Below are 72,089 nucleotides of genomic sequence, written 5' to 3'. Positions count from 1 at the left end.
CTGAATATTCTGTGGAAAGATGCATGTGATGACATTATTTGTAAGCTATGTCATAAAATCACCTTAGAAACCCAATTTCTGACAATATTTATATATAACCCTCTGTCTGGCAATATGTCTCCAACCTAACATATTATTTATATAGCACCAATAGCCTGCTGGATTTATTACAGGCATGCAGGAAGACATATGGGTAGATTCTTCTCTCATTTGTACTACCATAAATCAGAACTAAGAATACTGAAGTAAGTAGAGTTCCACTTGTTTAAAGATAGACAAAAATGCTCAGAACCAAGCCCAAACTTATCTGTAAGTTTTCTACCTCTATGGAGTCATGTCAGGCAGATTTTAATTCTGTTGTCCAAAGCCATCTTCTTATCCAGCCTCATTAGGGAGATACTTAAACCTTTTAAATAACACCAAGGATCAGTGCTATTGTCTTGCCATCTTTGATTCAGACGGTATCCAAATGTCTCCCTTGAAACCATACTTATGTCATTGTAGTAGTGCCAAGTTGTATTAATTATGTCATTTTTTGAATTTAGGGACAATATTTAAAAACCTTGAAATATTTATGGCACTTGCACAATACTTAGTACAGCAGTTTGAATGTAGTTGCATCTGTTCAGAGCTTTAGAAGCTCAAGGACATTTTAGAAACTGAAAAGTTGCCATTGTCAGAGCATTTGGGAGCTTGTTGTAGATTAATAATGTACCACTATACCAAAGATGTTCACTTTATACGTTTGGTTCACAGGAATAGGGAGCAGGTGACTTTCATGAGTTTTAGTTCAGAAAAGGTTAATATAAGTTTATCACCATGTCATCACCATAACATCTCTGTCCTCTAATACATTTTTCATGCGTATGTGTTACTCTGAGAGTAATTATAGTACTTGGTCAACAGGGAGACCCACAACATTGGCTTGTACAAAACAGAAAGCAAACAGGAGCTCATCACATCTCCCCACTTAACTCTAATGGGGCAACTCATTTGTGATTTATTTTACCCTGTTCTCCCCCCTTTTTTTTCCCTTTTTTTTTTTTTTTTCAAAAATGAACCAAAACACAAAATTGCTTTAATGTAAGAAGTTTAACACAAAGGCTCCACAGCTTATTTCATTGTGTGCTGCTGCTCCAAGAATCCAGTGTGGTCAGGTGGCCAAGAAGGCCAACAGCATCCTGGCTTGTATCAGAAACAGTGTGGCCAGCAGGGCTAGGGAAGTGATTGTCCCCCTGTACTCAGCTCCGGTGAGGCCGCACCTCAAGTACTGTGTTCGGTTTTAGGCCCCTCGCTACAGGAAGGACATCGAGGTGCTCGAGCGAGTCCAGAGAAGGGCAACGAAGCTGGTGAGGGGTCTGGAGAACAAGTCTTACAAGGAATGGCTGAGGAAGCTGGGATTGTTTAGCCTGGAGAAGAGGAGGCTCAGGGGCGACCTTATCGCTCTCTACAGGTACCTTAAAGGAGGCTGTAGCGAGGTGGGGATTGGTCTATTCTTTCACATGCCCAGTGATAGGATGAGGGGGAATGGGCTAAAGTTGTGCCAGGGGAGGTTTAGGTTGGATATTAGGAAGAACTTCTTTACTGAAAGGGTTGTTAGGCACTGGAATAGGCTGCCCAGGCAAGTGGTTGAGTCACCATCCCTGGAGGTCTTTAAGAGATGTTTAGACATAGAGTTTAGTGATGTGGTTTAGCGAAGGGCTTGTTAGTGTTAGGTCAGAGGTTGGACTAGGTGATCTTGGAGGTCTCTTCCAAGGTAGACGATTCTGTGATTCTGTGATTCTGTGATACCTGCTTTCTGAGTATAACTTTCATTGCATATTTTTTTTTTTTTCATTGTAAATCTTGCAGTTTTTTGAAATTCTGTAGAAATTAATTGATCTTTTTCTGTTGGAATATCATCTACATAGATAGCAGTCTAGGAGCAAGAGTCAGTAAAAATAAAACGGAAACATTTTTATTCTGTGCCAATAAAGAAACTTTCAGAACTGATGATAGCTTTGAAGGGAAATGATATGAATAACATAAGTCCTTTTTTATATTTAATTCCAGCTAATAACATTTCAGCCACCGGAGCATGTACTGAGATTTAAATACATATCTCTGCCAACAATCAAGGACAGGTTAACAGTGAAGTTGTGTTCCCTATATACATACAATAAATTAAACAATTCCTATACTCCAGGAAGGTTTGAAGTCCTATATTAATTGTCTGCCTCTGAGAACAAAGTTGTCCTATATATGACAGATCTTACTCAAATTAGAAAACTCTTTCCTGACAAAGGGAATTTTTAGTCACTGTCAACAAACTGGAAATGCCTTCAAAAGCAACAAGGTGAGAGTGAAGATGGACTGTGAAACTTTTGTCCCTAAATACATTGACTTATACTGCTGTGCAAAACAATTGAGAGAGGACATGCAAAAATGCATGATACAGAAACACTCCAGTGCATGCCTACAGTTATACTTAAGAACTTAACCAAGCTGTATAAAAGTAAATGAAAAGCTCCCTCTCCACCTACAAAGAGCTTTAAAAGTGTTCCAGTATTTAATATTGACAATTGTTGATAATAATAATATTATATAGAGAGAAAATATTTCTGCCTAAGAATGCCGAACTTTGCTGTGAGATCAGGCAAAAAAACTTCAAACAGCTTTCTTTCAGAGAGATATGGCCTTTTCTTAACTGATGATATCAGGGATAGAGTTCAAATTACAGCTAATTGATAATTGAAACTACTAAGAACAAACAGTTATCTTGGAAGTTCAAGATGAATTTGGCTAAGGTTAAAACGGAATGTTATCTGGGAGATAACTAAGATGTGAAATGAGGAATTCAATATTTCTTCTGGCCTGACCCAGAATAAAATGCTTCCTATAAGGTCATCATTACTTTAGGTAAAACAGAAGTCACCTGTTTTAAATACTTAAATAAGTGAATTTTGAGTGTCTTCCTTTTTTGTCCACCATTTACATTTCTAATATTACATCCAAATCAAGACATATGGCTGTCTTCATACTCTAATGATTTCAAAGTAAAGTGGAATTTCTACAGAAACTTAAAAGTCAGCTCCTAAAATAGTTTTATATGAGATAGACATAATGAGAAGACTCAGATAACAGTATTAATGAAAGATTCCTAAACAGAGTAATTACATTACAAATATTAGCCTTGCTACTGACTCTATAATACAGACTTGAGGGCATATATCAAGTATGAGACTAAAATGGGACCAAACCTCAATGTGGTCACTGTCCTCAGCAGCTAGCTAAGAAAATGTCTTTGACCAGTTTCATAAACATCTGCATGATGCCTGTGTATACTATGGCTTTTGACAATGCCCTCAGCCTGGTAAGGAGGCTGCCATGGAGAACAAGGGGCACTGCAGAGGCTGGGAGGCACTGACTTGCTGGAAAGCTTACTACTTCATGTGGAGAGGTAGCATTACATATGAAACAGTGATTCTTGCTCCCAGTGAGCACATAGAGTGTGCCAAGAGCTATGGTGCTTAATTGATATATAAGGATGAAACTCGGTCTTCTAGAGTTATGATTGTGGTGTAGCTGACTGTTTGGGCCTACGTGCACAGCTGCTGCTCATAAGTCATGGCTAACTCCCCAAGTGAACCAGCAACTCTGGTTAGTCATTCGCATAGATGAGATAACAGACTGGTTTGAAAGACAGGATGGACATGAAACTGAGAGATCTCTTCAGCTCACAGAATCCTAAATGTGCTGATCTACATCCTTGGTGGTATGCCCCAAGGCAGCTCCTAATGCAGAAGTGATCGACTTGTGTGTATATGTCATTTATATTGGGTGCAGGTGTTGAGGTGCTGACAGGGTGGTCCCTGTGAGGCGATGCCAGGGCTGCCCCGTGCTGGCCCCAGCTGGTTCCAATGGCCCCACCACAGGGCATGGCCGGGCCCTGCAGCCAAGTTCTGTTAGTATGAAGAGAAGGAACATGCGCAGCTGATATAGCTGCTACCATTAACATTATGCAAACCCTGGCTGGTCCTCTACTGAGGACTGAGCTTCAGTCTTCTAACTCAGCGTGGAAGTGTGTTTTTTGTTGTTGCTTGTATTATTGTTTTTCTTTTATCTTTCTGATGTATATAGAATGAGGGTGTTCACTAGATTGTTTTATAGTTTTTCAATTCTAATTACTCAATGGTAATTTTTCGTTAAAAACAGAACAAAATATCTCCACCCCACCAGCAACTACTATTTTAATATTAAGTCATAACATTAAGAAGATATTTTTAAATATGTCCTGGAAAGCTCACAGGGAGTTGATTTAATTAATTTACATTTCTTTTCATTCCTTTTTTTTTTTTTTTTTCTTTTGAGATTGAATAATGAGAGGAGTAGAGTAGTCAATTGAACCTTTTCAGGGACCTGGTCAGAATCACTGGGTACTACCAGCTACAGGGTGCTATGTGACTTGAGGGAAGGTCATTTCATTTCTCTTGGTCTTGTACCCTTACCTTCCAACCTGGCCACAATCTGACTCACCTATTAAGACTATAAGTTAACAGAGGGCTGTCACTTACTATGTACATTTTAAATGCTTAACAAAGTGAAGCTGTACAAAGACAGAACCTTAAAATCCAACTGTAATAAATATTAATCTCACTCTGTAGTGCTTCATGTCCTGCACAATCCCTGCTGTATAATGTATTAATATATTTTTAGATATTGACAGCATTATTTTTTTTTTTTTTTGCATTTTTCTTGAGATTTACATAAAGATTAGATCAATAGTTTCTTAGAATATTGTTGCTTACTGTTTTGGAACACAAATATTAAAGTCAGTCTTTGAAATCTAATAGTTTAATATGCATTATTATATTTGAAAGAAGCTTCATATTAATTCTGTATTTGGTTTTAACAGCAGTTTAATAAAAATCAACATCCAATCTGAGGACCAAAGTTTTGGGGCTTTCTGATGAGAAACAGGGGTATGTGGAGAAATAGTTATATATGATTTGATAATATAAAGACTGTAGGTTTGTGTGTCTTTGTATAAATCTACAAGGTATGGGATCTGATGTTTGTTAATTAAAGACTTTTCTATTTCCACTAGATGGCTGCTTCTGAAAGACTAGCCTCTTAGCATAAAATTAATTAACCTTCAGAAGACAGTCTGAGGTACTTCAATGACCCCACTGCTGCCAAAAAAATAAATCACATTACTGGATCTTTCACAAATCTTTTAAAGGCCTTCTATGACATGTGGTGAAAGAGTATAAAATATTACATACCCTTTTATTTTACATTATGTGCTAGAAGAACACAGAAGGCAATTATTTCTGCACCATATATCAGAACAGTGTCTCTTCTCACATTTGAAGAAGTATGGGGACATTATGAGGAAACATGTAGAGGATACCATATCAGTTTCACTCTCCTTGATCCTTATCCGGTATACTACTGTCTCCCTTTCCCCAAAAGGAAGCACTAGGCAGATACTAAACATCAGAATCTGTTGGAGCAGGCCTGTTTTTCCTTCCCTTCTGAAAACCATCACAACCTTGGTTCAGATTTCAAATTATTTGGAAATACTTTGTTTGCATCCTACTTTTAGAAGCAAGAAAAGTGAAAGTGCATTCTAATCTGGGACTAAAGATGAAAGAGAGGCAAAGATTTAATTTCTAAATCCTCCTGCCTTTTGACCAAGAACATTATAGATGGTTTAACACCTAGCATCACCAATAACCTTACAGAAATGCCATTTTAGAATCTGTTTTGATTTAGACAGCTGCAATGAATTAATTTAGGAATGAAGTATCTTCTTAAACAATAGAAATTGTCATGGTTAATGATGAGGTTACTCAGCGATCTGTCTTATATTCATCATATTTAATTTTTATTATATACTTTGGAGTACTACAAGGGACCTTAAGTGTGTATGAGAGTGCATTGAAGCCACACAGACAGAATATTGAACTGAGACTCAAATTATGAGTTTCCCTGTAATTTCTGAGCCCTGTTTCCTGTATGACTTTGGGTAGAATATTCTGGCTCTGTAATTTTAGTTTACCCATCTGTAAATTGAGAGTCTGTTTCTTCTCTTAAAGCAAGTCATAAGGTATGAGGATTTAAAAGTGTGTTTTATTATGATAGTGGATATGCTACACACAGAAAATCACACACATCAAGGAAAAGATGTTGCTGTACACATTGAACCTAACTTTTTTTTTTACTCCAGTTCTACATCTGTTGCTGCCAGACATTCTCCAACGTTCCAAGATATTACTACTGAAGCTCAGAAGTGAGAGAACTGGAAAGTGGAGAATGATGTGATTTGATCCAATTTTGTATGCCAAGGCTAGTCCTTTTTTTGCCTAGTGCCAAGTTTAATAAACCACTTCCCTGTAATTTTCTTCTGCAGTCTTCAAAAATTTCTGGTCTGTTTTAACATTCTCAATTAAGACAGACCCATTTGCTGTCCTGTCCTGACTACATTTTATTTCTAATGGTAACTCTTTCAATAAAGCTGAATTGATTTAGCTGTAATTAATCTTATGATCAGGATCCCCTCTCTTCCAAAATCATTCTGTAATTTCTTTTCACCACAAACAGGGAATTCTGCCATCTGTCTTTCAAGGATCCAATGCCCAGAACTGATACCATGGCTCAGATATCAGAGGAAATTGCTACATTTTAAGAAAGAACTTTGTGAAATTCTGGGTTGCAGGGCCATGTAAGGTAAGAAATATAGACAGTAGGACAACAGAGTTGGAGACTGAGTACTTCAAAAATTGGAGGTGAAAAAAGCAATGGAAAAGTTTAAAACCCTAAGGGGAAAACGCAGAAAAGTATCAGTGTCAGAGGATTTGGAAGATGATAAGCTGCCAGGCACTGACGGCTCCTTCCTGCCTGACTGATGCCTGCCTAACCAGCAAAAGCTCTTTAGATTTCTTACTGTGGTGTTGAGCCCACTGCTGCTTAGCCTAGCAGCTTCTTAAATCCCAGTGATTTTCTGTGTGTGTATTGGTCAATAAATAATTACCTTATACCTTTATTTATTTATTTTTTGTGTGTGTGCGTATATCTACATGCACATATATGCACATATATGTATATACATATCTATCCTACAGACTCTTCCTTCAGGTGACCAACTACAGTGACCCCAAAAAAGAAATCAATAGCCAATAGCAGTAAACATTTAAAATATTTTTAAAAGAAAATATAAAGCTAAGAGGTCATACACTCTCTTTTTTTTTCCATATTACAAAATCAGACATTTATAATTATTAATATAAAATCACATCTATACGAGTAAGCAAATACCCTGCTTTTCACCTACCTTAGAGAGACTTACTGAAATTCTGGGACAGTTTAAAATAATCATAATTAATAGTTCTCCATCTATGCTCAGTCATTTTGACACTTATGAAGGGCTGACTTTGTTAAAGGATAATGCTAAGCATTTTAAGTCCCCGATTAGGATGCAAACCTGAGTGCTACCTATTGCTAAACAATACTCCATTTGCATAACAACAAAAAAAAAGTATTCAAACAAACAAGAATGCTGCTTCTGGAATCTAAAGTAACTGAGATATAAACCTGGCTTTAATCCAAGAGAAAAATCTTCCCTTCCTTGGGAGGAGAAAAAAAAAAAAAAAGACATGAGAAAATTTTCTTATTTCCAAGCTTGGTTATGGTGAAATAAATATCATGCCCTACTGTGGTCAGTCCAAGAATTTCTGCATTCCAGAAAAAAAATGTTTCATAACTCTTTCTTTATTGTATGAATCACAGAATTTATGTATTTATATATATATATATATTTGGAAATTTACAATGTGATTTAGTTTTATTTTGAGACTTATGCCAAAACTTCAGTCAGCAGCCATTTAAAACCAGAAGCATGCTCAAAACATCTCAATTCTTTTAGAAGTTATTCAAGATCTAATGTTCTACTTCTGTGCCCTATAACAACAGCATCAGCAGATGCCTAAATGCAGACAGGATCTAAGAGTTTTCTTTACTGGTTCTCCTTAAAATAAAATTATTGAATCTGAGTCTCATAAAAATCTTCCCAGATTTTTCTGATATCATCCCATCACTGAGTTGAGTACTCAAATCACCACCTTGTGTTGTAAATCATACATGGGCAGAAGTACAGATATTGAAGGTACTGAATTTTCTGTCATCATTTTAAGCATCTTCGGGTAAACAGATATTTTTTAATGGTGCATTGTTTTAAGGCAGTTGAAATCATGCCTCTCAATTTAATTTTCTTCCTTCTGGGATTGAATGCGAGAAGAAAATGACATAGCGACATGCCACATCTATAAATTTATACTAACAAAGATATTAATAGAATACTAGACCTGTAAATCAAGCACACCAAAGTAGGAAGTGTGAGAGCTAAATTTTTTTCTCTGTGACCTTAATTCATTCTTTTTCACAGCACATCCATTATGATGTGTCATCAGATTACATAACCGTATAATATGCTTGGATTTCCTTATAACATCTGTACAGATTACTTGAGAAATGCTTTGCAATGATAATAAAACAGAAGAAAAAAAATATATACTTGTCACAAGTCATTCAGAGCAATCACCCCAAAATCAAAACGGCACTCCTAAATTATCTCTCTGGAAGTGTGGTACGTATATTCATCCTGATGGAATGATGTGGCTGTGTTTGTATTGGGCTTCTGTGGTAAGGTTTTGGTAGTGGGGAGGGGGACAGCAGGGGTGGCCTCTGTGAGCAGAGCCCAGCAACTGCCCCATGTTGGACCAGAGCCAGCTCCAGCCAGCTCCAAAAGGGACCTGCCGCTGGCCAGAGCTGAGCCAGTGAGCAACACTGATTGTGCCCCTGAGATCATGTTTCAAAAGTTAAAAAAGGCTGAGACACTGAGCAGCTGGGAGAGAGGAGTGAGAAAACTTATGAGAAACAGACCTGCAGACACAAAGGTCAATGAAGAAGGAGGGCAGGAGGTGCTCCAGGCAGAAAGCAGAAGTTCCCCTGCAGCCTGTGGAGAGGCCCCTGGTGGAGCAGGCTGTCCCCCTGCAGCCCATGGGTCCCACAGCGGAGCAGATCTCCATGCTGCAGCCCATGGAGGAGCCCATGGTGGAGCAGACACTGAGCTCATGGTCAAGTAGTTTTTCTAGCAGGAGCTGGTGCCCACAGGAGAACCATGTTGGGGCAGTTTGTTCCTGAAGGATGGATCCCATGTTTTGGACCCATGTTGGAGCAGTTCTTGAAGAACTGCTGCCTGTGGGCAGCCCCCGCAGGCTCAGTTTGGGAAGGACGGCATCCTGCCGGAGGGACCCCACGTGGAGCAGGGGCAGAGAGTGACCGTGAAGGAGCGGTGGAGATGAAGAGTTATGGACTGGTCACAACTCCCATTCCCTGTTCCCCTGCACCACTCAGGGGGAGGAGGTACGAAACGTGGATGAAGGGAATGTTTTTTACTTTGCTTTTAGTTCTCTGCAGACCTACATCCTTCTTGTGTCACTTAGTGACAATAATGACTATTTTCTGAGAAATATTAATACAAACATCTCATCAGATGTTAGGGAGAAGATGTCATTTTTAAATTGTTCTTGCATACTTAAAAAATTAGAGACTGACCTTGATTCTTATATTGGAATTAACCTTTATCCCTTTTTCTTTTGAATCTTTCGCTCTTAAATACTTTTGAAAACAAAACAAAATGCATGTGCTATATTCATACAGGCATGCAGTGAATGAAATGAGGGAAAAAGAAGTATAGTTAATTAAGTGTGTATTCTGATGGAACCAATTTATAGATCAATACAGGGTCTTCCTAAAGTGTCAAAGACCTTCCTCAAAGATTTTTTTCAGACAATGAAAAAGAATGTCCTTTTACACTTGTGCAAAGATACTTCAGAGGTAGCAAATGTTTCTTTATCATCACTGATTTCTACTTCACTAAGGGTTACTTTCAAGTAATGTCCTCATATCATAAGTTTAATCAGCCTTTCCCTCAATTTCTTGATTTTCAGAAATCTTCACTTTTGGATAGTAAAACTTCATTTTCTTTTCTACCAACTTCTAACACAGATTTGCAACAGTAGCATTTCATTTAGCACACTGTATTTTAACAACTTACAGTAAAACAATTTCATATCAAAACAAATACTGTAATGCATATTTTTTTGACATATACATCAATAATATGAAAATGAATCCAACTTTGCAGCAGATTTTGCTTCGTTTAGTCTTCTTCACCTACTTAGCTTGCCTACTTTAACACATTGTACCTTTAAATCCAGACAGTCTTGGCATACACACAGACTTGGTAGTTAAAATACCAGACTGCTAATTCCTCAGTATTGGAAAACTATCAAAATGATCCTGTTATCTCTGTCTTTTCTGTACTATTAAAATATTGGTGAAACAGCACCAAACAGCTGTTTGTATACTTAACATTTTTATTATTACTTGTATATTTCCCTGTGACTCGGTTCTTTCCTTATATGTGGTGTCCAGAAATCTGACTATTTTTGTAGTTCTTGGTTCATGACTGTTTAAGTTGTTTTTCAAACAAATGTCTTTTTTTGTGGACAGTGTATTTACAGACTCAGAACCACTGTTGTCAACAGTTATCTATTGGAAATGTTGAATGCCACAGTGAGATAAAAGACCCATAATTGGATTTGATCAAAGTGCCTTAAACAACTATGTACAGAGGTGAAACTCTATGAAATATTGATCAGTTCTTTCAAGTAATTCTGAAATAACCCACTAAAAACATTGAAGACATACACAGGTTTCATATTTTAATTGTCTAAACCTATTAAAACTCTTTTTATGTTAATAACTGAATGGATTCAATAATGTTTACAAATAAAATTATCTTAACATTTTTTGATATTTAATTAGTAAACCATTCAATTATTTGCAAGACTACAAAGAGACTTGAAGGAGTTTTAGGTTAATTGGATAGTCATTATTTGTTTTGAAAATATATTTTCTTTCTTCTGAATATCATGAAGATTAAATAAATAAAAAAAACCCTAATCTGGCATGAAATAAAAAATACAGTTTTATTTTTATTTTTCATTACCATAATAACAATACTTAACCTTTGTATAATACTTTTCATGTTCAAAACACAGTACAGAGGTTAAGCAATTAATCCTTCCAAGCTGATTTTTGAACTAAGTGAAAAAGCGTTGTCATTATTGATGACACAGAAGCAATGTGAAAGGTTTTCCCTAAGGCAATGCAAAGGGGCAGAGACGGCATCAACATTATGAACTGAAGCCCCTTTAATTACAAGATTACATTTTCTCTCCATAATGAACTAATATTTACATCTACATTTGGGATGCTGCTCATCCCACCCTCTCCCCTCCCTTCAAGTTTTAATGGATCATCTGTTACAAAGGAATGTTTTGATCTATAGCAACAGCTTCCTGAAAATTGTGATGATTCTGCTCAAGGTTTCATTTCATTGTCATAAATCACGTTATCAATTTTTATGTTGTTCTCTATGATTTTGTCTCTCTGTCCTGGTTTTGACTGGTAGAGTCACTTTTCTTCATAGAAGCTGTCATGGTGCTATGCTATGGATTTGTGATGAAATCAGTGTTGATAACACACTGATGTTGTAGTCGTTGCAAAGCAGTGCTTGCACAGAGTCAAGGATTTTTCTGCTTCTCATGCTGCGCCGAGGTGCACAAAGAGCTGGGAGAGGACACGGCCAGGACAGCTAACCCAAACTTACAAAAGCAATATCCCACACCACATGACACTGTGCTCAGTAATAAAGTCTGGGGAGAAAGAAGGATGAAGTGGAGAAGTTTGGAGTGATGGCATTTGTCTTCCCAAGAGACTGTCATGTGCGATGAAGCCCCACTTTCCTGGAAATTTCCGAACATCTGCTTGCCGTTCGGAAATAGGGAATTAATTCCTTACTTTGCTTTGCTTGCACATTCAACTTTTGCTTTACTTGTTAAAATATGTTTAACCCAACCCATGAGTTTTCTCACTTCTACCTTCCAGATTCTCTCTCCCATCCCACTGAGGGATAGTGAGAGAGCAGCTGTGTAAGGCTCAGCTGCCCACTGGGGTTAAACCACAACCGTCTTTTTGACTGTAATGCTAAGTTTGGCATTACAAGCCTCAATGTGCCACAGGAAGATTGGAAACATATTCACATACTGTTTTTTAAAAGAATATTATGTACCTATACCTATAGAATATTGTGTAGTTCTGTATTTATGCTCCTCAGCACACGGTATCGACATTGACTGTATTTTGGGACTATGCAAAACCAGTTTGGAACTGTTTTTACACTCCTTAGCAGATACACTGGATTTTAGGAGGCTGTAAACTTTGTATGTTGTGCCCCTACTGTGCCATAGCACAGTACCACAGAGATTGAAAAACATCTTATTGGACATTCATTTGGCCACTGCTATCACCTTACCTCCCCTGCAGCCCTCTGTGCCCACCTGGAATGGGTACCAGCCTATTCTAGTCATATATTTATACACAGTCATCATAGCTTCTCACAACCTTACGTTCTTGGTATGCTTTAAACTGTACACCCTTAGTTATGGGAATGACTAAAATTTGGAAGAAGCTGTTGGAGAAGTCACTGATTGGTATTTGTCATTTTGAGATACTGATAGGGCAAGTACTGTCAAGCACTCGAGTGCATGTAATGGGCCCTTATTTACTGACTAATACTAAGAAAGATCAAGTACCACAGCCTTTCTACCAAGTAGCTCCGGGACTTTGGAATGTCTTCACCATATAAGTACATGAAAGTCATTCATTCTAGTTTAAGGTGATATTTGTTAAAGGATGATATTGGCAAAGAAAAACAGAATCATCTTATTAATTAGCTCTACAGATACTAGAAACTGCAAACAAATGAAAAAGAAGCTTGTTCCTGTGATCACGGAGAGTCAAATAAAAGGTTTCTATAGATATCTGAGGGAAATTTGTTCCCTCAGCTTCTTCATGCTATGGTTGAAAACAAGGTAACATCAACTTTGCAAGGGTATTATTTGTATTCAGGAAGATATAAGAGTTGTATATTCTACCAGTAAGTATATCAGATTATAATATTTAAAATCTTGAAATGCATTGGAAGGCTGATAAAAATTCATGATTCAAAATTTAAACAGCTCTAAATATGCAGAATTTAGATGGTACGTTTATGTATGATAAATTATCTCCCATCTACTTGCTGCATGATTCTTTCATTTTATGTAAAATATTTGGTTACTATTGGTTAAAGTTAGATAGGACAGATAATTCAGAAGATAGACTTTTATTCAGAATAGTAAATAGTATTTTTATAATGACTAACACAGTACTTTGGGTTCCTCAAATGAAATATGTTAAAAACCTGAACATTATTTTTTGTGGGAATAACTTTCATCTCACACAAAATTTAAAGTAAGTTTAATTTCATTCACTGCAGTGTAACTTCTCTTGAGAATGAAGCTATTAGGTAATTATTCTAGTCTGATCATGTATTTTGAATGTCATCGTGGCATTCATGCCATAACTGTATAAAACAGGAGTTTATGCAGTATTTATCAACAGTAAGGTGGACTTTCTGTGTGAACAGATGAACTGAGTTCCGTTACCAAATTAGTAATCCACTATTAAATGAATAAGTTGTTTATAGTATACCCAAAGCACCATTATATATCAGTGTCAGAAAATGATTTTGACATTCTCTACCAGAAGACTCCAAGAACAGTTAATTCTAACTTTAATGACAGGAAGTAAAGCACCAGTGATCATGGAGAGTCAAATAAAAGTTTTCTGTAGATATCTGAGGGGAATTTGTTGGCTGGGAACAAACTGGTACAAAGGAAGTAAATTAGGATTAAAACCTCTGAAACAATATTTCTTTACTCACTTCCTGTTACAAAAAAAAAAAAAAAATCTTTGTTTATTTTCCATTAAGTTTTCATAATCAGTAAAGGTAGCCCAGAGGATATGAGCATTTTAGATGCTTTTAAGTAACCTAAGTATTAAGCTGAATTGTTATTTCTCCAGACTACATATATATATATATATATATATATAAGAATTTTGGACTTACACAGAATGAGAAATTTTATGAAGAACAGCCATAGGATGGATTTGGGGCTGCATGTCCTAGATGCCCATTGTAGCTAAGGAAATTCATTTGCCAGTGAACTTCAATACAAATAAGTATTTAGAATATGGGTAACATTATACGGGATACGGGATGAGATATGGAATGCTGCATTTTCCCTTTTTCTTGAAGCTATAAGTTAACTGTAGCAAATCTTTGATATACTTTGCAAAATCAGACTCTTACAATAGGTGATATTATAAGCTGTAATTTGTCTGACACTATTGTGGTTGGTTATGAATGATTATACAAAGAGTGTAAAGTTTTTTTCTGCCAATTACAGATCTAATGTAAAGGACAAATATTTTGGCAGCTTTTAAACAGCTGCCTCGTGAGAGAATAGAATACATGTATCTTCCTAGAAATCCCAGAGGCATTAATCGTTTCAAAAAGGATAGAGAAGACATGGGACAATGACTTGCTCATGCACAAATACAAGTCTGTGAATAAATACTTTAAATAGTATGAAAGTTGATGGAGCTTAAAAATTTTCACTGCTCCATTGGGACGAAGGGTGGTTTGTCTCCATCTGGAAGCATATTTTCAGCCTGTGTGCCTTGAGAGCTTAAAAGAGACCTGTAGTTAGCCAGAGCTTTAAGATGGATCTGTATAGACTGTCTCTTAATATAAATATCCAAAATAAGAATGAAAGAGACTTTTTAGTTTAAAGCCTACCCCCCAAAAGAAAACGATAACAACAACAAAACAAACAAACAAAACTCACAGTCCCATACAATAAAAATCACAGGTTACATTAGACTAAATATTATTATTATATTTTTTTTTTCAGTAGACCCAACTGAAAGAGACCAAGTCAGACACAGTGGAACCAATAAAATAAAATAAAATAAAATAAAATAAAAATAAAATAAAATAATAAAGTAAAGTAAAATAAAAAACACAAGCACAACTCTGCTTTCTCACTTTGAAAATGATCATTGGCCACCACTCCTTGGTGGTGAATTAACTCTCTGAATTAACCCACGATTTTGTAAATTATTGCAAACTTCCCAAAATCTCAGAATATTTTCTTGCTCTTATCTCTGATGCTTGACCAGCTGCTCCCTCCTTTTCTCAGCTAAGTACCCTGATCCTTCATCCTCTCTGAGCATTTTGCTGGGTCTTCTGCCTGCATCTTGTGTCATATGAAATCTCATCTCCCCTGAGCATGCCAAGTAGTTCCCTGAGGAAAGCACATTCTCAGCCATGTGAGAAAAATGACTCCCAGTATGTTATGAAATGTACAACGTTAAATTTTTATCAGATCCTCCACACAACAAGATATTGCACCATATTTATAAGAAAATAAATATGGTTGTATGTGGGGGGAGGTGTTTTTACAGAATCACAGAATCACAGAATCGTCTAGGTTGGAAGAGACCTCCAAGATCACCTAGTCCAACCTCTGACCTACCACTAACAAGTCCTTCACTAAACCATATCACTAAGCTCTAAATCTAAACATCTTTTAAAGACCTCCAGGGATGGTGACTCAACCGCTTCCATGGGCAGCCCACTCCAATGCCTGACAACCCTTTCAGTAAAGAAATTTTTCCTAATATCCAACCTAAACCTCCCCTGACACAACTTTAGCCCATTCCCCCTCATCCTGTCACCAGGCACATGGGTGAATAGACCAATCCCCACCTCACTACAGCCTCCTTTAAGGTACCTGTAGAGTGCGATAAGGTCGCCCCTGAGCCTCCTCTTCTCCAGGCTGAACAATCCCAGCTTCCTTAGCCACTCCTCGTAAGGCTTGTTCTCCAGACCCCTCACGAGCTTTGTTGCCCTTCTCTGGACTCGGCTGAGCACCTCGATGTCCTCCTTGTAGCAAGGGGCCTAAAACTGAACACAGTACTCGAGGTGCGGCCTCACCAGAGCTGAGCACAGGGGGAAAATCACTTCCCTAGCCCTGCTGGCCACACTGTTTCTGATACAAGCCAGGATGCTGTTGGCCTTCTTGGCCACCTGAGCACACTGCTGGCTCACATTCAGCCAACTATCTACCAGTACTCCCAGGTCCTTCTCTGCCAGGCAGCTTTCCAACCACTCATCTCCCAGCCTGTAGCTCTGCTTGGGGTTGTTACGCCCCAGGTGCAGGACCCGGCACTTGGCCTTGTTGAACTTCATACGCTTGGCCTCAGCCCATCAGTCCAGCCTGTCCAGATCCTTCTGCAGAGCCTTGCTACCCTTGAGCAGATTGACACACGCAACTAACTTGGTGTCATCTGCAAACTTACTGAGAGTGCACTTGACCCCTCATCCAGATCATCGATAAAGATATTAAAGTGGACTGGCCCCAGTACTGAGCCCTGGGGGATACCATTAGTGACCGGCCTCCAACTGGATGTGACTCCATTCACCACAACTCTTTGGGCCCGGCCATCCAGTCAGTTTTTAACCCAACTAAGCGTACGCCAGTCCAAGCCCCGAGCAGCCAGTTTTTGAGGAGAATGTTGTGGGAAACGGTGTCAAAAGCCTTACTGAAGTCAAGGTAGACCACATCCACAGCCTTTCCCTCATCCACCAAGCGCGTCACTTTGTCATAGAAGGACATCAGGTTCGTCAAGCAGGACCTACCTTTCATAAACCCATGCTGACTGGGCCTGATCACCTGGTTGCCCTGTAAGTGCCACGTGATGACACTCAAGATAATCTGCTCCATGAGCTTCCCTGGCACTGAGGTCAAACTAACACGCCTATAGTTCCCTGGGTCTACCCTCCGGCCCTTCTTGTAGATGGGCATCACGTTTGCTAGCCGCCGGTCGACTGGGACCTCTCCTGATAGCCAGGACTGCCGATAAATGATGGAAAGCAACTTGGCCAGCTCTTCCACCAGCTCTCTCAGTACCTTCAGGTGGATCCCATCCAGCCCCATCAACTTGCATACATCCAAGTGCTGTAGATAGTCGCCAAACATTTCCTCATGGATTATGAGGGCCACATCCTGCTCCCCATCCCCTTCCACCAGCTCAGGGTACTGGGTATCCAGAGAACAACTGGTTTTGCCGCTAAAGACTGAGGCAAAGAAGCACCTCAGCCTTTTCCTCATCTCTTGTAACTAAGTTTCCCCCCGCATCCAGTAAAGGATGGAGATTCTCCTTAGTCCTCGTTTTTGTGTTGATATATTTGTAAAACATTTTCTGTTATCTTTAACGGCAGTAGCCAGATTGAGCTCCAGATGAGCTTTGGCCTTTCTAATTTTGTCCCTGCACTGCCTTGCAACAGCCTTATAGTCCTCCTGAGTGGCCTGCCCTCTTTTCCAAAGTTTATAAACCCTCTTTTTTCTCTTAAGCTCAAGCCACAACTCTGTTCAGCCAGGCCGGTCTTCTTCCGTGCTGGCTCGTCTTTGGACACATGGGTACAGACCGTTCCTGAGCCATTAAGATTTCCTTCTTGAAGAGTGCCCAGCCTTCCTGGACTCCTCTGCCCTTCAGAACCACCTCCCAAGGGACTCTGCCAACCACTGTCCTGAACAGCTCAAAGTCCGCCCTCTGGAAGTCCAAGACAGCAGTTTTACTGATCCCCTTCCTGACTTCGCCAAGAATAGAGACTTCGACCATTTTGTGGTCACTCTGCCCAAGACAGCTCCTGACCACCACATCTCCCACCAGTCCTTCTCTGTTTGTTAACAGAAGGTCTAATGGGGCACCTCCCCTGGTAGGCTCTCTAACCAGCTGCGTCAGGAAGCTATCTTCCGCGCTCTCCAGAAAATTCCTAGACTGCTTTCTCTGGGCTGTGTTGTGCTTCCAGGATATGTCTGGGAAGTTGAAGTCCCCCACGAGAATAAGCGCTGACGATTTTGCAACTTCTGCCAGCTGCCTGTAGAACTCCTCATCCGTCTCCTCATCCTGGTTTGGCGGTCTATAACAGACCCCCACCAGGATGCTTGCCTTGTTGGCCTTCCCACTGATCCTAACCCACAGGGACTCAACCTTATCAGTCCCAGCCTCAAGTTCCACAACATCAAAACACTCTCTGATACAGGAAGCCACACCACCACCCCTTCTGTGCTGCCTGTCCCTTCTGAAGAGCCTATAGCCAGTCATTGCAGCACTCCAGTCATGAGAGTTGTCCCACCAAGTTTCCGTGATGGCAACCAAGTCATAGCCTGCCTGCTGCATGATGGCTTCCAGCTCCTCTTGTTTGTTACCCATGCTGTGTGCATTAGTGTAGATGCACTTCAGCTGGGCCATTGCCTTCTCCCCTGGCCTTGCCATTGCTCCCCCTGGCACACCTCTAACAAGCCTTATTTCAGCCCCGTCCCCCTTCTTACCTAGTTTAAAGCCCTCTCAATGAGCCCTGCCAGCTTCTGGGCTAGGATCCTTTTTCCCCTTAGAGATAGGTGGGACCCATCTGTGGCCATCAGGCCGGGTGCCAATAAAGTGCCCCATGGTCAAAAAAAAAAAAAAATTTCTGTGTTGGCACCAGCCTCTGAGCCACATGTTTATCAGGTGGGCTTTCCGTGTCCTCTCTGTACCCCTCCCTGCCACCTTAGGGATGGATGAAAACACCACCTGTACTTCCGCTCCATCCACTAACCGTCCCAGTCCCCTAAAGTCCCGTTTGATAGCCTTTTTAGTTTGCTTTTAGTTCCTCACTGCTCTAGTCTGATAGTGATAGGCAATAAATTATATTAATCTCCCTATTCTGAGTCTGTTTTGCCCATGACAATAATTGTTGAGTGATCTCCTTGTCTTTATCTCAGCCCTTGAGCCCTTTCCATTATATTTTCTCACCCTCGTCCTCTGAGGAGGGGGAGTGAGAGAGAAGTTGTAGAGGAGTTCAGCTGCTCAGCAGAGTAAAACCACCACATATAGACAGTATAGAAGATTAAGCTATATTTCCTACCTTTCTTTCTCCCTTAGAAACACAGTATGATTATCTTGGAGCATTCTGAGGAGTCCCAAACAAAAATTGCATTAATTTAATCTGGATCAGAATAAGCCTCTATCACTTCAGAATTAAAAGATTAAAAAAAAAAAAAAATTTTAATTTTCAAAGGTTCATGTTCATATAATATTTATGCTTTTTCTCTTAAGTATAGTAATAAACATTGTCTAATAATGATCAAAGAAATGCAAATTCTTATGTTAATATGATAAAACACTGTATTAAAACATGATTACAACTTATCATGAAATATGCAACATTACATTTTTACCAGCTCATATATCAGTAGTTCTTGCATATTTGTATATAAACTTTTGTAACAAAGTAGTTTAGCATGCTCATTATATTTAGTACTATTTGTTTATCCTGAAAAAAACAAAACAAACAAAAAAAAAACCTTGACTTTTACATCATATAATATCTGTGATTTTATGGATCATATTACTCCAAACACACTACGAATGAAATTTCTCTACTGTTATTTATATAAACTCCTATTTATTATTTATTAATATATATACTAATATATAGCCATATCTGGAGAACAACAACTCTACAAGCACATAGTCACATACATGTTACTGACATCTGGTCAGTTTCTGAAACCTGGGTTTTTATGGAGAGAATGCTAAATCTTACCTCTAAATCTCACCTTGTGTTTGGACTGTTAACTTCTCTTAACACATGGGCACCAATGGTACTGCTAGGTCACCCCCAAACATGCCAATGGAGACTGACTATGGACCTCTAGAAGTGAGTGTCGAGGGACTGAGGATCTCCTTAGGCCTGTCAACAAAGGGACATACCATCCAATGAAGTGGATACAAACCATACATAAATATCTGTCTGTGTGGCTGTCACCACAGGGATATCTTTGGGTGAAACAAGAATTTCCCTTGTAGCACCATCTAGTAGTGTTGTATTAGTCAATTAACCTATCTTATAATTGTATATATACAGATAGGCTAGGGCAGGTTTTCAAATGTGTATCAAGATATGCTTCTGGGTAAATAACAAGGAACAGGAACAGGTCTAGCCAGGTAGCTGTCTAGAGGTGAGACGGTGCTCTCCCAAGTAACATAAGTACAGAGGTTCTTCCCAAGCAGTAACTGTTGAGCTGTATGCTGTGTTGAGTTCATAAACTACAACAGCGCAGCAAGAACATTGATGGTACATAGGGTAGCATATCCCCAAAGTGTGCTTTACTATCAGACTCACTTGTAACATATGGCATGGTAACTACATATAATTGTTACCTGAACTGGGCATTACTACATGGATGAGCAAAATATCTGACATTTGCACAATATCTCTGCTGAACCACTTTTGTCAGACAACTACAGTTATCTTCAATATATTTCATAGGTCTGTGGAGATGAAAAATCTGAGGATAAGCACACCAAATATTCTCAGTTTCTGATCCACTGTATTTGACATCTTTAGGATCTCCATTAACTCTGTGGCTGTGAAGGGAGAATGGTACTTCATGTATCTCGACCTCCAGCATTCACTGCTTCTTTTGCTGGCTCAGCTACTAGAAACGTTATTAAAGTTATAGTCCTCTGTGGCATTAAATCTGATAGGAGCAGGAGGGAGGTTCTCTAATGGGAGATGCAATTGTTCCCTCCATATGTACATCTTGATTTGTTTTGTGAGCCATTACCTAAACTCAAAGACAATTTATACTAGTAGTGAAGTAATATATTGATCTCCCCAGTTTCTGTCAGCATTGGTGAAATTCTCTGCAGCCCATTACATAAGCTACTTTAATATTAATGGATTTGACACTCATGCATGGAAGAAATATAGGATATATTTTGTTTTTCTGTTTTCACAGATAAGCCCACTTCACACTGCTAGCTCTAATTAATTGCCCACTGTCAGCTCTTGGACATACCTTGTGAAGCAGACTACACTACTGTTGAAGCCTTTCAGGATAAGAAAAATCAAATCAGAAATCAAATAATCAATTCTGAATCATAGCTTCTAGAGGGGAAGACATATGAAGAGCAGCTGAATTCAGTTGGTTTGTTCAGCCTAGAGAAAAGGAGACCAAAGGGAGACCTCATGGTGGCCTACAGTTTCCTCACAAGGGGAGGGGCAGATGCTGATCTCTCTGGTGACCAGCAATAGGACCAGAGGGAACAGCATGAAGCTGTGACAGAGGAGGTTCAGGCTTCATATTCTTTGCTGAGAGGATGGATGGGCACTGGAGCAGGCTCCCCAGGGCATGTCACTAAGCCTGCTGGACAATACTCTTAGACCTTGGGTTTGAATTTTGAACGCTCCTGTGTGGAGCCAGTAGTTGGACTTGATTCTTGCAAGTCCCTTCCACCTCAGGATTATTCTATTCTATTCTATTCCATTCTATTCTATTCTATTCTATTCTGTTCTGTTCTGTTCTGTTCCGTTCTGTTCCGTTCTGTTGTTCCGTTCCATTCCGTTCCATTCCGTTCCATTCCGTTCCATTCCATACAAATGAAACAAAACAAAAACCTTAAAAGAGAGACAATCACTGATTTAACTTCATCTTCTATTGAGGAAATCTGCATGACAATACTCAAAGAAGATGTGTGTTGTTGGTTTATTCTTCTCCCTTCAGCCTTCTTTCTTAATTTACATCAACATTTTATGTAAACTTATGCTAGAGTAGCTTGCAGATACATGGTCTTCCTCTGAAATACACAAATATCTTCAGATCAGTTTAAAAGAGTTTCCTAAAATATAAAAGATATTCACTCAAATATGCATCCTCTGATTTATTGTGTTCATTTTCATTAATATGCTGTGAACATTGAATATTAAAATAATACAGGGATTAATATTAATATTCTCAATGAATATAATGTTTAATGAATATATGATTACAATATTCTCAATGAATAACAATGACAAATGTAACTGTAAGAGTATTACTGAATGACAATTTTTATTTTATGTGTATTTGAACTTTTAACTTGAAACATACATGTTTTCAATGAATCTTCTCAGTGGTCATCAAATCAGAATCAAAATCAGGTGATTTACAGCCAGCAATTTACCAGACATTTTGAAGTAATTTGCATAACAATTCTGAAAACTTGAGATGAACTATATACTGACAAAAGACTAACTGCAAAAGAATTTAGGTTAAGACACAATTTAGGTTAAGGCACAGGGACTAACACAATGATGTTTTTATCTGAAACACTGCATATGGTGTAGATCACAGAGTTAGTGAAAAGACTTTCAAAAGACAAATGAAAGGACATACAGCAGAAGACAAACAAAATTGCTTTGGGATTTGGGGTCTGAAGCCATGAAGAAACAACAGCAAGCATGGTCAACATAGATACAGAAGACTTTAGAATGAGCTTATTGAAGTACATATAACATACTGTTTATGCTAACTACCTGAAATGATGGCTATGTAGTTTTTAAGATTCAGGAATTAAAGTAAAGAAATAGTACATATCTTAGCTATATAGTTTCTCTTTTGAGAGACTGCAGTTCAGCTGAATGCTTAACTTGAACACACATTATTCATAGATGTGCTAATGAAATCAGGAATCTAATTGCTTATTTGCTACTTAAACTTTTAATGTCTGACTTTCTTAGGCATTCATTGTCTCTTCACAGAGACAGAGATTGTTTTTGGCACTCCTATCTGAAGTTGTATGAGAAAAGTAGGAACTCCCTTGAAAATTCTTTTCCACAAATAACTCATTTAAAATGTAAGTTCTCTGAGGATTTTCTAAGCGAATACTGTCTTCCACTTTCTACACACATTTTGCTTTGTTTTCTCACCCATTTTCTATCATTGGTGAAAAAAAGTCTATTACATCTAATCAAACTGTTATCTTCAATAAAAGCCATCGAAACTTTGTCATCATACCGGAATATGAATTTTGCTGTGCACAAATCTAAACCAGACACTACCAGAATCTTGTCTGGTAATTCTATAAGGCTTGTGAAAAATATACCCTATGGATCCTGGCTACTTCTGAATTATTAGACGAGTTGAAAGTGGAGTTTGATTTCTAGGTATAAAATATCACAAGCCATAGGTGGACCTTTTTCTGTTGTATATCATTCATTTTGGACTAGGAATCTTCGCTCAATTACTATGGATCAACAGATGAGTAGTATCCTGTCTGTGCTTTCCAAGTATAGTTTTAGGTGGTTAAATCCAGAGTTTAAAAAATAACTGTCATGTTGTGCATGAATAGAATGATTTTACAAATATTAATAGTTTTATCAACTTTGATTTTAATTCATTTCCTTTTATTAAAGTCTGTTCTTATGTTAAATGTGAGTTTCCCAGCCTCTGATTCTACCAAACTCAAGTTAGAGAAAAAAATTGTGTTTTCATAATGAGAAATCTTTGTCCTAGTTAAAAACTGAAGGTTTATAGCAAATAAAAACCTTGCAATCACCATTCTGGAGAGTGTCAACAAAAAGGGTCATGCAGGTAGATAGTAAAGAATACTTTTAAAGGGGTGTCTGAGCATAAACAGTTATACACCTTTAACTATTTTGATTGGTTCTGCTCCCACTTTCTTAAAGCTGAGCAGATCTTTCTGGAAACTGCTAAGGCACATGGAAAATAAGGAGGTGATTGGTGACAGCCAAAGTTTTCACTAAGGGCAGATTGTGCCTGACAAATCTGGTAGCCTTCTACGATGGGTTTACAACATTGGTGGACCGGGGAAGAGCAACTGGTATCATCTATCTGGACTTGTGCAAAGCATTTGACACTGTCCTGCACTATATCCTTGTCTCTAAATTGGAGAGTCATGGATTTGACTGGTGGGCCCCTTGGTGGGTAAGGAATTGGCCGGATGGTCCCACTCAAAGTATTGCAGTCAATGGCTCTGTGTACAGGTGGAGATCAGTAACGAGTGCTGTTCCTCAGGGACCTGACCCCTCAGGGGTCAATACTGGGAGTGGCACTATTTAACATACTTGTCAGCAACATTGACAGTGAGATTGTGTGCACCCTCAGCAAGTTTGCCGATGACACCAACCTGTGTGGTGCTGTCAACATGCTGGATGGAAGGGATGCCATCCAGAGGAACCTGGACAAACTTGAGAAGTGGGCATGTGAGAACCTCATGAAATTCAGCAAGGCCAAGTGCAAGGTTCTGCATCTGAGCTCAGGAAATCCTAAGCCCAAATACAGGCTGGTTGGAGAATGGATTGAAAGGGGCCCTTACGAGGTGGACCTGTGGTGTTAGTTGATGAGAAGTTCAACATGAGCCACCAATGTGTGCTTGCAGCCCAGAAAGCCAACTGTATCCTGGGCTGCATCAAAAGAAGTGTGTCTAGCAGGTCAAGGGAGGTGAGTGTTCCCCTCTATTCTTATCTCATGACAACCCATCTGGAGTACTGTGCCATTATAATAACCTTCCAATACCTAAAGGGGGCCTACAGAAAAGCTGGGGAGGGACTCTGTCAGGGACAAAGATATAATTCTCCTCTCCGCTCCGCTCCGCTCCTCTCCGCTCCCCTCCCCTCCTCTCCTCCCCTCTCCCCTCCTCCCCTCCCCTCCCCTCTCCTCCCCTCTCCTCCCCTCCCCTCCCGCCTCACTCCGCCTCCTGAAAATCCCAGAGCTCTTCTAGAACACAGTTTGCCAGAGTACTTACTGGCTTCTTTCATTCATTTCTGCAAACATTTATACAAGCAAATTTTTGTTTGCAAAAATGTTTGCAGAAGAAACCATTGTGACTAAATATTTGCACAAATGTTCACTTAAGTACTTACCTTGAAGACCCTTGTGGATTTGGATCTATCACATCACTGGGGAAAAGGAAGAGTTTGCAGTTTGACTCCTACCTGTTTTCTGTATTTCATAAGTCTGGAAACTGGCCAGAAGCCTACAATTTACCCAGCTCAATTTTAGCTCAATATCAGGGTATATGACAAAAGTTTATTAATAAAAATAGGAAAATCATCTCCTTTTTTTTTTTTCCCCTCAAGAAACTGTGTTAATAAAAAGCACAGAGATTTCAAAGACACCTTAAGACATTGATTATAGGATTAATCTTTCCTAACATTAAATAAAACCAGATTTAATTCAGTATTATTTGGATTAACTTGAACTATTTCACTCAGCAACCCAGACACTGACTAGGAAAGGTCTTCTTCACTCTCCTTTACCTGCATACATCTCTCAGCTCCTCTCTTAAAGATATATATTTGTCCACACAAATATATGGATATAAATATACATATATATCCATACACACATGACCATTCTCACATTGGTTTTTTGTCTTGTTAACTTTTAATCTAGCAATTCTATTTTTTGCCCAGAAAGCTTAACTTAGAATAAAAGAAACACATATTGTTGATATTGGGCTATGAAGCCCATAAGAGCCACATCTGTCAACAAATCTGTTTTGTTACAAATGCTCAAAGATTAATCCAGCCAACTTTTAAGATATACCATGTAAATGAAAGCAAGAAAGGCAGCCTTTGTTGTTTGTGCACTCTGGAATATTACTACCGTAATTACTAAGTAAAAATGGAAAAATATTGGTAAGGCAGCTCCAAATATGAGCCACTGGCTGTAGTATTGTAAAAACACAAAAGACTGAGAAGAATTTGGAGATACAAATGGTTATGTATTTCAGATGGGACGAAGAGTACTTATTTTGGAAGATTATTTAAAAATATATATTTTGACTGTATTTGTTCTATGTCTGTCTTTGTCTTTGTCATACTCTTATCTTACTTATTTTCCTTACTTATTTTTATTGAAACAGCACAGAAATAACGTGAAGCATAACAAGAAGACAAGCAGAATAAGTCTTGCTCTAAATAACTCTAATATCTCAAAACCAACAAACAAACAAACAAAAAAAACCACATGTATGTATTTATCTTTACACTTTTGAGTTTTTCTCAGAGATTTCTAAATCATTGTTTAAATGAGTAAAGAGGTAAACTTATGTCAGTGTCATTGAGGGTTGAGGCCTCAGTTTTGCCAGTAAATCTTTGGATAAGAAAGTTCCACACAACCATCTGGCTTTCATCCTGAGTTGTTAAGCTTTTTTCTAGGAAGTAGTGGAATTCAGCTAGGGAGACTTCCTAGGAAAATGTACGTTATGACTGAGTCTGGATATGTATCAGAAATGGCAGTGCTTTGATAAATCTGCATGCCAAGAAACATACTTAAAAAGGAGTTCCCATAATATAAGTGTTATACAACTCTAATTAGTATGTGGAACTTTTAAGTGAGAATATTTGTCCTATCCACAATCTATAATCACCTAAATTTGACGTATGTAAATAATAAAAATAAATAGATCTGAATCTAGGTGTGAATACCATATCCTATTGAAAGAAAAGACTTCTGAATAACCAGCCTACCAAAAATGGTTTCAGGTGTACATTTTTTCCTAACCTATTAACAAATATCTAGTAAGAACTTCCATTAAGAACACAGTGGTTTTTAGTTTTGGATTGAATCTTGTTCTTCACATTTAGAAAGAGAGTTTCTGTTTACCTGTTTACATATTGAGGACCCTTATGTTCTCATGAAAAATTTGCGAAAAAGAAAAATGGGAGTGATTACTAATTAAATGGGTCTCTGTGAATTGCTCATGCAGATTTACACATACTTAACTTGACTAACAAAGTCTCTAAGACGACTCAGTAATTTTCTTTTATTTCATAGTGAGATATGTTTATATGTTTGTATAGCTAATTACTTAAATATGTTCTCAAGAAAATACTCCGTATGCAGTAAAAAGAAAAAAAAAGTAAAAAAGTAAAACCTGGGTATATATTTACTTTTTTGAAAAAAGCACCATAAGACATCACTTTAATGAAACTACATTATCACAATTTGATACAAATGAAAAGGCATCATATTTTTTATTTCTAACAGCTGTTAGAGATACACTTTTACAACATGTCATTTACTTGTTCTTACCTGTTAAAAGAATGCTTTCAAAACTATTTTATAAGTGTTTATCTACTTATTTGTTTGGCTAAATCTGTCACAAAAAAAAAAAAATCTTAAGAAATCATGTTGTTTTGAGTTAACACCAAAGAGTCGTACTGGTTTTAATAATAGGACTATATTCTCTTGCCTTTGGCCACTTTGTCTGGTTTTGGACAACTAATTTTGTTTGTGCCTGTTCTTAAAGTAACCAAAAACATTCTTTACAGTTTGAAACAAAGGTCCTTTTGAGGACTGATAAAACAGAGGATGGATTCACAACAGTGTATTAGAAAAAATCCAATGCAGCAAGGATCAATAAAAAACTCTAATTATTTTCTCTATTATTTTTTAAAGAATACTTATTAATAAACTACCTCTTTTATTTGTATTTCATTGATACATTTCATTATATAGCTGCCATTAAATAGAAATAATTAATCTGAAAATCTTTTCAGTACATTTAGGACTCACTGTTGATGGATGTTGTGACTTGCAGAGTAAGGCATCTGTTTAATTTCAGTCCTACAGACTAGGATAAAAGAAGAAACACATGGTGAAAATTTCCCTTAGAGCAGTAAGGTACTTATATAACCACAGAAAAAGAAGAGCTATGTTGAGGGAAAGGAAGTAAACTCATCTGAAATGCTGAACTCTGGGCAGCTATGGTTAAACAATTATCAATAATTGAACCAGATACTTAGAGCTACCTTTGGAATGTCTACTCTGGTTGAAGCCATACTTTTCGCCACTGTGCAGATGTATACTGAAGCGTCTGTTAAAAAACAGTACTGAACAATATTCTTGGATTTGTACTGGGAGCAGAAAGTGAAGAGAAGCATTCATGCTGAACCAGGATATCAGCAAGAGGTTCTTCACTGAGAGGGTTGTCTCACATTGGAACAGGCTCCCCAGGGAAGTCGTCATGGCACCAAGCCTGTCAGAGTTTAAGAAGTATTTGGGCTGTGCTCTTAGTCATATGGTCTGAATTTTTGTGTAGACCTGTGTAGTGCCAAGAGTTGGACTTGATAATCCTTATGGGTCCCTTCTAACTTGGGATATTCTATGATTCTATGATTTTACACAAAAGTTAAATGACCCTACTGAAAAACAGGGTACATTAACTTGCTTTTGGAAAAGGTTAATGTTGCTTCATAGTTTCTGATCATCCTGGAACACAAGCGCAGTTCACACACAAGTTCATGCTGCTGTACTGAATCTAGGGCACAAGTTAGCTCACCCAGGTGGCAGGTACCAAATGCTCCCTGGAAGTGCACTAGTGTTTAGACATAGCATAACTCAAAAGTACAATATTTCACATCAGTGCCTACTGGCCATGTCCCTTACATTCTGGCTGTCAGCTTGGTATCGTTACTGTCCTTTCTCCATTTTAGTTTTGTCTAGGAAATTGAATATTCTTTTAACAATGGAGATGAATAAAAAATTTGTGCTCTTCTTTTTGGTAGTCTGAACTCCACTGTTCTTTAAACAAACAAACAAATCCTTCACGGCAAAACTGTCATCCTCAAAAATATTTTACTGTTTTCTTAGACTTGATGAAATTTGCACCAGCACCTCTTTCTTTTTATTCTGTTCCAATTTACAGTCTCTTTAAACATATAAACTAAGCTGAAATAAATTCTATGACAGAGAGAATCTGTCATTAAAAACATGTGCTATGATAAGACCTATGCAACTGTGCTTTTTCTGACCTTTTTTTTTTTTTCTGTTCATACAGCATTAATACATTATTAGATTTGAAAGACAACAGGTGAGGATCATATCTGAAAAAAAAAAATCCAGCACTTTCCTCTACCAGATGAATTTTATGCATTTGTCCTATGTGAGGTAATTTCCAAATTGTATAAAACAACACATGCAGAGATAGAGGGAAATGCTGAAATGTTTCAGAGGAGATATGTCCAATTCTGATTTTCAGACTCAAGAGAACAATATAGACTTGCAGAAATAAGATATATAATCTTAAGAAATACAGCTGAAATTATGTTGTTTAACAGGCTGAACTGTACAAGAGTTAGCCATGGCTGCTGTGACTCTACAAGGTCTGGAGGAATGATGTCAGTCCTTTCTAGCATAGAAGCAGGAGCCACGTGTGGGAAAGAAATGTCCCCAGACACCACCAGGGCACAGGAGGTGTCTGCAAGTCTTCTGGGCCAATGAAGGGACAAGAAAGTTCCTCTCAAGGACACAGAAAAAATGAAGGTGGAGAATACTGATTAGGTATTGTCCGAATTCCTGACAATAGAGGATGTCCGCTGCCTATTATTATTGCTGTTGTTAGCATTAAATAACAGGAATTGAAAGAACTGCTCTATTCCCTTATTATACAACTCTATCTACTGAAATTAAAAAGTCTTACTCTCCCACTGTAAACTAGTCTTGTCCTGTCTGAAACATGAATTATATCACAATTCGCTCCAGGGTCAGTCTGAAATCAGGTATTTCTTTCAGTCTTCTCAGTGATTACATCCGTCCATTAAATTACAAAAATTTCATAAAAATGAAGATAAGTATTCCTAAGTATACTACTGATGAGTTGAGCTCTAACATTCTAATAGGTATCATTATATTAGATTATGATGTATTATCTCATGCTTCTCATTAAGATTTCATTGCAGGTTTCTAATTATAATGGTGCTCTCTAATGTTACTAAAGGAAAGCATGTGCTATAGCTAAAAAGCTAAGTTTCTATAGGAGAGAAATTTGTGAAGGCACAAATGTGCCTAACTTGCATTGAAATTCATTAAGTTATCCACCTAACTACTTTGTCCCCTAGGAGTATAAGTGAAGCGTAAATATTCTTCGTGGTTAAACAGCTTTGGGGGGGGGGGGGGAGTGGTGTGTTTTTTTTTTTTTTTAATCTATAAAAAAAAATTGACTATTTATATGACAGTAGACAAAGATATATTAATAACCCATTTTCTATAAAAAGAGCTCAGAAATTTTGTCCTTCATGGCAGTTCTAACTTCCTGTGTGTATGTAAACTGCATTTGGGGAGAATATATTTATTTACATATATTTATTTACATATTTACATTGTATATACACATATGTCTACATAAAGAGACATGTGTCTATTTAAGAAATGTGCATGACATTCAAATATGAATATATGAATAATATGATAGCTTTTTTGATCTGATAGTCCTCTTTTTCTACGCAACAATCTAAAAAGAAAGGCTTATGTTTCTTCAACCATATTGCTCCTACCTCAAGTTACTCTTAATCTGGGGAAGGTGAAAAAAATCCATCTTGTCAAGTAGGAAGTGATTAGGAGAAGGAAAAAAAGTATGGAGATGATTAAAATCAAGAACAAATATGAATCTTGTCTCTGTTTGGCAAAAAAAAAAAAAAAAAAAGCAGCTGGAGACTACAGATATGTGTTGTTAACACAATAGCAATGGTTACTGTGTGCCACAGTATAAAGGTGTGACACAAACACTCTAGTTTGGACACCCTAGGAAATATTCCCTCTGTCTTTTCTCCTGTAATGTTAGTGTAGATAGGAGTAAGATAGTCTAAGCCCTCTTGTACTAAGAGCTCAGCCTTAAATTTGCCTTCGTTTTCTGACTGTAGAAAGTCTTTTTTTTTTGTTTGATATTAGTGAGATTATTAAATTTAGAAAATCTGGAAAAAATTACAGGAAAAAATCTGACAGATAGCAATGTGCATTACTGCTATTTATCCTAAAGGCTTTTGGATATAAGGAAAAGAATGTAAACCCTGTAACAAATAAATGGGAAATTATTATAAATTTAATCTTCTGTATTTTTAAAGAGAGACTTTTAATATACTTAATATATTTATTTTTATTTATTTATTTATTTATTTTTGTATGCTTGAATATTAAACCTTTTGCAGTTACCTATGTCTGGTTTTCAAGTGTAGTTATGGATGAAGTGAGACTATTCCTTTTCACTTGGCATTTCTGACCTTTCTTTGTCTGGAGAACAACAGCATACAGACACATTCATCAGTTGTGCACAGCACGTATACTTCTTGCATTTCTGCAACTACACTAAATAACTGAAAAAAAGTGGAAATCAGTTAGAAAACTTATGCTTACAAATGCATTTCTTTTTAATATCTGACAATCAGAACACCTGATAAAAATACTAACAAAATATCACCTGGGTTTTGCCCAGGATAAGGGTTTTAAGCATATGTCCATATAATGTAGCTATTTATAGTGTAACTACACAGCATAATATATAGTATGCATAGTATAATTGGTGTCCCAGTGAAATATGGTTCACCAAGAGAACAGTTTTATCATTCAAAAATAAAAAATAATAGTAAAAAAGCAAGTCTTTTCACTTCTAAGTACATAAGCTAACATTAAAATCATAGGTATCCTCAAATTTTGTAGAACAATATCAGACTGTCAGAATATTTTACATGTATATGAAATCGCATATGTTTATGCATGCATTTACATACTTACATAACAATCTGTTGGAGACATCAAAGTCACAAGTTCTACTTACAAGAATAGCCTGATATCTAGTACCAATGTACTAGTTTTTATTTTAACGCACTTCATAAGATTTTTCACCATTTATTTCCACAGAGTTTTAGAATTAGATGTTGGTTTTATATCACCTTATATAATATAGATGGGGATGGAAGTGATATTTTAAAATGGATATTTATCTTTAAAAGCCTCATGAAAAGTACTGGATAAAACAGTAAATATCCTAACCTGAAATACTTATTATATTCTCTGGTCTATAAATTCACCAATGAAGAGTAGTGGATTTTCTTTCCATTTCTCTTGGTTTTCAAATTACTGAAGACTGCTACGAAAAACAGTGTTAGAGGGGAAAATGCTAATTTATGAATGTGTATCCTGGTAATAAATGAAATGAAATTAAATATATATATATACACAAATAGAATTTAGCTTAGTATTTTCAACTTTATATTTTAAAAGTACATGTCATGACAGTCTCTAATTATGCTGCTTCAGAGAAGCATCACAGTTTAGTCAACAAATAACCGAGTGATGACTCAGGAGACCTGTAATCTTGTTCCTGGATATTCCCTATGCTGTCAGTGCACCTCTCTATATCTTCATTACTGACCAAATGGAATCATCAAAAACTGCTGAACAGTGTTTCAGTATTCTTGAAAATCTCTCTTGGCTTAGATGCTTTGTTGTATTTTATTTTGTTTTGTTTTTGTTTTGTTTTGTTTGTTTGTTTGTATCACAACCCTTCCTGAAGGAAGCTTGCCTGGGCTCTGACATGAGAGGCAATGGGGTTTTGTACTAGATCTGACTCTGCACCTAGTTCTTTGGGGATCAGCTTTCAAAGAACACAAAAGCACAGAGGTGCCTGAGCCAGAATACTTCCAGGTGAAACAAGCAGCCACAGCAGAAACCCTAAAGGGTATTAGAAAGAGGCGGCAGTGGAAATCTCAAAGGGGTAAATACTAAAATCTTATGAAAATAGTGAGTGGTTCTGTTCAAAACTTTTCTGGTGTTCAGCCTTTTAACACTACCTTTAGAGGAATAGAAGAGAGAAGCTATGTTCACCTTTGTGATAGTATGGTTACCATAATCTAAGAACTTTTACACTACATAAACACCCTTTGAATTAATTGAATGGTTCGACCATGCTTGAAATCTGCATTAACATAAAACTGATACAATATTGAAGATAGTTAGAGTAGGAATTAATCTCAGTGAAGGTCAGATTTCTGCAGCTAGCTATATCTCAGCCTGTGATTCCATTTATATTCTTCTGATTTATTTTAGGTGTATGGTATAGGCTGAGGTTAATTGTCTTTTTCTCACCACAGACTTTAAAGGGAGACAAGGGTGGTTAGCTCAGTAGTAGATTTCTATAATTCCCCATATGAAATCTATGTACCTAGTAAGTATTTTTAATGCTGGTTACTGAACAATGGTACCATACTGTAGACCATCAGTGTGAATGCTCTCTCAGTTTATGTCACAGTTCAGAGAAAATGATTTTATTCAAGATGCATGAAACTGACGTCCAAAATATAATCTAGGTTTTTGACTTCTAACATGGATAAGAACTGAGGACATCAGATTGTTTTAACAGTATGGTTTCACAAAACCTTTGATTCTGATTAGAGATAAGGAATCACCATTCAAAATGTATGCAAACTCTCAAGGACTATTTGGATGAATGGGAAAACAAAAACTGAAAGGTTAAGTGAAAAACACAATCTGCAAGTAAGTCTTGCAGACCTTTTCCCATAGCAAAAGTCCAACTGAATACATTAAATAAAATGATAGGGGGAGAAAGGAGGGCAAAACATACAACATTCTCTCTGAGTCAAGCAAACTCCATGTGAAAACTTAAAAGCTTTCTTGTTTCTAAAGGAGGTGTTTTTATGATCCAAGAGAAGTAAAGACTACGGCAGAGAAAAAAAAAGAAAAAAAAAAAGAAAAAAACCATACAAACATACAAAAAATTGTAGAATATTCCTTCTTGATTCAGATTCTGGTGAGCAGTCTAACTTTGAAAGGATAGGCAAACTACTAACCATCTCTGAGAAGTTTCTTAGCATCTTGGTTACAGTTCTTAGTTATATTGTGAGCACTAACTGAAAACCTACACTTATAGCAAGTAATATGGTTCAATTTCTTCTCAGCCCAGTATAAACCAATGCATGAAAGCTAAAAAGATAAATGTAGAGCAAGAAAGAGGATGTACAAATTGTAGATAAAGCAGCTAAGGCAGAGGATATACAGTAAAGATTGAGCAAGGTGTACATGAAACCATAATATATATGAGGTTATCTGTACTGTAAAAGCAGGAAAAACACAATATTTTTACAATAACATTTTCCTATCATTTTCCCCAAAGCTTTTCTCATTTGAAAAAATAAAAGATTTTGTTAAAGAAAAGATAACAGTAATTAAAAAGATAACCAACACAAGTTGAAAACAAACAAACAAACAAATATTTGTTTACTAAATTTCTTGGAAGAAATTAAAATATGCATTCCAAATACATTTAGCTGTAGTCTTCCTTGCTTCTGTATTCTCTCCATGAGTCCAAAGTTGCTGGAGGTTTTAAAATCCAACATAAGAACCCACAGTTTTTTATATTCCTCTTTCTTCAGATAATATCATAAAAACTTGTAAATCCAAACCAGCATTAAGGAGACAGATTGGTCATATCATTAATATTATAAAAAGCCACAAATTAATTTAAAAGCCACCAAAAAGCCACCATTAACTTAAACTGACTAATTCTGTGCTCAGATGCAAATTGTGCTGTCTAAATTGGAATGAAAAAAAAATGAAAAAAAAAATCAACACAGAAGTAGTGGAGGTATAGACACACTTCACTGTGTGTCTTCACACTTCACACTTCACTTCACTTAAAAGTTAAGTTTTACCAGGAATCTGAAAAAAGGAATGAAAGGACTAAGTTCTGATAGAAGGGAAAACAAAGAAAATGAATTAACACAAACTTTGAAAGGGAAAATATGCTGAAGTAAATGAATATTGGAAAATTTTCTAATATATACTCTTTTATTAACTTTCAGATTAATGTAAAGAGTGCATATCATGAAAAACAAATCAAAATAAAAACAAAAACAATTTCAAAGTCTGAATCCTAAAATAAGAGCAACAGAAAATAATATTTGTTTATAAAATACATTTTAAAATGAAAAATTTTCCTAAAAATTAAAAATTATGAAGATCCTTTGACAATTCTTGAAAATTAACTCCAAAATATGTTTTCACAGATCAATATTTTCAAAGGAAATGTTGTCCCTACCTTAGTTTTCAACTGTAATATCTTTAGTGCAAGAATTTCAGGAGGTATGATTTTACAAAGGGGTCAAGCGTTCAATCACACATTAGCAAGCTTTTAGACGCTAAAGGAGTATACACAATAATTTTAATGTAATTTATTAAGAGTATTTAAAGCAAGAAAATTAAATAAAGTATTTCATTTGAAGTGTACAGGGCAAATCTCAAGTTCTGCTTTTAGTTACACACATATAAAATTGAAGGTATTTCTTTACTTATTTGTTTCAAGCCTCTATACAACTTCCTAAGGAGGGGAAGTGGAGAGAGAGGTGGTGGTCTCTTCTTCCTGACATTCGATGACAGGATGCGTGGGAATGGCACAAAGCTGCACCAGTGGATGTTCAGACTGAACATTGGGGAAAAAAAAAAAAAATCCTGTAATGGTGGTCTAACGCTGGAACAGGTTTCCTGGTGAGGTGGTTGATGTGCCGTGCCTGTCAGTCTTCAAGACGCATTTGGATATGCTTTAACTTTTGGTTAGCCTTGAAGGGGTCAGGCAGTTGGGCTGGATGAGCTTTGTAGGTTCCTTCCAACTGCTGTGTTCTGTTCTGTTTTGTTCTGTTCTATTCTGTTCTGTGCTGTGCTGTTCTGTTCTAAATAGAGCCTTGAACAAAATTCCAGGCTTGTCAAGAAAGGCAGCCAAGTGTACTGTCCACAATGTGTATTACCTAGACTTGAAAATAAAACAAATAATTAACTAACAACTTTTAGAAAGAGACAAGCATAATTAATCTCAAGAAATTAGAGGAGACAGGTTGGAGAAGAAAAAATGCAGAATATTATTTTATTGTGTCTGAAAGTAGACAGCAAAGGTTTCCAAGTGAGTAACTTCTATCTCCTATATAAATGCTCTTTCAAAAGACTCTCTAATCACCTTATACAAGAAAGGATAAATAGTTGTTTCAGATTTATTTCAGTTTGACAAGTATTGCTCTCTTAACACTGCAGAAATTTTGAAAAACTTTGAAAAACAATCAAGGTACAAGGTACAAGAAGCACCACAATAACTGACAAAATGAAACAAGGTATTGCAAGTATAAAATACTGAAGAAGTATATGAATGACCTAAATATGCCAGCAGTCTTCCATGTCAATTCAAAAAGAAATAATTTTATACTTGATACACATTCTACAGATATTCACAAAGCACTGAGAATTAGTTCAGCCATCATTATATTGCCAATAACCTTCTTCAGAAATAAAAGCCATGACAGTTAGGACCCATATTTAGATTTACTGAACTTGTTTTTATCACAAGAATAGACTTATCTGGAAGAAGAACTAGAAATCTTTCTGAAAATATACTTATCACTGCTATAATTGGTGACCACTGGTTATAAAGAATAAACACTTATTTTTTTCCTAGGCTGTTGAGCATGGCTTGGCCAGTGGTTTTAACAGTTAATTCTTACATTTTGTATTAGCTTAAAAAAAAGAGGGGAAGAGCTGATGTGCTCACAAAAAAATCATTTAAATTTTACATGATTCAAAAAGTTGCACAAGATTTTCAAACTACGTAGTTCTAGAGAACAGGAAGGAAATGCTCACAGATAGAGCAGACGTCATTCAGAACTTCACTGAGAGAAGAGAGACCAACACTACCATTGAGCTGTTTATCTGCCTTCTAACACATCCTGATATGTTATCCCATATTCAGTAAGATGATTGATAATCACCTGCAGGTACTCCCTTTTGTGACAGATGGAAGTGTTACTACTCTGTAGGTTAAACTGTTGTTAATGCAAAATGGTAAAAAGCCTAGCAGATAAAAAAGAACTTTTCTTCAAGCAGTTTATCTGAGAAGTTACCACGAGGCCAGCAGGAGTCCTGTAGGTGTTCTTACAAATTTGGAACTGCTTAAACTCTCTGATTATGCTGCTTTAATAGTGGCAGGGAAATAAAAATAAAAATAAAATATAATGAGGGAAAAAAAGCTAATAATATCTCATTTTTTATTATTATTATTTTTTTTTTTGATCACACACAATGAAAGGACAGGAAATAATCATCCGCACAGGAATATAAAGAAATCTTACAGGTATCAAAAAGAGCATTTGATTTTATTATTATTATTATTTGAAAACCAGACAAAAAGAAAACCAAGTGGAGATGTCTTCAAAAGTCAGGCTTGCTGAGATTAGAGATGAAAAACTTCTAGGAAAAATAAAACAAAAAAAAAAAAACCTACATAGAGAGTTACTTGTTTTAAGATTTGTACTTTTAAAATGAATTGTATATATTATTAAATAATTCTTTGATTCAGATTTCACATAGGTCATTAACTTCTGTCAGGAAAAGTTGCAACAGTCAAATTCATTTTAACCTTCTGCATAAGATTTATTAGTGCAAAGTGTCATGTACTTCAGCAACTTAAAGGCATAAAGCCTGATTTGTCAGAGACTTAATTTTATGAAGAGAGAAGGGGCCTGTTCCCTGAACAGCTCTAAGATTTTTTTTTTAATGTACATCATGTTGTGAACAATATAAATGAATACATAAGAAATTATTTCTATGAAATATGAATAGTTTCTTATGATGTAAAATGATGAAACTACTGACATGTAAACACATAAATTGGAAAAAAAAAAAAAAAAAAAAGGCTTGAAGATATTGTGCTGGTTTTACCTTGCTAGGCAGCTGAACTCCACCACAACTGCTCTCTCACTCCACCTCCTCAGAAGAGGAGAGGAAGAAGAAAAGGAAACAAACAACTCACAGGATGAGATAAGGATAATTTAATGAAAGGAAAAAATAATTGTTAAGGAAAAATTATTTTAATTAAATAATTTAACTAAAGGGAAAAAAGGGAAAGAGGAAAGGGGAAAAAGAAAAAGAAAAAGAAAAAGAAAAAAAAGACAAGCAAAGGCTGAATGGAAGTGATGGAAGTGCAGAGGAAAGAAATCAGAAAGATTTCTTTCTTTTCCTCTTGGAGGAGGAGGAGGAGGAGGAGGAGGAGGAGGAGGAGGAGGTTAGGCATTGGAACAGGCTGCCCATGGAGGTGACAGGCTGCCCATGGAGGTGATGGAGTACATCGCTGGAGATATTTAAGAGATGTGTGGATGTGGCATTTAGGGACAGTTTGGTGGTGGACTTGTGTTAGGTGGATAGTTGGACCTGATGATCTTAAAGGTCTTTTCCAGCCTAAATTATTCTATGACTCTTTACATAAGAGAAGAAAAGGCATGATCTTCCAACAAAGTATGGATCACTATTTTTAGTCTTTCTGTGTTTTAAATATAGAGATTTTGATTTATCCATATTTTACTTCCCCGTCTCCGTTCCCTATAATTCATCTATTCTTACATATTCCAGAAATTCCAAGCAGCCACTGATTTCAGGGATGAAGAGTCCACTTACTCAGGAAAACAGTTCATGTTAGGCCTGTGCTTAAGGAAATCAGTGGTGCCTAAGTACAATAAAGACTTTGTAAAGGACTATTACAGTTAGATACACATCTTTTCTAAATTCTAGACTCTTTGAAACTCCTGGATGTCAGCTATCATAGTATTTATGAAATTTTGATAAAAATTACAAAAAAAAAAGTACAATGACTTGATTGAATAGACTATAATGCATACTTTAATGGGTCTTAAAAAGTCATTATATATCTATTAATGACCCACAAACGAATGTATGCTGTATCAATGAATTCACACTTATGAGCTTAGAACAAAGAAATTAAACTGTCCTTAGCTAAATTGTATAGTTAGTAGTAAAACAAAAATACACTTCCAATCTCTAGGAAAAATTAAAATGCTTCTGATTGTACTGGGTCGGGCTGGGATGTTAACTTTCCCTGCAGCAGCCCATACAGTGCTGTGCTCTGCACTTGTAGCTAAAACAGCAATGGTATCACACCAGTGTTGTGTCTGCTGCTGAGCAGTGCTGGCACAGCATCAGGACTCTCCCTAATTCCCCTAGGGGTGGGCAGAGATGTGAGAAAAGAAACATCACCAGGGCAGCTGACCTAAACCAACCAAAGGGATATTCCATACCATATGATGTCACACTCAGCAATAAAAGGTGGAAAAAAGAGGAAGAGGGGAGGGGTGGGCTCTCGTTGTGAAAACATCTGTCCTCCTCCCGAACACCGGCTACGTGCGCTGAGGCCCTGCTTCAAGGACGTGGTCAAGCATCGCTCATTTGTGGAAAGTAGAGAGTAATTTCTTTCCTCTGCACTTCCACATACCCTTTGCTTGTTTCACTTAGTTTTCCCTTTCCTCCCCCCTTTTCCCCTTTCCTTTTTCCCCTTTAGTTAAATTGTTAATTGTTTAGTTAAATTGTTTAGTTAAATTGTTTAATTAATAATAATCTTTCCTTAATATTTTTTTTTTCTTTTCCTTTAATTAAATCATCCTTATCTCAACCCATGAGTTGTTCTTTCCTTTACTTCTTCCCCTCCTCATCTAAGGAGGGGGAGGGAGAGAGCGGTTGTGGTGTTCAGCTGCCTAGCACGGTAAAACCACCACACTGATGTAATCACATATGAAGTTTGCCACTAGCTGAAAAAAATAAATAAATTGTTGGTCAAGGTTTGCTTTTTTAGAGCACAGTAATTGTCTATACAAGCCTTACAATAAGTCTGTTTTAAAGTAACTGAGGAAAATGCTCCCCCCACCAAAAAAAAAAAAAGTAAATGTACTTTGAGTTTAAATATTAAACAAATTCTTAAAATGTAATGGGTGGATTTTCGTATAATGTAACATTTTAATGCATTTACCAAAGCGAGAGTGAATCTTTGCAATCACTGTGAATCCTGTGTTTGTAACAATAGTAACATTATGAAATGGAATTTAAATCAGATTAAACTGAAATTAAAAGGGGCCAAGTAATAAACTAAGTCATTTGTAAAATATAATTCTGACTGCTCACAGAAGAGCCTAGTAAGAAAGTCTCAATTTTTATCTTGAAGAAAATCAAAAGGTAAAGTTATTTACCTTATTTTTTTTCTTTAAGGAATCACTTGTGGATAATAAAAATTTTGCGATTGTTAACCTTTTTGTATCCACATTTTTGACGTTCTGATAGAACAAATTGATCAACAGATCTTGGTCTTTTGCAAACCTCCAAAAAATAATTGCTTCAAAAATTGCTTCATTTCAAAAATTATTTTTATAACTCAAGTCATTGAATTCAGATATTATTCAATGTTAAAGATATATCCTACAACATATGTTTTCTATTCCTTTAGATACTTACATTTATATACTTTCCATGATAACAATATATTTATATCACATCAAAATCTTTGTGGTGAAAACACTGCATTTTCACGTTTTTTAATCAAGGTGTTCTCATTACACAAAGCCAAAATGTACTCAGTACTGTATATCTAAACACGTTACAAACCCCCAAACACACACATCAAAGTTTACTGCCCACCATAATAACAATAATAATAATAATTAGTAATAATAATAAATTGTTCTTCTGCTTCAAAGACAGCTCATTCCTATTCACATATCTGTTGTACTAACCAAAAGTGTTATTATGCTCCTCCTTGAACCAGTTCCTTTCCATGTTCACCTGCAACCAAAATAAATAAATAAATAAATAAATCATTGATTTTATAAAATAAAATGCTGAATTGCCTCAAATTGCTCTTGGTAAAAATCCACCCCGTGTTGCAGAATTCACAGTTTGTTATCATTGTGGATATATCTCCAACTGTTTAACAATACCGGCTTTGGCACTGGCCACTGTCACAAACTGCAGATTTGGGTTCCATGCCAGGCTAAATATAACTCCAAAGTGTCTTGTGCACCACAAGCATCAGCCAGAGGGGGGCTTCGGAATGCCTGTATGAGTCAAATATATGATCCTTTGTGGTGTAACTGCTAGCATTAATTTGGTTTTGTTTCTTAACTCTATGGTAAATTATACACAGCAGTAATAGCAACTTATGTCAAATCTCTGAAGTATACTCTAGAGTGATATACACCTCGACTGATTCTTTATTTTCTTTCTGAGTCAAACATCTTAATGATAATGAAATGTAGCCATGGAAGTAGAGATCAAAATATATTACACATATAGCATATAATTCACAATGTAAAGTCTAATGAGTCAAAGATTTGTGGTATATTTCAAAGGAAAATGGTCATCTTTTTTCAACAGGAAAACATTTATCTGTCTCTTAGATCTAGACATAATGATATTTATAATCTGAAAGTGCTTAATTTCCTTGTTGTGAATTTAATCCATAAATCTGTTATTTAAGCAGCTCTCTTATGGTGTTTTTTTAGTAAACAAAAAGGGAAAGAAAACCCTTACATTATCTTTGTTCAAAAATCTGTCTTGTCAGAAAGGAAAGTCACATCGTCTCATATAACATGAGATGTTAGATTACAGTTGCTGAAATTAAAAATGACTTTTTGAAGAGCTGGATCAACCCAAACAGAATACACATAAGGCTTGAAAAAAAAAAATCCCATACAGTACCCTGTTAATTCTCTCATGTCAAATAATTTATTTCTAGCACATAAAGAATCACTTACAGATGAAAGGATTACCTGTATATAATGGTACCTTTTTTCTTTTTTTTTTTTTTTTTCCCCTCTCCTTTTCTTCTCACAGAGTTCTTTACAACCATCATCTTCAGCTTTTACCCTTTTTTTCTTCAGACCACCTTTTAACCCATCCATCTGCTTCACTGCTTGGCAGATGACCCTCTGCTGCACATCATTATAGTTCTTCCCATAGGCTCTTTACTGCAGCTGCTGACCCCAGGCCATCTACTCCTCCTGACCCAATCTCTTTCATCAATGATACCCCATGCTTTACCGCCTGCCCTCATTCCCCAAGTGCTGATTCAAACATGCTTTCAGAATTGCTCTTACTTAAATGTATTTACATATCCTCTGGCACAGTCGATTTTTTTTTCTAACTTCATTATACCATCTGAAGTCTATTACAGCATAACCAAAAATCCAATGAATTATATTCATGTTTGTTTTATTTTTAAATATATTTAGTTTCAGATAATGAAAATGACCTACAAACAAGTACAAAATACTTAATGTTTTGTGAATCACATACAAGAAAGGACCATTTTCAAAACAATTTCAACTGCTTGATTTACTTCTAAGTTAATTCCAGTAACTTGAAATCTATAGAAATAGTCATATTAACATTCCTTCCTCATTTCTCAGTCTGTTCCAATATTCTTAGGCTTTTTATCAAAGAGAATATTTAAAGTTCTTTGTGCCTCATGTGGTTTCTTTCTCTTAAATGTTGTCAGAATCAAGAAGAAGTATCTGATGGGAACAGAAAAACTGTATATTATTCAGGTCTTATAACAAGAACTGTAACAAGAACTTATATTCAAAAACATTTCTGTCATTTCATTTATTTTATAAATAATAATACTGAGAACAGAAAAACACTCTATGTCTGAAATGAGAACAGAATCAGATTGAAAAGGAATTTATTTTTAATGTAAACTAACGGTGAAAATCAGATTATCTAATTTTAGCTATAGAAGAGTGAGACTGGTGGTCAAAACTACTCATTAGGTAAATAGTGACTAGTCTAAGCCATCCCCTATGGTCAATGGGGTCAATACCCTTTTTAGTTCCATTCCATCCATCAGTTCCACAGTAGGTAAAATTAATCATGCTTTGCAGATCTCCTCCTAACTACAGAAGAAGCCTGGATGACTTGTCTAGCCAAATTTTGTAGTGTGATGTGAGATGAAGTGAAATTATCACATCAAAGGCTATAAAGTAATTCATTCATATAGGGCAACTTCATGATAGCTCTCCTATGGGTTTGTTCACCTTGTTAGTCTTTGAAGTTTACACTTACAAAAATTAGAAATGTCTGCCAATGTTATTTATGGGAAGCCTACAATTTAGTTGTCTGAAAAAATAAGACATTTTAGAAAGATGTGAGTCTATGGTAATTACTTTCAGCATTTTTGAATTACCATGTGGATTTTGTTTGTTTGTTTGTTTGAATAAACACAGTTGCTAATTACAATTTACATCAAGCTTACCAACAGAGATATTGCAACTTTTCAAGTGTCACTGCAGATAGAATTGAAGGTCCTCAGATGCTTATATAAAACATGTTTGAAGGAATATATATTTAGTTGCCAGCTATCAGTAGGGATATTATGTTATGCCTGACTAGTTGAATGAGACATATTTCTACTGTTTCAGTTAACGTCAGACTGATAGTTCAACCTGATAAAAGTGTCAGCATACCATTTATTTCACTTACTAAGATTTTCTTTTCTTAAGGTCTTTTGAGACAGAAGCAAGAGATACTGTCATTTGACATTGTTTCACAAATTTAGCATGAATTCCAAAAATATGTTGGATTTAGCTGAGGTTACTTAATCGAAGATGTAGTTCAAAACTAAAAATTGATTAATTCTTCTAACAAATATATCAACATAGTTGTTTGCTAACACTAAGTTTGGGATATAGCTTGAGTATAGCATTTGGAGCATATAGGTTGCTCTTCTGTGTACACCTAAAAAGTAATCTCTGGGACTACTCCCCATTGCAACCATAAACATAGCTGTAAATACTTCCAGGTTCTTGTCTGGCTACCAAGAAACACAAATATCTTTTAAAACTTTTGTTTAGAATATGAAACCTTAATAAAATGAATGTTGAATCACCATTGCAAAATATTAACTAATCCTATTTCAGTTAATATGAGATATTAACTAATCCTATACTATTCCATTGATGAAGAAATGTAGTTCTCACAGATGATATTTTAATACCATTTGAAACAAGAGACACAGTTCAATACTGTCCATGAGGACAGGAAGAACAAAACAGTAGTCAGGCACACACGTACTAGCAGTTGTGCTGTTCTGGTGTCTCTGTTCAGGAGTACAAGGTAAACAAATAATTGTAAAGATACAAAAATTCACCAACTATGAAACAAGAAAAAAAAAAGAAAGGAAATGCAAAACTGACCTTAAAAGACCTCTAAAAGTATAACAGCCAAAACGTCATGCTTATTTATCTTTATTTTTCTTTTTCCCCTGCCCGGAGCACTAATTCTTCTTTATCCTGATAGACATTATTAAGCTGACAGTACTGCTAGAAGTCCTCTGTTCTTTCTGAATCTCTTTTCTTCTTTTTTTTTTTTCCTATTCCATCAAACCATTTGAGTATATATGTAGAAGATTAATAATAATATATATAAATCAGTGTGAGTACCTGCTGCACTGGACCACAGACAGAGTGTATGTTCATTTGCTGAAATAAAACAGAAATAGTTGTGCCTTGCCAAAACAGTTGTCTATCCTTGCGAAAATAGTTGTCTTACCTCCACAGAAGAGGTCACTTCCATAATCTCTTTTGTAAAGAAAGACGTGCAGTCTTTGGAGAAGAATTTATTTTCTACAAGGAATATATAAAGTAAAAGAGAGAATTAATATTTTCTTCTCTTAGCTCCTGATTAAGCATTGCCATACAAATATGCAAAACAGGTATTTTCATTTGCAACATAAGAAGTTTTATGGACTTTTAGAGTAATTTGAAACTGCCCAGATTACTCATAAAATGATAGCAATGCATCTTTAATAGAATCAACATTATTGATTTCTACATAATATTATTTGTCAAAGAGACTGGATACAGATAGTACAACTCTCCAGGAGCTAAATTTTGCCCTGGAAATAGAAGAACAAAAATATATGTGTCTTTTTATTGATAACTGCAGGAAAGCCAACATCTTCAGGTAGTCCATCCAGCATTTATTTTAGATGGATTCAGCTTTTGAATACATCAAATCTGCCTTCTGTTCTCTTCAGTTTTTCAAATAATAAATAACAAGTACTACATTACAATTTTGGGATAATCTGAACTAGTTTATATATAAATTTAAATCTTAATATTTTAATTATTTTTTTTAGTTTAAATTTAACAATTAATCTAGTATTAGCTGACAAAATAGTGATGTACTGCAGCAGAGTTGTAATTGTTGCAATTCCTCTTCTACATAGAACCAACCAGCTAGATATTTAACTACTAGAGACCAAGCTGCTCATTCTAAATTTATTTATACTTTGACTATTAAAAATGCAGAACCTGCTTTTTGTTTGTTTGATTTCTTTAAAAAAAAAAAAAAACCTTGCTTGAGCAGATAGTTTTATGACTCATTCTCCAATCTGTGGTATAAAAAAATATAGCCAAAGGATGATGTAAGAAACTCCAAACTGTAAACATGGTTACATCATGGTTATTGTTTAGAAATGGAGCTTAATCTTGTGGGTCACAGAAAAGCAGCTTTAGAGGTTAGAATGAGAACAGAAAAAGCATGTACAACATAGAATTAGAAACCAGTAAAAAAAGTTTAAAAAAACTATAGGTATAAGAGATTATAGGAAATCATATGAAAATCAATCCAAGTCTCTCTCAGATCATCAGCATCATTCTTTTGGCAAAATACTCAGAAACTTGTGCTCATTGTAATATCAAATTCCAAACCCTTCACATTTCTTGAGGAAAACTAGCTGTGTCAATCTTAGGACAAGGAAGAAAATCTGAAGGGTGAACATATCACCCAAGATGAGATACAGACACTACAAAGTGAATTATAACAAAAGTAAAAGTGTTATATGAACCCTAAGTGTGTAATGGAGATTTTATATAATAACTACATGATTTGAGCTTTGAGTGTACAATGTTAACATTCTTTTAATACCATCCTAGACTAGCAAGAGTAACTTTATTTTTCTGTGTTTTGATTAGACTGTTAGAACATGTCACACTAAAAATCAATTCCTGACAACATATAGGGTGCATTATCTTTTAGCTTACAATATTTTTAGTGTAATACTTATCATACGAATATTTTCCACTTCTTTTTGCATAACTTTTCCTGAAGACTTTCCACCATATAACTGTAAGATGACATTGATTTATATAATACTAACAACTATAATACAATTTTAGAAAGAAAGGAATCTTTATGTGTTAAAACATAAATAATGGCTCAGGACCTTGCCCCTCATCTGTTTCCCCTTAGGTATGTCTTTTCTGCAAAATATCCCTGCATTGATGTTGTCACATCCACAATATATGTAATTAGCATTTTGAGTAAGTTTTGTTTAATCTGTCCACTACATTCCTAACACTGTATTCTGTTCCAGAACTTTCTCTCTTGTGCCACATACCAGTGGGAACTTTGTTAACATTGATTCTTCATAGAGCAACACAGCCTGAATGCACAAAATAATTCATTTTTCTGATGTCTGTGGTTTAAGACTGTTCCTTATAATATTATATTATAAAATTGTTACCCTGGAAATAGAGAAGGATTCCTTTAGTATGTATGGATGCGTATTCACGTATTTATATGCATTTCATAACTGCAAAATAAAAATAATAATAATGATAATAAAAAAGATTCTGGTATGCATTAAATAGCTAGTGGAACTATCATGCTGCATCAACAAACTTATTATTGACTTATTAAGTTGATTTATTGACTTATTCCTGCAGCAGTTATTTTTTCTTATAAGGTCCAGTTCTTTTCTGACCCTTTTACATTACATTTCAAAAATATGCTGATGTAGTGAAACAAATCAGCAGAAGCCACTGTTGGGATGAAATCCATCTGAACATGTACAATACTTATGAATACTAGACATATATATAGATAATTTTCATATAATTCTTACACAATTTTACTGAAATGCTTGTGCCAGAATTGATATCTCATAAAGGATGAAGTGTTATACAATCTGACAATGAAAATGTCAATGACTCCCTTTTAAAGTCATTTAGAATACTATTAATCATACAAAGAAATTGTTTTCTTAAAATGCAGATTTCAGTTCTGTACCCCTTATATATCTGCAAGTCTTACTGATGTCAGTGAATTTTCTCATTTACCTGGGTCATACGTTTTTGTAAGGAAAAAGTTAGCTCAAGTTTAAATGTCTTGTTTCAACGTCTTAATGTCATTTTTTTTTCATTTATTTTTTCTGAAAGAACTGTTTGAGTTTTCTGTCAACATTCTTACTAGTATTATAATTGATTTCCTGCTAATTTTTCCTATTCATATATTTCAGACACACCCCATTAACTGGTTCCTCTGAAGCCTGATAAACCTTTCCTTATGTCAAACTGTTATCTCTTTTGAGACTTTTTTCATACAAAAATAATACGAATGTACTTACATGGATATAGTTAACACACTACAGTTCTTTCAAATTGACACAGCTGTTCTGCTATACATATAAGCCAGCAGAGATGTTTCTTTAGGCACTGCTATGTGATAAATTTTATAAATGATTTTATATTATTGGTTTTACTGGAAAATGAACTGTTTCGGTGCCCTTAGCCAAAATAGTTACACTGGGACAAAATCTAAGAATAGACAGCTGTATATTTTGTCTCCAAACCTGCAATAATCAAAGGATTGAGCTATAAATTTGATTTCATAAAGGACTATATGTGTAACAATGAAATGGTTAGTGTAACGGGAAAAAGTATTCTTCCCAGGGAATGGAATGGGCCCAACCTTCTACCATTATGAAATGTAGCCTTTACGTAATGGTTTGGGGAGAGGTTGGATTTTATACCTCTAAAGTACTAAATGACAGTGTTTAGCATCTTATAACAGTAAAGAGGAAAAAACACCACACTATAATCACCCTTCACACTGAGTAGTGAGTTCATTACCTTTTGACTAGGAGACAGAATTTTCTGATTTATTTTATGGGAGAACTGGGATTTTATATCATGATACCACTGAAATCCATCACAGAAGTCTCCTTGTCTCTCAAGGGTCCAAAACTCTGCCCTAGTCATTTCCATTCACTAAGACTGCAAAAGGACTTAATAACCAACTGATTCTTGGTTTTAGATATTTATCTACACAATGAAGAGACAACAGTACAATTTATGATTGTGTTTAGTTTTCACATTCCTTAGGAGATTAGACTATAATGCTAACTAATTTTTTGATTTATCACAGAAAAATAAACAGTTTATAACAATTTCTAAAACAACAGAAGAGTATTTGGAAGAATTACTATTTAGATATACTTGCGTAAAATAAGTACTGACAATTATTTTGCACTCTGTTACAGGAATCCCAGTTACACTATGTTTTTGCAGGTTATTTAAAAATGAATTAATATAAAAAATATAATATATTAAGTTTTAAAGTACATCAGTTAACATTCTGAAGTATATTAAAGCATTACATTACACCCCACTGTTATGCTTTACTATCATGACTTGCTAAGAGTGCAGATAAATGTTACAAAACATGTTCACGTAACAATTACTATCAGCAACTTAGTAGCACAGAAATATTATTTGTCTTACCCAGCAGATTTAATTGCAATTCATTAACACAATTCATGAGCAGTAAAAAATAATGTAATGCTTTTATTTTTTCACACCTTCCAGTGATTTTGTTTAGTCTCACTTGTATTTTTGTGCCATTAAGAACAGAGCAAACTAAAGTAAACATCAATATATTAGGAATTAAATTAGGTTAAAAGTTAAAATTAAAGTCTAATCCACTACAATTCAAATAACAGCCCAGTTTTAATTAGAGTTCACAAGTTCCAAAGGCACAGTACGAAGGAATTTTGGACCTGTGTCATTTAGCAAAAAAATGTATTTATAGTTGGCACCTGTCTTCAATGAAACTGTGATTTCCTTAAAAAAGGCCTGTTTCTCCAGAAAATCACCTCGACAAGAGTTAGGGTAAAGGTTTGTAAAACTGTTCCCTGAGCAATCTGAAGGCAGAGTTTTAATCATCTTAGTTTAGTCAAGGAAATTAATTACCCATCAAATTTTAGTGTTTATAGTTTAGTTTGTTTAATTCCACTACAGCATGGAATTAAAAAGAAACAAACAAAACTCTACCATCTCTCTTATATATGTGATATCTGTTTTCTTGTATTTTTGTGGTAATGTAAAAAAGCAGCAAACAATCATCAGCTTCCTTTATCCTACCATCAGGTGCAATGATTTCAAGAATAATAATATATGCACTTAATTCATGAGTCAATGAAGTCAGTGCACCCACTGCACCCCAAACAGTGGTATTATGGCAGTGTACCTCAAGCATACACTTGAAATGACAAACTTATCTGTAAAATTTTTTACCTTATGAGAATTAGTTCAGTTCCTTTTCACAGCAGCAATACTTTTAAATTGAGATACATATCATTTGTTTTACCATTTTGCCTTGCAGTGACATATGCATTTGGATATTTCAAAAGAAAATAGGCTGAAGGTTCATGCAACTTCCTGCTGCTAGCCAGTTGATAAAAGATTTTTTTAATCTTCTTCAGATTCAACCATTATAATGAAACACTTATTGCCCACACATGTAATCCTTTTCAAGGCCAACTGAAATGCAAACTAGTTAGTAAGGGCTCGGCTCATCATTCATATTACATATTGGTGTTTTCAGACGTTGCATAGTTTGCAGTATAATCCAAGAACCAAGGCTTCATCTATCACCTGTTTAATTGTCTGTAACAAACATTCAGGCAGAAAAAGGAAAAGAGTGAAGGGAGGGAGTGTATTATCAGCATAAATTGCAATCAGGCTGTTTTTCTGCTATCTTTATCCAGTACAATGTTATCAGTTTCTGTCCACGGGTCCACTTAAAGAATAGACAGGGAAAAAAATATCCTAAAATGTTAGAAAGATTATTTTTCCAATATACACACTCATGCAGTTTTTATATTTGATACTTTCTAACAAGTATAGAGATTATGAGCATTCTTTTTTACTTGGAGTATTTCTTTTCTGTTAAGAATATGCATAAGGATGATGACTAATAATAGCAAATGCAAATACATAGTTGATATAAACAAAGTTGTCAATGGTTACTACAGTAATTTTTCTGCTATATTCAAGTTGATACAAATTAATATAGGATCATAATAAGTACAAATTGTCCATATTTAAAATGTTGACAGTTTGCTAGGAACAATACTTCATAATACTTGTGTGCTTTAGTTTTCCCAAGGGGACTAACAGAAAGAAATTTCTCTAGCACTCAGAGACACATAACAAACTCCAGAGAATTTTCAATTAGTTTTCATCATAGCTGTACCTCTGAAAAACTACGTGCAGACATAATATTCTTGAAATAATCTATACCACCTTGCATTTCTCTGTTGTTTTTTGATAAGAAAGTCATGTGTCTGGTAGCATAGGAAGCTTGGAGGTCATTTTAAAAATATATCCAAAAAAAAAAGCAGAAAATGGCTTTGGAAACATTTCATCTAAAAGAACCTTAAATTTAAATAAACTTTTGCCTACTTAGCAATATATGTAAATGAAATACAAAATGCTTCCAGACCCCAGTGTTGGAACTGAGAATTGATGTATATCAGAGTCTTGATGAACCACCAGAACCTTCACCTTTGAACTTCAACCGCCACATTTTCTGAGAGAAACACTAGTCCATAAGGTAGTAATCACAGGTAATGCCACAGTACTTAAACTGAAGCCAAAGTTTTGCTGCGATGTTGATATCCTCAAATCATATCATGGAAATTTAGATAATAATTCCCGTTACTTTAGAATTACAGAATCATAGAATATTCTGAGCTGGAATGGATACACAAAAATCATTGATTCCAACTCCTGACTCCACACAGGACCACCCAAAAATCAAGCCATATTTCTGAGAGTGTTGTCCAAACGCTCCTGGAACTCCAGCAGGCTTGGTGCCTGTGGTGGTTTTACTTGGATGGGCAGCCAAGCTCCACCACAACAGCTCTCTCACTCCCCCTCTTCAAAGGGAAAGGGGGAGAAAATACGATGCAAAAAGATAAGGACAGGGAAATCGCTCAACAATTATCATGACGGGCAAAACAGACTCAGAGTAGGGAGATAGTAAAATTTATTGCCTATTACTAACAAGCTAGAGAAGTGAGAAACAAAGGAAAGAAAACAAAATCTCCTCCCCCCATCCATCTTCTTCCATCTCCTACCCCCGAGGGGTGCAGGGCAATGATGAATGGGGGCTGCGGTCAGTCCCTAACACTTCACCTCCACTGCACCTTCTCGGTCACTCTCTGCCCCTGCTCAACGCGGGGTCCCTCCCACGGGATGCCGTCCTTCCCGAACTGATCCTGTGGGGGCTTCCCACAGGCAGCGGCTCTTCAAGAACTGCTCCAATATGGGTCCATACCACAGGGTCCATCCGTCAGGAGCAAACTGCTCCAACACAGATCCCCCACGGGCAGCAGCTCCTGCCAAGTCACCTGTTCCTCCATGGTTCCCTCTCCATGGGCTACAGGTCCGGCCTGGAATCTGTTCTGGTCGGGGTTCTCCACAGGCTGCAGCCTCCTTCAGAGCAGATCTACCTGCAAGGTGAGACCGCACCAGTGGAGGACAATCACAGCTAGCAATTCTATGCTTGATTCACCCCTGGATATGGTTGGCCCTTCCGGCTGCCAGGGAACTCTGCTGACTCATATTCAACTTCCTATTGACCAGAAATCCCAGATCCCTTTCCACAAGGCTATTGTCCAGTCTCATGGAAATGGGTTACTTTAAAATGAACAATGTATCCAGACTTTCAATTACTGTTGGAAGTGTGATATAAACCTGACAAGAAGTCTATTTAGAAAGACTGTCTATCCATTGATTGACAGTGATTGATTGATTTCTAGATATCCTAGTACATCATTTTCTACTGCTGGGTGAAAACTAAGGACTGAGGACCAAGTCTTTTTTCCATAATTTGTTTTCATTGCCAAAGAAAAAAAAAAAAAAAGAAAAAAAAACAAAGAAACGAAAACAAACAAACAACTTAAAATATTCCTAGAAGGAAAGGAATCAAGTAAACATTTGCCCTTCCCTTCCCTGGCTCCTGTTTGGAACTGTAGATGTGAAATTTCATTTTTTCACCTTGTGGAGAACACAAATTTCCCAGCTACTTGCTCTTGATGCTTTCCAGTTTGGTCTTACATATCAAAACATTTGCAAGTTAGCATCTTCAGAATCTTTATTGTCCTCCTTATACCCAGAGAGTTATTATATCTTCTTCACTGGTACTAACAGGAAAGAACTCTGCTGAAAAAGGAGAGAATAGGCCATGAAGAGGTCTTTTAATATGAAAAAAAACTTATCAAAATTAAATAGCAGTTTGGCATACTCATATTTTTAATTTAATTTTGCAGAACATTTCTCTTTGCTACATTTGTTCCGGGGGTATTTCTGGAAAACATTAATTCTATACAGCTGGTACATTCTAAAATTTAATAATCTACACAACTTCCCAGATGTTCAGTACAGCTGTTGCTCTGAATGCTTGGAGCAAGGAGTCTCCAGGGTCTAAGGTCTAAACTTCACCTTCTTTCTTGTAGATTACAGTATGGAGTACCCCTGTAATCATCCCACAGATCTACAGTTACCCTGTAGACCCCAGGACCATGGAACAGATCTTCCCTTGCCTATCTCATGCGTTGGCAATGGGGCTTCATTATGGCTAATCAAATATTACAAATTCTTATGTGTAGCATCTCTTTTCCATTTTTCTGATCTATAGCATCTTAATTTTCTAAGCCATAATCAGGGTTTAGACAGGGTTTAGACAGGGCCTATGAACCTCAAATTTCTCCTTATTTTCTACAGAAATGCTGGATTATCAAATTACACTGGATCTGAAGTATTATATAACTTTAGAATAAACATTTTCACAACAGTTACGCCTGAAGAAATACTTCAAAACTGTACTTCTGTAAACGGACAGAAAATATTACTGATGATTTACTGAAAGAAATCCATCCAAGAAATTCCACTGAAATATGTTTAATTGCTTTTGTCATTGGCTTCTAACAGGTAGTTTAGGTGGGTTGACCTTGGCCAGCTGCCAATCACCCACCTAGCTAGATGCTCTCTCATTCCTCAATAGGACAGGGGCAGAAATATAAAATGGAAGATCTCTTAGGTAGAGGTAAAGACAGGAAAATTACCATGACCTATTACTATCACTGGCAAAGCAGACTCAGCTTGGGGAATAACTATTTATGGCCCGTTAAAAGAGATTTGGATGATGAGAAACAAAGAGAAAACCTAAAACACCTTCCCCCCAGTGCCATACCTTTTCCCAGGCTCACTTTCACTCATATCATCCCCAACTCCTCTACCTCCCCTGCTCTGAGAGATGTAGGGGCATGGACAATAGGGATTGTGGTCAGTCCATAACAGCATCTCCCTCTTCGCACTTTTTCCCTTGCTCCCACACGAGTCCTTCCCATGGACTGCAGCTGCATTCAGGGTACATCCATCTGCTCCATTGTGGGGTCCTTCATGGCTGCAACGTGAACACCTGCACCAACATGGTCTCTGCACAAGCTGCAGGGAAATCTTGGCAGCCAGGACAACTCTTGCTCCTCCTCCTGCTCTCCCCTTGCTGACTGTGCAGGGCTGTTCCTCACACCGCTCCCCTCACCACCCCCTGCCATGTGGTGTTTGGCCTCCCTTCCTCAGGCTGCCCCCAAGGCGAGGCGCCACCATCTTGGCTGCAGGGCCTGGCTGTCCCCTGCAGTGGGGCCATTGGGGCCGGCTGGGGCCGGCGTGGGGCAACCCCGGCATCGCCTCATACAGCAACCCCACAGTAGTCCCACTGTCAGCACCTGGGCATCTGCACCTGGTACATTAGTGTCCATAGAATGATATGGTAATGAGTTGTTGATGTTCATCAGTGTTCATCAAAGCATTTTACACAATGCATGTGTCTGAACAGTAATCTAGTAGTAATCTTGTCTTCCTTGCTATGTAAAGCTAATACAGTTGTATTTCTCCAATATTTACCATTAAAATACCACAGTTTAAGCAAGATGCCTTGTTTCCGGTTTTCTCATGCTCAGTTACACAAGCATAGAGACATTAAGACTACAATATTTCAACAAGACTAGCTTAGAACAAGGAGATTCTCCAAGTATCGGTCATTATTCAGTATTAAAACTGCAAGCAAAACATATATACTAACAAGTAAACAATAACATACCTTTTCATTGATTCAGAGTAATGTTTATCATCACAAGAGAATATGCATGTGTATGTTTGCATTTTAATATTTAGAAAAGATTTAGAAAAATATATGGCAATATATACTACTATAAAATAATAAATAATTCTGCCCCACTCCGTCTTTGGGTAGAAAAATATACACCAACAGGTGTTCAGAATAGATAATCATTTTGCACATTTTAAAGACTTTTTTCTTCCTTTACATTTTCCACTTGTATTTGTATATAACTTTTCAAGTCTGCAGCATTAATTTTGAAAGCGTTAATACACACTTGTCCTGCACAAGTTACCATTGCTTTATATTTACTTGCTTTTTCTGCTCCCTGAAAACACAAACAATGGTGGATTAGTTCTGTCATTTAGTCCCATTTCTTGTGAACATAATTTCAAAGTCTTTCATACTCCCACTAGCCAGCTTGCTTAATCCTATTTGTGGGCAAAACCAGCAATGTGACGGGGCAGCTAATGTAACGTAGGCCGTAATCCAGAGGGAGGAATCCTACCTGTGAAAATTTATTCTCCTGGTTTTGTTCATACAGCAATTCTGAAGCATCCTGGCAGTTACAGAGAGTTTTCATTGAATTACTCAATTGAACAATGATTTTATTTAGTAAAATATGGTCAGCTTTTCTTAACAATGAAAAGAGAGGAATGAGGAATTTTGAACCCAGCTGGCTCAACATGAAAGAATGCATTCAACATTTATAGAATAGAGCAATATATGGTTTGCAGTGATTCATGGGGTCATCTTGTCTTTTACAATATCTCAACAATTTCATATATAAATTAGATGTCTTCCTCTGAACATATGAATAGGGCTCTAAAAATGCAAGTACCTATAACAATCAGTGACATAGTAAGTGCATAGGTTATTAAAGCAGTTTTTCTAACCATATTCTTACTCCATTCTCTCTCTTTTAATTTTCTTTTACAGATATGCAAGCTTCTACTTGCTGAGCTACTGCTCAGCTTCTAACTGTAAATCACTCCCTCCAACTGCTGCCTACTAGTCTGATTTTGAACATCTAAGTTGCAACATTCATCTGTCATCATCACTTCTTGATTTCCTAATTAGCTGTGTTCTGTTGATAGTATAATGCTTTGCTTCAGTTACATCTTGGGAAAAAAAAAAAAAAAAAAAAAAGTAGTATACCTCTGGTATTCCAGAGTAGGTAACACTGAGATTTGCTCAAGAAAGTATTATCAGCCACCTTAGGTATTAGTGATTTCCATGAGAGAAAAATGTGGAATCAGAATACATGAAATCCCACAGTCTTTCCAAACTTCAGACCTAACCCCCTTACCTCTTCTGCTGATACAGTTTAGCAATAGTCGTTCTCACTAAGATTAACAGACATCACCTCTGTTTTTTTAGTTACCTTTAGTTACCTACAATCCAGATTGTAAACTTATCTGAGGCAAAGTATTTCTTTTTTTTTCTGTTTTTTTTTTCAACCCTTGTTATTATGTGCCTCTAAATGTGGTTTAGAGTACCTATGTGTCATCACAACAAAATTAGTGAACTCCTTTCTATACTTTCTGAACAAGAAATACCATTTCTCACCAGCCTGCAGTATTCTGCTGTTGATCTTGAAACTAGGACAAATGCAAGCCATTTAATAATTTCATTGCTTTGTTGAAACACCAACAGGTGTGTCTTGGCTGTTTGATATGATCATCTGTTTAGCAAAAACATGGCATACAATTAACCTCAACTTATTAGAGATTTGTAGATCTTAGAAGGCACAATGTACTAAATATTAATTTATTTCCTTTAAAGTTGTTTATTAAGGCACAGTTTGAAGTCTTCAAACAGCTTTAGTCTCCTAAATTCTCATTGATTTTCATAAGCCTAACACTTCATTCACATTCAGCATTGCTCACAGTTAAATACCCTCTTCTTCTGCCAGAGTGGTATAAATTTGGATTGGGTCCTTTACATCAGGTGGCTAATTAGCTGTGAATTTTTGGTTTTGGTAAGTGGTTGCCCAGTGCTCCAGGAAACCAGTCTGCTACAGTCCACAGCCTACTCATTGCTACCATCACGACTGAGACCCTTCAAACACAGGCTAAATGGATGTCACTGGTTGTGGCAGTCATTTACTGAGAGTCTTTTCAAGTGATATAGGGGAATAAAATAAATAAATAAATAAATAAAAAGGCTTTGAATTTTATATTCCCATTATATTTCAAACAGTAAGAATGTGCTAGCTTTGTAATAAGTGACTGGAAGCAGGATGAGATTTCTATGAAAGTGCTTTGCCTGCTTTTGTGTTCAGTACTGTACAATCTACCCTTTGCTTTAGTATTGGATGATTTCTAAGCAAGATGCTGGATGGTCTGTATGTGTATCCTCATCTGATAGAGCCAGTGCTATGTTATTTGCATCAACTGCACTCCCCATGTGCCTTTTCAAGAAGCTTACTGTGGCAAGAACAGAAACTGTTAAGTCCACAGTGGCAAAGATGTTGGATAACATCACTGTAAGAAATCAGAAAGATTTAAATCTTATAGGCCCAATTTCAACTAAATATAGCTCCTAGCTTTCCACTGGAGCAGATAATGAATAGCTGTTGAGATAGAATTGGAAATAGAGTTGGAATAACTGTTGAAGGTAAGTCTATGCTGTTTGAACTTTCTTTGTTCCCATGGCAGAACTTTCAGTATTAATTATGGAATTGATACGAAAGTGAGATCTCCGTTTTGCCAAACCAGTTGTTAGTAATTGATTTAATGGTTAATAAATCCCAGTGATTTTTTTTAATTATTATTTTATTAGTAGAATCTATCTTTTAGCAAATAAACAAACAAAAACAACAACAGTTATTTTGATTTGATCTGTATTTTATTTACTTATTTTCTAATTGAAGCATAGCATTTGTCCTCGTTTGGAACTCTTTCTGTCATGAAATACAGAACTGCCCATCCTGAAAGTGCCATTTTAAAATCAGCTTTGAAGTTATTTTGAATACATAATGATTTTAAAATATTAGCAACAGGGTTTTCTGTGAAAAGGTGATAAGGTCATCTACCAATTCATTTTCACCAGCTATGCTCTCAATATTAAGCAGGCTTATGTTCATGCATTTTATCATCATCTTCATTGGCCTATGTGAATTTACAAACTGGTGATTGGTAAAATGAAAGCAGCTGCTTCTGTAAGGCCTTTATGAAATGCTACATACGCTTAAGACTACAAGGGGTGCTATTCTACAAGCAAAAATCTTTTTCATATCAAGGTACTAAATTTAAATGTAATATACTATATTAGAAAGGAATAAAATATTCTGTAGTTTTTACTTTAGTGTTAACAGTGAACTTACAGGCTAGAGCCACACATTCAAGAGTTAAGGTTTTCAAAATGCTTAACATTTAGTACCAACAATCTAAACTGAATGCTGATGATTTTTATGAATTACATACTAATAGAATATTTTCATTAGGAAATGCACTTAAAAGCAAGTTCATGGCTTCAAAACTTTAAAACTCAAGGTGAGGAAAGTTTCTTTAATTTGTGCTCTTCTTTGATGCAGGAACAAAGAAAAGTGAATGGCAAGATTTGTTGGTGCCAAAAATACAAGATTTTAACACATCCCGCATCTAAGTACCACATTCTTCTTACTTTTTCAACCTTCTCACTTCTTCAACCTTTTAGCTTCCCTCAGCTACAATCAAGAAGGTCTATAGACTCTAAGTAGAGTAGAATGGGATAGTCACGTGGTATTCTAAAACCAGTCATTCAGGTTAAGTTAGGATAGGTTTTCTCCTGTAAGCATATCTCACAGATTTCCATTTATATGTTCTTAATATTGTTTCTATGATTATTTTTCTCCATTTTCTTTCTTCAACTGCATTAGAACTGAATTCTTTTGATTAGAGATCCCTAAATTGTCAGTTTTATATATATATATATATTTCCATGAATATTTATCATTTTATAAATCCTCTTGCTTACTAGATTCACTTCTCCTAGTTGATCCCCCTTCTCCCCTTGTGTCTCTGATCAGTGCAGTTAAAATGATAACCTTCCAATTTGGAAATTCACTGCTCTATATTGTATCTTTTGTATATATATATTATATATATATATTTTGTATATATTTTGTATATATATTTCATGAAGTTGTCTAGAAAGCAGCATTAGAAAAACCAACCAACCAACCAAATAAAAATGATTGTTTAAGTCTGACTTCTAAGCAAACATCTATATATCTGTGGGCATGTTAAACTCTTCTTTTTTTAAATCCCACCTGGATCACTGACATTGTTGTATACAAGGGTCTGGGAAGTGCAATATTAGTGTTCTCTTTCTCATAGCTTCTGGGACATTAAATTTCTCCTCTACATTACCAAACATCGTAATGTATTTGTTATTTATCACTATTCAAAAATAAAGGTTTGTTTTGCTGTTAGATACACTTCGTTTATTCCATACAGGAAAGCATCTCTCAGGGGGACTTTAACAGAAAAAAAAATATATATATGCAACAGAGGATTTATTTATTTATTTATTTATTTTAGTAAGCCAGACTAAAACATTTTAGACTAAAAACTACGTAGCCTGGAAATCGAGTTAAGTTAGGCTGATAATTTTTTAAACACTGAGCACCCTTTTTCAATTATTCTTTTCTACCCTCAAAAACTCACTGCAAACCATTAGCTGTGCGGTTTGAGAGAATGTTGAAGTAAATTTAGTATGAATAACATTTAATGTTATTAAAGTCTATCTGGTATGCAAGGCAAAGATACACTAGGATATCAGGTTGTTTGTCTGTTTGTGTGACACATATGCCAGTAGTTTTCAAATTTTATTAATAGAATGTAATTGGTGGAAATAAAAAATAAATAATAAAAATTGAAGACCTCACAAAGCCAAGTGAATAATAACAAAATGACTGAGTCAGATGTCTGCTTTCTGTTCCGCAGTGAAAGCAATCATAAACATAGTTTCCATACACTGATTCTTTACCTTTAAATGAATAGTGACAGGCATACCTATCTTTAAAGAAGATGTATCCTATTTAGTGAACCCCTGTCTTCTTCTGACATGGAGTACATTTAAAGATTTTCTTCAACTATTCTGTTTCTATACACTACACTGTTGAAGTCAAGTAAATGAAAAATCATTTTCACCTTACAAGGACTAGAAGGACCCCTGTTAACGGAAAGCAAGCAAACAAACAAACAAACAAACAAAATGTTCTGTCTTTTCTAGTAAGCATGGAAATTAAACTGTAAAAATATGTAGGCAAATAAAGAATTATCAGACCATATTACTAAATATGGTCTAAAATATTTAACTGTCAGAGGTAATAATTTATAAAGTAGAACTGTAGACATTTTCCTGATAGATCTGAGGGGCAAGTTAATGGAACACAATGAAGACAGATAGCTCCATTCTAATACCATTGAGCAGACAGCCGCCTCATGAAATGCATCTCTGACAGTGCCCATCAATCTCTCCATGATGGCTGCTTAGATTAGACACAAAAAAAGTACTCTGGTGAATCTTTAAAAGGCTATTTCTGTCTTTTGTGAAGTTATTTAACTTTGTTTTCATTTTATGGGTTTGGTTGGGCTTTAATACCCACAGGAGCCCGCAGACCTGTCTTTATATAATCCCCTGAAAATCATTGTTGCTAGAGAAATAAATTGCATCTTTACTGGCTTACCCAGCTGGGCTTGCCCTGCTTCATACTGTGCACTGTTTGATTATTTTTGAATCAGTTGTGTCAGTCTACCAGTAAAGAAGTTCACATTAACAATCTGATAAATTTGAGATATTAAGATGCAAATTTACACTTTGCACACCACAACAGAATTGTTGAACATTTGGGGAATCTAATATATTTGTGTTCATGAGCAAACACAAAACCACTTTGTACATCCAGGTGTTACAGACTTCCTTAAAGGAGAAAGAACTGGTGCTGGAAGAGCCTATAGTAGATTGTTTTATTTGTATGCTGAAAGCAAAAACTATAAAAAGTGTTGCTGTCATTCTCTGTTCGTTATAATGTTCAGTCACAACATAATAAAAAATATGGTTGCCTGTATTTTCTTCCAGTGATCTGTTTTCGGTCTCACTAAACCTACAGTTGCACAAAGAGAAAATAAACAATATCAAAGTTCACACAGTATCCTTAGGTTTGTAAATAAAAACAAACACCAACTATTATTAAAGACACCATCATCAAGATACAGTATGTCAGAGAAATGTTGAAGTTACAAACAGTGCTTTAAGGTTCAGAAATAAATGCTGTCAAGCTAAATTAAATTTAAGGTGGCCATGTTGATCTCATTGCTATGAAGGGTCTATCATTTGTAAAAGTTTAAAACTCAGTGTCTTTATTAAAAAAAAAAGAAGCGCATTGATTTTTTATTACTTTCCTTTTCAATGATTTCTCCTCTTTTTATAACAGTGAAAATTCCTTGAGTTGCTTGTGAAGAGCTAAGACAACTCATCTTACTTGCAGTGTACAACAGGAAACTAGGAAATTATGTCTCTGTGGTATAAACTGCCATTAAGCATGATGGGTTTAAGTCAAAAAAAAAAAAGTTGTTACAGATCATTCATAGAAGAGGAGTGGCTTAGACTGTGAGAGTTTAATTCATGTTCCTGAATTGTAATAAAATTTTGCCAAAATGATAATCTTTAAATATGTAGATCTTTCAGCTAAGTCACTTCCTACTTCAGGCACCTCTGTGCAAAGTGAAGGTTTCTCTGAATATGCCTGTTTGTGTTCTGAGCAAGGAGATGTATTATCAAACTTGTGTGCTATTGCTATGCAAAATTACTCTTTCATCAACTGGGAAAAATACTGTTCAGTAACAGAAAATGTGTCGTGAACATTACAGCTCAATTTTTGTGCTGATTAACAAAGGAATTTCCACTGAATAACATCCCAGAATAGTATGTGAGCATGGCTTGATCCTGATTAGGTCATCAAATAAGCTTCATCTACACAAACAGTTTACATCCTCAAACTCTGAAAAATGATGTAAAATAGTTTGGTTTTGTATGGTGAAGCTCTGTAATTTTCTTAAATCAGGAGATCTGCGTCCTGGCTTGGACTCTCCAAGAATGTTAGAGCCAATGATTAGGGTCAAAATTTTGGTTGCTGCCTTTTTAATTTACACAGTGAGTTTAAACTCTAGCAGAAACCTCCCTTTTGACTCTAAAAAGCGCTGTCAATGAGTCAGTCCATTTTTTCAGAGTGAGGATATGAAACTGCAGTTCAAAAACCTTTGATGTTCAGTTGTGATGACCTACAACAAAGCTGCATACACTATCTGATATCTTTTTGTTCTAAAAGACCCCCAGAAAGACCTATCAGCAATTGGTTATGAAAATAGGAAGACAGGGGATATTGCCTGCCATCTGGATGGAGTTAACAAATAAGGTTATGCTTGAATCTATGCCAAGTTCAGCGTTTGAATTTGAAAATAACATATAGTAATCTTTGATTTAGTGGCTGTTTTTAAACAGTCTTAAAACACACTTTCATTCAGCCTCTGCAACTCCTAATTTCTCCAAAAAGATTTCTATACCATCTCTATTTTTGTCCTAAGCACATTAAAGAGTTCTACCTATGTATGTTTTTAATATCATATGAGTTATTGTAATTGACCTATTTTCTGCTTTAATTTGTGAGTTACAGCATATGACTTCCTCAGCCTCCTCCATTTTGCTGTAGCTTAAGTCTAAATGATAGTGACTGTCATTTCAGTCTGAGAGCCATTTCCTTTGAGAAATGTAGAGAGATGACATCTGTGGTGGTGTGGTTGTCAGAAGAAGAAATAAAACAAAAATGATGAGTGATCATGAAGAAAAAAAAAAAGAAAAAAAAGATAGCATTGATAACATTTATTTTGCCAGCCAAAAAGAGGTCTCCTTAAGGAGACCCTCCTTAATCAAAGAAAGGGAGAAGGAAAAAAAAGGCACCACTGTAGGAAACTAAAAACATCACCGACATTTTGATTACATCATGGGCATCAACAGAAACACTTCATGTGGACACAGAAATCTAGTTAGCACTGCTGCATGGTAGCATGTCACATTTATCCAAAATGTCTCACTTACCATAAAACTAAACTGAGCTCCTATCATACTTTACTTGAATATTTTAACAGCAGTTTTAACAAAAGTTAGAATATTAAAATTAGTAACAATTTAAAGGTAACTTTGGGTTTACTCAGTGTCCTGCTTCCAGTTAGGACAGAGTTAAGTTTCCCTCATAGTAGCTGGTAGGGTGCTATGTTTTGGATTAGGATGAGAAGAGCGCTGATAACATGCTGATGTTTTAATTGTTGCAGAGCAGTGTTTACACCAGGCCAAGGACTTTTCGGCTTCTCGCTCTGTCCTGCCAGCGAGCAGGCTGGGGGTGCAGCAGGAGCTGGGAGGGGACAGACCCAGGACAGATGACCCAAACTGGCCAAAGGGGTATTCCATACCATCTGACGTCATGCTAAACAATATATGGGGGTGGCTGGCCGGGGTGGGGGGCCGGCTGCTCGGGGATAGGCTGGGCATCGGTCAGCGGGTGGTGAGCAATTGCATTGTGCATCACTTGTTTTCTTACACATTATTATTATTAATACTATTATCATTATCACTATTATTATTATTATTGTTATTATTATATTCCTGTCTTAATAAACTGTCTTTATCTCAACTCACCGGCTTCACTTTCCCGTTTCTCTCCCCCATCCCAGAGAGGGAGGGGGAAGGGCGAGCGAACAGCTGTGTGGTGTTTAGCTGCCAGCCGGGTTAAACCACAACACTCAGCCTTATGCTGACAGAATCCATTTTCATCCTATGTATTGAAAAAGTACTGCTGGTTAAGATGTTACATCCCTTTGGCATGGAAGACTAAAAACAAAACAAAACAAAACAAAACAAAATAAAAACATGTCTTTTAAATTTTATTTTACAAATCCAATAAGGGCCCAATTAGCTTATTCACGTTTGACATTAAGCAAGTGAGCAGAACCTGCAATCAAATGGATGTTGAGATGTTTTGTGTAGGGAAGGATAACTCACATGCAGATACAGAAACAGAAGGAAAATTAATGAAGATGGTAGATTTGCATGATTTATACTACAGAGTATAAATATTAGGCCATTTCATTGCTCTTCATAGAACCAGTCCCTCATGTACTGTAGCAATTGTTCTTGCTGTGAGCTTCTGAGTTTTCAGCATGTTTTCTGAATATCCATCTCAGAGCCTTAATCACTGTTGTAAGATTTTTAAAGGTTAGTACATCTGCTTTGTCAGGAATATTTAAGTCCTTCAAGTACTTACTGAACAAGTTTTTAATCTGAAATTTACATTGCTGAACATTTTGGGGAAACTGCTTACAAGATTTTTTACATGATAGAGTCAAGCAAACCTCAAAACTTTACATACTTCGTAGATAATCAATCCAAAGTCATAGAAATTACTGCAGAAAAGTGCAATGATCTTCTGGCAATCCTTAATTCTCTCTGTATTTATGTGTGACTGTATAAATAGTAAACCAATATTTCCGGTAACTGAGAATTAATATGCTTATTTGCCAAATGAATGATGCTTTCCCCTTTTTGAGGGAAAATGTAATCTCTAAAAAGATTTTTGTAGTCCCTCTTGCTTGTGTCAGTAATACATACTGGTGGGTGATATGGGAATGTTCAATACAAGCTAAGAGAAGTCTTTGGTTGTTCATCACATTGTGTTTTGAAAATAAAAAATAACTGAGTTTTAATATTTTTTTTCATTTTTTTCTTTTTTCATTTCATTTCTTTCTTTTTTCTTTCTTTTTGTTTATTTGTTTAAAACTGAAGATGCTTTTCCCCACTGGAATAAATAAGGATTTGCCCTGAAGAACAAGATGTCATAGAATCATAGAATAGAATGGCCTGTGTTGAAAAGGACCTTAAAGATCATCTAGTTTCAACCCCCCTGCTCTAGGCAGGGTTGCCAACCACCAGAGCAGGCTGCCCAGAGACGCATCCAGCCTGGTCTTGAATGCCTTCAGGGATGGAAATCAACACTCAATCTGTACAGCAGAGCACTTTTCTCCTGCTAGTAATACAAGCCTTTTGCAGATAATTTTTCAATGTGTATGTTTGTGTAAATTCTTTGGGGCAGGTGCATCCCACAAGTCTAATCTCCTCTTTACACAAAATGAGGGTATTATTGACATGTAGTGTTGAGTAGAGAGAAAATATCTGTAGGAATGAAGAGGAACCATCCCTATTATTAGCCACAGAAAACAAATATGTTTATATCTATAAATATATCCCCTATCTATATTTTGTAAATACAGAATTAGTGCCAACAGAGTGAACATCAGCTGCTAACATTTTCCATTTCTTCTGTTCAGTCACAATGGGAAAGATGAAAAACAGAGGTAAAAATCTCTGGAAGTTGTATTACCAAAGAGGAAACAAACTCTTTTCCAAGTCATATGCCACTATACAGTAGCTTCTGTTTTTTGAGTTGCAAAATATCCAGCAGGCATCATTACTGGCAGGCAAACTTTTTGTCATTCTCATTGGACTACTGAATGGGAACCTGTGCCTTCTCTTTTGTGTTATCTTCTAAGCTTCCAACTTAGATTTTCCATCAAAAGAGGAAGCTCAACCCACAGTGATTAAAAGTTTGGACTTGAGGATTGCTCGAACAATTCCTCTTAAGATACAAGAAGCAGAGAAAGGCATTGCAAAACTGCAACAATTGAATGACCATTTCCTGAGACAGTTCAGGGAATAGATGAAGGAACATCATATATATGATGGCATTCATTATGCAGTGTAGACTCTTCCCTCTCTTTACTTGACTCTTTCATCTTTGTTATTATATGGGGTTTACACAGTGGCTGCATAGGATTTCCCTCTTTCAAGCACAGTAAAAGAGAAAATGGCAGGTCCTTTTCCACTACGTGACAGATGAGTAGCCAGTGCAAATTGGTCAGGATGACTGCCATGGGATGATAGTAACAGAAAAAAATATAGGCTAAATAAGGCAGCGTTTATACAGTTTACAGTACATACCAACGGCTTCCAGATACAGTGGAGTTGATAGTAACAGATCTCCACAGTGAAAAAGGGAGAAATATCATATGATGGAGTGAAACATGGATTGGGGGAATAAAATCGATACATCTGTTACTCAGAAAAAATGTGGAAGAAAAAAAGTTAAAAAGTTAAAAATAAAGAGAATATCTTTTCTAGCAGCCTTTGGAATAATGTTAAGCAAGATCCTTAAAAGGTGCATGTACAGCAAAACATACACATATACCAAGAACAAAATGAGAGACACAGCATATGTGAGATGACAGTGGAGGCAAGTTGTGTTGATATAGATGGAGAATATAACTGTGTAAGTTGATCTGTGGATAAAAAGAAAATGTTCAGCTAGAAACAACTAGATGAAAAGAGTAGTATCTCCATTTCATTTGTGTATTAACTGAAGCCTTTTTTTATTTATTTTATTTGAAGCAAAAATATTCTTTTGAAAATATAATACAACTGCTATTATTCAATGCTATTATTCAACTTATATTCACAAGATGACTCAAATATAGTCAAGTATGTTATATTTCTTTTTTGACTGAACGATTTCTTACTTTTGAAAAAAAAAACTAAACATTTTTAAATGTCTGACAAAACAAAATATATAGGAAATTAGTATTAACATCAGAAAGTTAAATTATTAGGATCAAGAATATTTATGGTAATGAGTTTCTCACTGTAAAAGATAAAAGTGTGTCTGAAAATTGAAGTTTAGCATATAGAAGAAATGATAAAACAGATATTTCTAAAACATGAGAAACAAGAAGATTACAACAGGATTCTGTCTGTCTCCACATCTGCTTTAAACATCCATTTTACAACTTAGTTTTCTGTTAATAATCAATCATAAATGCAACTGCAATTGTCATCAGGAATTTGGTAGGTGGGATCCCATAGGAATCAGCTCTGAAGCACAAAAGAGCTCAGGAAAACTGGCAGCCCTCTGAAAACTGCATTCTCCAATTACTATAGCAGCACATCTCAATAGTCAGGAAAATAAAGTAGGTGTATCAGGAGGCTGTCTTGGCAAAACAGGGAACCCAAATCAGAGCTCCAATGCAAAAAGGCAGTGTGCAGAAGGTAGAAGCAGAAACAGGTAAAAAGGAGGAAATTAGAAACATTGCCTGGGCATGAAGGGACGATGCTATAGTAAAAATTCAGCTGCAGATGAGACCTGCAAGGGACATCAAGGGCAACAAGAATTTGTACTATCCATTAGTAGTGAGATTGAACAAGGAAAGTGTGAGTCAGTTGCTGAATGGAACTGGTGATTAAGAAGCAGCAGACACATATAAGGTTGCCTTTACCTCAGTCCTCATCAACAAAATCTCCTAGGCCTCTATGCTTAGAGGCAAGGTTCAGAGGGGAGCAACCTGAAATAAATGAAGATCAAGCCGAAGACTAGTTTTGAGAACTACTGTGCATTCTTGTCAAATTTGCATAAGCTGAAACAAGAGAGGCTCAAGATGGACATAAGCAAAACATTTTGTCAGTATGAGGACAAGCAACGGTGGAGCAGGTTATCCAGTGATGTTGTGCAATATCTGTTGTTGGAGGTTTTCAAGTACCAATAGGGTAAAGCCCTGAGCAACTTAGTCTAATCCCAGATTTGACCCTGCTTTGAGCAGAAGGTTGGAGTGGAGACCTCTCAAGGTCTCTTCCAGACTGAATTATTCTATGATACTATGACCATTTATAAACACATAATTGATATCTAGAAAAAAACACCACCACATGCCTAATTCTAAACCTGTCAAAATTAGTGACACACTTCAATTTGACTTCTATGGACTTTAGTGTATTATTCTTACCAGACAGCTGGAGTGTGTGATTTATTATAGAATTGATTCAATGAAACTAATTAGGAAAATCAGTGGATAAATCACTAATTTCATTAGAAAATAGCTGAAGCCTGTTTCCAAATGTAGACAGGAGATAATCAAGCTATCTAACACAGCATAATATATGTAAACTGATATAGAAGCAGCACTAAATAACCCATAGCTTTTCTACTTAGCTAAATTACTAGCATCATGTACTTTGAAGCTCTGCTAGCCAGGCCTCTGGGAATATGCTTCAGATCAGCAGTATGTCTTCAAAAGGCGTTTGTTTTGTGTGTTCTGCTTTTTTTTTTTTTTTTTTCTCCTTAAAGTTCAAAGGTGGTTTAGCTGAATGAACATATGATACTGTGAAGAATTGATATGTCTCTTAATTGTCTTTTTTAAGAAGTTTATCTGGCTTTCTGTAATTCAGTATTCATTCAATAAATGCATTTCACACAAAACTAAGTTTCATATACAATATCTAAAAAGCTCTGTTGAGTTTCCCCACACAGATTGTACCAATATTGTCTTTTACTGACTTAATCTGCTACTTTTGCTGAGTATAGACTTTGAGAACTTATGTTTGTTCCTGAAGTGATGGGTTGACCCCACAGGCAGATTGACTGAAATCTTTGGCACCCACTGCTCAGTGTCTGAATGAATGTCTTACTTACTTTTTACTGAAAGGAATTTTGTTTAATGAGCAGACAAATGTTTAATCTTCAGAGGATACACCTTAGTTTACTATTATTATTATTATTTGTTATTAGTTTACTATTATTATTATAGTGTTTTAATTATATAAATCATGCTTCTTCATGGTATTCTTTAAAATATTTGGAATGCCTCTTATGATGTGTATCTTTATATATCATTCCATGGCTATAATATTAGAAACTAATATATTCTATTTTTATATGCTAAAATTGCGTACTTTCATACTTTTATTAACTAATAAAACTACTGCTTTATGTTTTGCTGAGTGCTTTATTCTCAAGATATGTTAATTAGATATATTTAATCTCTCTGATATTTAGCATGCAAAATTAACTTTAGGGTTCTTATTCACTCGAATGTTACTTTGTACAGTATAACTAGCTCAGTGCTATGGATAATTTCTCATACTAAAACAGTCACCTTTTTTTCTTCCTAACCTCCTTTTTTCCCTAACAGTGAAACAAAACAAAACAAAACAAACAAACAAAAAAACCACAACCAACCTAACAAACAAACAAAAACCAACAACCAACCTCTGGTTAGTAATCATTGTTACACAATAAATCATACATCACTTACTTGTGAAACAAAAACATATAGCAACCCAGCACAAAATACCACAAATTATAAAGAAAAATACATTTTCTGCTGTATGTGAGTCCAATATTTGGAAACCTACAACACTCCAGCAAAATATAATAGCAATCACTTGATAAAAATTTGCAAAACCATGTAATACTCTTCATTTAAAATCTAACCAACAGTGTTAAGGGGAAACTGAAAGTTTTACTAACTCACAAGGGTTGTTGTACAAAACTCTTTTTTTTAAAAAAAAAAACTTTGCATGGTCATTTTAACTTTAATAAGTGTCCAAGTGTCTCCATTGATTCTGTTCAACCTTCTGAACTATAAGAATTCCAGAGCAAACTTGGCAAGTGAAGCAGAGCCTCTGCAAAACCAGCAGGGCAAGGACCAAAGGAGGGTACTCTTCTGAAGAAACAGCATTCATATTTTTGAAGAACTCTTCTTCTATAGCACAAAAAAGACTCCAAGAAAGAAATCTGCAACCCACAATAGACATTTTTTCTTAGTGTTTCTTAGCAGTCTTGCTGTGTTTTTCATGTTGTGCACTGCTTTAAATTGTTTTCATGGGCACAGCAAGTTAGTCTTTTTTAAAGAGAAAAAAGTATTTTCCTAGCCCTTTTTCTTCTGCTTTCCAACTCCTGTAAATGAGAGTTTTATTTTTCTGTTGTTGAAAAATTATGAATTTAATAACTTTATATGTATACATACCATATATATGTGTATGTCTGCATATACATTCTGAATTTTCGTTGCAACTTTTTTTTTTTTTTAATTCTGTTTACTAATAGATGCAATGACTTAATTATCCGTTGTTGACTTTGAAGTTTTCAAGAGTTATACATTGCCTTTTAACTACAACTGATGAAGTTAAAGAACAAGCAAAACTGTGCTTCTTCTCAGTATGGAAACCATGCTGGACGGGTGGTGTTCAGATTTTGTAAAAAAAATTTTATCTCCACAGCATATCAGAAAATTAATGTTAGACTCAAGACTCTAATGCTTAGAAAAAAAGTAAAGAACATGGAAGAAAATACTGACAAATGATTTAAATAAATAAATAAAAAAAAAAACGGTGTTTTTTACCATGTAGAGAAGCCATTTCTACATGGGATCTGACTCCGAGTGTGTCCCTTGAAAAAGAAAATTCTTCAACACTTAAAAGCTTCTACAGTGACAAGTCCAGTCCTTTGGTAATGACCAAACATGAAGCATGCTGGAACTTGAACAGCAATGTGGACAAAATGTCCTTCTGTTCAACTGCTCTTATTTGAAAGTGTAGTGGTCACCTTACCTTGCTATAGAATTATCAGTAATTTAACTGTAACAGTTTCTCAATGATATTACTTGGGTAAGACTTACCCACATAAATTAAATCTGCAGGCATAATGCTGTCATTTATGCAGCCAATTCGAAGACAGGGATATTAAGCATTCAGAGGTTATTATGCTCTGAAGTTGTCAAAATGAGGTGAATGGGCTTTGATGACTGTTTTAGGAGCAAAATATCCATAGCCTTTGTTTTCTTTCTTCTCTTCTTGCAGAGGAGTCAAAAAGAAGTACTGCAAAATCAATAAGCTTTGTTGTTGTTATTGTTTTGGTTTGGTTTGGTTTTAATTAGAAAAGGGCATTTAAAAGATTTTTGCAAAATTACATAGATATTGCAGTTACAAAGGAAGAATGTTCAGTGATATTAACAGGCTTACAGTAATAGTAAGTTTCTTAGTATCCAAGTTAACTGCAGATATACAGACTCTGAGGAATGAGAGAGTTGTGAGGCACTGGAACAGGCTTCCCAGGGAAGTAGTTAAGTCACCCTACCTGGAGGTATTCAAAGGACATGTAGATATGATGCTTTGGGACATGGTTTAGTGGTAGACTTGGCAGTGCTATGTTAATAGTTCAACTTGAAGATCTTAGAAGTTTTTCCAGATCTAAATGATTCTATGATTCTGTGAACCATCTCGTAATAAAAGTGAGATTAAGTGGGTTTAACACCTGAATGATGTATTCCAGCAACATATTGAAAGCAGATGGTCTAAAAATATATTTTTAAAGCAGTCGATGAAATATCTAATGCTTTTTTTTATGTATATTTAATATATTGCAATTATAAGTGACAAGAAATCTAGTAGTTTTATGCACAAAACAGAAAGACAGATTTTAGTGAGATTTTTGCAAAGACCATGAGTATGTGGCAGAAGATTACAGACTGCTGATGCTCCCGGTAAAGTTCTGTAAAGCACACCTTCCCTCACTGAAATTCTTAAATGGAAGTGAAAAATCATAGAATAATAGAATTATTCAGGTTGGAAAAGACCTCTAAGATCATCTAGTACAACCCTTAACTTAGTACTGACAAGTCCACCACTAAACCATGCTACTAAGTTCTACATCTATGCATTTCTTGAAGACCTCCAGGGATGGTGACTCAACTACTTCCCTGGGCATCCTGTTCCAATGCCTCATAATCCTTTCAGTAAAGAAATGTATCCTAATATCCAAACTAAACCTTCCTTGGAGCGACTTGAGGCCATTTCCCCTCATCTTTTTACTTGGTGCTTGTGAGAAGAGCCTAATCTCCACCTCGTTACAACCTCTTTTAAAGTAATTGTAAAGTACAATAAGATCTACCCTGAGCCTTCTTTTCTCCAAGCTAAACAGCCCCAGCTCCCTCAGCCGCTCCCCGTAAGACCCTTCACCCTCTCTAGACCCTTCACCAGCTTCATTGCCCTTCTTTGGACATTCTCCAGCATCCAGATGTCCGTCCTGTAGTGAGGAGTCCCAAAATGAATACAGTATTTGAGGTGCAGCCTCACCAGAGCCGAGTACAGGGGGACAATCACTTCCCTAGTCCTGCTGGCCACACTGTTTCTGATACAAGCCAGGATGCTGTTGGCCTTCTTGGCCACCTGACCACACTGCTTCAATTGCTATCAACCAATACCATCAGGTCCCTTTCCTCCAGGTAGCTTTTCCAAACACTCTTCCCCCAGCCTGTAGCGTTGAATGGGGTTGTGCTCCAAGTGCAGGACCCAGCACTTAGCCTTGTTGAACCTCACACAGTTGGCCTCAGCCCATTGGTCCAGCCTATCCAGATCCCTCTGTAGAGCTCTCCTACCCTCGAGCAGATTAACACTCATGCCTGACTGGGTGCAAATTTACTGAGGGTGCGCTCGATCCCCTCATCCAGATCATTGTTAAAGATATTGAAGATAACTGACCCGATGACCCCAGTACTGAGCCCTGGGGTACACCACTAGTGACCAGCATCCAAATAGATTTAACTCCATTCTCCATGACTCACCCATCCAGTTTTTAACCTAATGAGGTGTATACCCATCCAAATCAGGAGCAACGAGTTTCTCTAGAAGAATGCTGTGGGAAATGGTGTCAAAAGCCTTACTAAAGTCTAAGTAGACCACTTGCACAGCCTTTCCTTCATCCACTAAGCACTTCAACTTGTCATAGAAGGAGACCAGGTTCGTCAAGCAGGGCCTGCGTTTCATAAATGCATGTTGATTGGGCCTGATCACCTGGTTCTTCCGTAAGTGCTGTGTGATGGCACTCAAGACAATCAGCTCCATGAGCTTCCCCGACACTGAGGCCAGACTGACAGACCTGTAGTTTCCCAGATCCTCCTTCCTGTGCTTCTTGTCAATGGATGTCACATTTGCTAATTACCAGTCAAGTGGAAACTCCCCTTATAGCCAGGACTGATGATAAATGATGGAAGGAGGCTTGGCAAGCGTTTCTGCCAGCTCCCTCAGCACAATCCAGTGGATCCCATTTGGCCCCATAGACTTCTGTACATATAACTGGAGTAGCGGGTCGCTAACCATTTCCTTGTGGATTATGAGGTCTTCGTTCTGCTCCTTGTCCCTATCTACCAGTTCAGGGGGCTGGGTATCCAGAGAATAACTAGTCTTGCTGCTGAAGACTCACCACCTCACAATTTAGAAACAAGGAATTTATTTTGTAAGCAGTTGTGATGGTTTTACTCAGGTGGGCAGCTGAGCTCCACCACAACTGCTCTCTCATTCCTCCTCAAAGGGAAAGGGGGAGAAAATATGATGATATGAGCTCAAGGGCTGAGATAAGGAAAGGGAGATCACTCAACAATTGTCATCATGGGCAAAACAGACTCAGCATAGGGA

At 36.2% G+C, this 72,089-nt stretch overlaps 1 long non-coding RNA gene across 1 annotated transcript; it reads right to left on the bottom strand.

The window, feature by feature from the left end:
• Nucleotides 1-51,451: 51,451 nt before the first annotated feature.
• Nucleotides 51,452-55,613, bottom strand: LOC308186865. The gene is made up of 3 exons (XR_013944351.1): nt 55,323-55,613; nt 54,262-54,312; nt 51,452-51,793 (listed from the first exon to the last, which is right to left on the bottom strand). It is a non-coding gene; the product is annotated as an uncharacterized lncRNA (long non-coding RNA).
• Between the last annotated feature and the right edge of the window lie 16,476 nt (nt 55,614-72,089).

Source organism: Anser brachyrhynchus (assembly GCF_964034855.1).
Source record: "Anser brachyrhynchus genome assembly, chromosome: 1".
Classification (NCBI taxonomy): Eukaryota; Metazoa; Chordata; class Aves; order Anseriformes; family Anatidae; genus Anser; species Anser brachyrhynchus.
Note: the sequence above shows the minus strand (reverse complement) of the source record. Positions and strands in the feature narration are given on the sequence as shown.